Consider the following 72,089-nt stretch of genomic DNA (forward strand, 5'->3'; position numbering starts at 1 on the left):
CTGGCATTAGGTCCATTACTCGAATATGCATAGAGCCTCATGGTTACCTTGGCATGGACGAAAGACACCTCTTATAAAAGGAAATTACTGTGGATGCTGGAATCTGAAACCAAAAGAGAAAACGCTGGAAAATCTCAGCAGGTCTGGCAGCATCTGTAAGGAGAGAAAAGAGCTGATGTTTCGAGTCCAGATGACCCTTTGTCAAAGCTCAGGTTGCTTTGACAAAGGGTCATCTAGGCTCGAAACGTCAAAGCTCAGGTTGCTTTGACGAAGGGTCATCTGGACTCGAAACGTCAGCTCTTTTCTTTCCTTACAGATGCTCCAGATTTTCCAGTGTTTCCTCTTTTGGAAGGGCACCTCTTGTTTGTCCTTAGCCTATATGGCAGCTGTGTGTTGCTAGCCTGCAGTTTTGGGGGTGTAGGAGGCATGGTAACATCTGAAAAACAAGCGATATATGACCCATTTTCTAGGTCAGTGTGGTTAGAGTTATCTCAATTATGACATGCACTTAAAACGGGGTTTTACTTAAAGTTAATGATTGCTATTTGCTCATAGTCAGGAAATTTATTATATTCAACAACTGGGAGTTTGATAGGATCAGAAAAGGAAGTTCGATTGTGCCTGATGTCTGGATAAATCCTCTCTTCTCAGAACTCATTGTGTTACAGATTTTTCTAATCGCTTGCTAAAATTGGCACAGTATAGTCAGATATTAATGGTCTAATTCTTTTTAAGCTGTACTTGAAGCTAGGTGAATTATTATGCTGAAACATAGACCAAGCTACATTAATTGAAAAATAGGTAGCCTCCATTTTAGCACTGCTGCCTCACAGCGCCAGGACCCAGGTTCAATTCCGGCCACGGGTCACTGTCTGTGTGGAGCTTGCACATTCTCCCCATGTCTGCGTGTGTTTCCTCTGGGTGCTCCAGTTTCCTCCCACAGTCCAAAAATGTGTGGGTTAGATAGATTGACCATGCAAAAAAATTTCCCCTTAGTGCCAGGGAGATTTGCAGGGTAAATACGTGGGGTTATGGTGTTAGGGCCTGGGTGGAATTGTTATCAGTGCAGGCTCAATGGGCCAAATGGCCTCCTTTTGTACTGTAGGCATTCTATGGATCATCCACAACCAATTTCCCTGCATGTATTGTATCCCATGGGAAAATCTGCCCCAATTATACCATGACTAAGTCAATTTGCTCGATATCACCAATGAACCACAACCAAAAAGACTCTGCTTCCCATTCCTTACATCATTTAGCCCCTGTGATTGTAATCCTGTTTATATAGAGCATTGTCTATTAACATATATGCATGGGAATTGACTATATGGGTGGGAGCGAACTCAAGTTAGCTTCTAGAAAGATGAGCAGGATGGGAACACAGAGAGAAAATAATACTATCTTTTTCACTGTATTTATCAAGCCAAATGATTAACAGTTTAAAATGTAAACAAGTCACTATGGTGGCAACATTCAATGAAGCCAAGAACAGCTGCAGGGATGACAACTAACCTGTTGTTATTTCTGATTCAGATCACATGCACACTTCGTGCTGCCAGCTCATTTCCATGCTTTCAGCAAGTTTAAAACATACTGGTAAGTGACCTGAGCAGGAGACACAAAACCATGAGGGTTCAAGCTGGCCTACAGTATAAAGGCAAGCCCAAATCTCTTAAGGGGGCAGTGCAACGTGACTGAGGAAGAGCACCTGAGCTGAAAGAAAAGTGGCTCTGGTGCATCAGGGAAGGATGTACTCCAAGGTTATCTGATGCTATACTGGAGATAGTGATGTGGGAGGTGGACAGGAGCAGACTCTTTATTTACAGCATGGAGATCCAGAGAGACATTGTGGCCGAAATTTTCCGGCCATTCATGCCAACAGGATTCTCTGGTCCCGCTGCAGTGAATGGAGATTTGGCTGAGAGCCAAATTCTCCATTCTCGCAGTGGAGATAAGGCATGAATGGCCAGAGAATTCCGGCCTCCAAAGGCAAAGGGTACAGAGAGTGGTTGTAGACATCGGTGAGGGGCGTAGAAGTGTCTGGCACCAACATTGCACATGGCTTTGTGCAGAGCCGGTAGTCCATCCTTTCTAACGTGGAGGCGGTGACCAACTCCATGACGGCATTTGTGGATCCAACCATGAAGCAACATCTGAAAGCTGATGTCACAGCTTCCAATCCAGCACAAGCAAAAACTACCCAATATCTGCAGTGAAAGCTCAGATTAAAGTCATGCAAATGCAGCTTGCTACGACAAGAATGAGTGCAGGCATGAGAAACTTCAGTTATGAGGGTAGATTGGAGAGGTTGGGACTGTTCTCCTTGGAGAGAAGAATGTTGAAAGGAGATTTGACAGACATGTTCAAAATCATGAGGGGACTGGATAGAGTAGATTGCGCTGGGGGTATTTGCAATCTATTGCTACCCAGGCACTTCCCATTCATAAAAGGATCAAAAATGAGAGGGCACAGATTTAAAGCAATGTGCAAAAGAAGCAAATGTGATGTGAGAAAAAACCTTTTTCACACAGTGAGTGGTGGAGGTTTGGAGTGCACTACTTGGAAGTGTGGTGGAGGCAGGTACAAATGAGGCATTCAAGAGGGCATTTGATGATTATTTGAATAGAAACAATGTGTAGGGGTACGGGGAAAAGGCAGGGGAATTGCACAAAATCATAATGCTCATTTGGAGAACCAGTGTAGACACAATGGGCCAAATGGCCTCCTTCTATACTGCAGCAGTTCCGCAATTCTGTGAAGATCTGACTGCTGTCCTCACAGCTGAGGTGTTCAAAGGGGCTTACAAGACTTCACTCTTCTCCAGCTGATTTTTAGGTTTGTTGACATGCCACCCTGTGGTAATAGTAGTGGTTCAGTGTCGCACAAAGCTGCTGTCTTCTTTCAGGAGGATGGCATTTGTACTTGAACTACCTCCGCTCTGCCTGCACCCTTGCTGTGCCAGTCAGCCACCTCGCCCAGACTGCTGCTGCCCATGCTGAGGTGGTGCAGTCTCAAGTTGGGCCTTCGAGGGTCATAGGTGTTGAAGGTCAACCTGAAAGGCCATCTGCAAATAACCCCAGCGCAAGAATCAGCAGCCTTTTAGCAGCAGTGTTATAGCTACTGAAGTAGCATTGCTACCCAGGCACTTCCTTGGCACTGCTTTGTCATGGGGCAGTGCCCGGGTAGTACTAGGGGCACTAGAACAGGCAAAGACACAGAAGGAAATGCACTCGGAAGAATAGTTTTATGCGGAATGCTGGATAATATGACATTGCTCTTAGTGGAAGTCTGCTGTGCACAGATCTGTGGTTGCATTTCCTACATTGCAACAGTGATTATTTGACCCAGAATAATTTGTAATTTCAAAGGTCTGTTGAATCTTTAATTGTTTTTAAACATCTTTATAAATGACTTTTAAGAGTTTCTATCAATTGTATAGGGATCAATTGTAATTTTCTTGGACAACAAGAAATATTGGTCCGTGTGACCTTGACCTGGAAGCAGAACCAACAGGAAAGCCGTTAAGCAACAAGCCACGTAGCTGGTATAATAGAAAGGTCTGGTACATAAAGGGTTAATGTGGGACTGAGTCCAGTATCCCTCACAGAGGGATGTAGAAGGACACATCACCCAGAGCCAGGATTCACCTGGGGATGGACACCGTTGGGATAAGACCTGGGGCAGAATTTTCCTCAACATCGGCAAAGGGAGTGGGAAAAACAGCATTGAAGCCACCAACACCAAAGGCGGCTTTCTTCAATGTACCATTTGGGCTGTAGAAAAGAAAAGGCAAGGGACGGGTACCACAACATCGTGCTGGGAAGGTGGGCTCAAGTATTTTGAAGATTGGAGCACCATTTTTAAAGGCTGCCCCAGAGCACAAAAGACAATAATTCACTTGGAACCAGCCCCTACCCCAACATAACACGCACCCTTCCCCCTCTCAGCCAGCACTGCTGGGGAACTGCACCGTGGCACTGCCCCTAGTACTACCCGGGCACTGCCCCATGACAAAGCAGTGCCAAGGAAGTGGTCTTCTCCCCGCTGAGCAATGCGCTCACCTGAGCTCCTCTGGGAGGTCTGCTTGCCAGGTGCATGCTTTGGGAGTTCGGTTGGGTTTCACACTAGTCTGTCCCCATGCCGATGTGAGTGGACTTTCTTACGGGGGGGTGGGAATGGGCGGGGGGGAGGTGTTGGGGGAGTGGGGGAGTGGAGAGAGTGTGGGGAGGGAGGGGAATGATTCAAGTGTACAGGCCTGATAATAATTTGCTAATGTATGGAAATTAGGTTCCCACTGTTGAATGTTGGGATACGCATTATGTCACTGGCCGAGGGAAGGGACAATCGTGCCACACTTTTACATCAGCGTGGTACATGATTTGGACATCTAAAGAGATCTTCCACTCCCATCGCCGAACCCACCCAACAGAAATGGGAGCAGAAAATCCGGGCCCTCGAATAGGTCAGATCCATACCTGTAAATATGTACACAGCTCTCAATTGTTCATAAGGATTTGCTGTTAACATACTCCAGACTGGAAGATAACTTCATGGTGACTGAAGCAGGATTCTTCAGTTGGCAGACACAATGGAGAGCTACAAGCAGAGCAGCTGGTGGGTGAAGGCCCAGACGCAGACACAAAGAGAAAGCAGACAGTGGGAGAAAGCAGAACACTTCGAATTCTTATGATGAGAAGAAGCAGGAAGCGGTCAGCTTTTCTATTTGGCAGTGAAAGAGTCAGGAGTTCTTGGAGGCAATGTGCAAGTTAGCTAAAAAAGGTTTACAACTTGGACAGCTGTGCGAATAGCTCAGAGATGCTAAACAGCCAAGTGTTTTGCCTGAAGTGGCCAAATTATGAACCAGGATGTTGTTCCTTGGTCTGTTGAAAAGGAGCTCTGGAAAGCGACACCATCAGGACATTCCCCACCTCAGGGAGAGAGGGTTTGTAAAAACATGGCTTACTGATGGTAATCGCATCCATGAAACTCCACAGTGAAAGCTTTTGTCAAATAGGACTCCTGGCCTATCCTGTGTGTATAAAGAACAGCAGTTTTTGGAACTGTGTAGCTATGTAGTGTCATATTTGTGCAGGGAATGATGTAAATGCTTGTGGTTGTTTAAGATGTATATTTGTTGTGTTGGTTATTTAAAGTGACACTTGCCTTTTTATTTGAAATATCTTCTGCCTGTTAATTCATGTATAATTTGTGTTGGTCCTGATAGATGTTGAAATAAAAGCTAGAAAAAATGAAATCTTGTTCGTAATCTTTTCATTTGGGGATTATTGAGCACGTTGGGCTTTTTGGTTAATGAGTTATCTCACAGGCATAACACTGCACTTTGGAATAATTCATTGAGTGCAAAGTGTTTTGGGGTTTTTCAGCGCATGAATGGTGCTTTTTTAAATGCAAAACTTTATTTCTTCTAATACTTGCTGGAACAAAATTCATAAGATGCCAACATAGGGTGGCACGGTGGCACAGTAGGGCGGCACGGTGGCACAGTAGGGCAACACAGAGGCACAATGGTTAGCACTGCTGCCTCACAGGTTCCCAGGTTCGATTCCCGGCTTGGGTGACTGACTGTGTGGAGTTTGCACGCTCTCCCCGTGCCTGCGTGGGTTTTCCCCGGGTGCTCCGGTTTCCTCCCACACTCCAAAGATGTGTAGGTTAGGTGCATTGGCCATGGTAAATGTGTAGGGTTACAGAGATAAGATAAGGTGTGGACCTGGATAAGATGCTGTATCAGAGTTGGTGCAAACTCAATGGGCCAGATGGCCTCCTTCTGCACAGTAGGCAAGTCGTCAGACCACCACAGGTAATTTTACAACTGTATAGGTATCCGGCCAGAAGTAAGAACATAATGTATTGGAAATCCTCAAACAAATCAAGCAGTGTCTGTGGATCAAGGAGAAATGGAATTCATGGACGGAACGCTATGATCCTGTCGTGGTGGGGGAGTGGGGGTTGGGGGGGAGCGGAGTAGGAAAGTAGGGTAAGCCTTTCAAAGATCCATTGACTTCGACAGGACTAGAAAATTCCACTGCGCGGTGGTTGTAAAATTCCACGCAATGTTCCAGGTCAATGAATTTTCGTCAGAGCCGTTCTCTGGTCAGGCCAAGTATAAATCTAGGACCGTTTAAGCAGCAGAGAAAACAAGAAAGGTGATCTGTTATCAAAGGGTTTATCTGTGAGCAATAAGCTGAGAAGCTGGAGCTATGCAGTTTTGTAAAGCCACAATATGTCCTTGGGAGAAAATGTTCTCATTGTAACAATGTGGTTTTAGACTGTGCTGTTGTAAATTGAGAAGCAGTTTTAATACAATTAATGTCCTTGCACGAAGTGATTTTCACTCTTGCCAGAAAATTTTGTCCATTATCTTGGATGGACCGTGAGTAAGGATTGACATTAGAAATCTTGGACAGATATGGTTTAAAATTCATACTGTGATAATGAAAGCGAAAAATTAACACTGCATTCATCAGAGGTTTCATTCCATTGTTCATGGACATGCGCTCACAGCACAGAAGCCTCAGTTTAGTTGCGCAAAATGGCAAACAACAAAGCTGAATGGAAAGTGATTGCGAAGAATACTCTGGTTCTATTCATTATCCATTCCAGTTATCCAGAAACTAAAGACTTGGCAGCATGAAACAGCCTTTTAAATTTTTAGCTTTGTGAGCTAGATTATTATCACATTCTAGATATTAAAGATTTGTTATTTGGTAGTGCCGAACTTACTGAAAAAAGACATTTTGTTGAAGCTCTTCGTCTTGCATACATCAGGACAATTGCAAGAATACTAATGTCAGGGGGAGCAACAACTTCATACAGTATGAGAAGAGAGTGCTGATGGGTTGGCAAGTGAACTACATATATTAATGCACGGGGCCCTGTTCTTTGCAGACAGAAAGAGTATTCACACACGTTGCTCCTATTTCAGCTAAACAAAATGAGTGATAGCCATTCGCTGGTTCATTCATCAAAGCAATGCCTTGATAAATCAGAGTCAAGCTGCCTATATTAAATTTCAAATAATGCTTGGCAGTTAACTGTCAATCTCCATTAACTGGTGCATTCTCCATGGCAACACCTCTACCAATTGGTGCCCACTTGCCAATCAATGGCACTCTCTTCTCATAAAGTATAAAGTTAATGCTTCCCCCTGACATTGGTATTCTTGCAATTGGCCTGATGAATGCAAGGCCAAACCTTTCGATAAAATCTTTTCAGCAATAGTTATATTAAATACGTGTTATTAGTGATATGGTGTGGTCTAACTACCTGTAATCGAAATGTCTCCCTGCTTTAGCTCTTTCTCAACTTATACATTAAAATATATTCATGCTAACCACACCAGCTGGTCACAAGAATATAATCTTAAGACTGATCCTGAGTTTAATCATTAAAATGAACACACTGCTTTTCAGAACATTAAATAGATAGATAAATAATTGGTGTATTATAAAAAATTAATGGTGATCAGTGCCAAATTGTGATGACAATGCAAATAAAACAAGTAATCGTAATTCATAACATAGTTTTAAAGTTTATTTATTATTGTCACAAGTAGGCTTACATTAACACTGCAATGAAGTTACTGTGAAAATCCCCTCGTTGCTACATTCCGGCACCTGTTCGGGTACACTGAGGGAGAATTTAACATGGTCAATGCACCTAACCAGCACATCTTTCGGACTGTGGGAGGAAATCAGAGCACCTGGAGGAAACCCACGCAGACAACGTGGAGACTCCGCACAGACAGTCACTCAAGCCGGGAATCGAACCCGGGTCCCTAGCGTTGTGAGGCAGCAGGGCTAACCACTGTGCCACCGTGCCACACACAGAGTTATAGACAATCATTGAAATAAAATTAAAGTATAAAATAATCAAACAATTGCACAATTATGAACATTTATGTAGACAATAATTGCAATAGAATACAATTACAGCATTAAATGTTATTCAAGACTGAGTGGAATATTGCTGGATCCTAAATTAAATATTTAAATTAATAACGTACAAAATTGATTTTCTTTTTACATCAGATATAATGGAGCAACAACTTATTAATTTAGGATTATCCTCATAAAGTGTAATTCAGAGAAAAACCATCCATTTGAAAATACATTTTAAACTGACTCTGAGATTAATTATTTCCAAATGACAAATGGTGGCATCTCATACAAGATGTGACAGGAAATCTTTACTGGACTCAATTAGTCCATTAAGGAAATAAGAGCATTGAAGTTCTCCTTTGAATAATAGCTTCAAGAAAGTTAAACTTAAGCCAAGAGAAAGACAAGAGAAAAGTTTGGACATACTGAGCATACTCAGCAGCAATTTTTACAGATGCACCAGAGAAAGTATTCTTTCTGTTTGTGTCACAGGTTGGTATGGCTCCTGCTCTGTCCAAGACTGCAAGGTACTACAAAAGGTCGTGAATGCAGCCCAATCCATCACGCAAATTAGCCTCCCATCCATTGACTCTGTCTACACTTCCCGCTGCCTCGGGAAAACAGCCAGCATAATTAAGGACCCCACACACCCCAGACATTTTCTCTTTCAGCTTCTTCCATCGGGAAAAAGATACAAAAGTCTGAGGTCACGTACCAACCGACTCAAGAACAGCTTCTTCCCTGCTGCTGTCAGATTTTTGAATGGACTTACCTTGCATTAAGTTGGTCTTTCTCTATACCCTAGCTATGAGTGTTACACTACATTCTGCGCTCTCTCTGTGAACGGTATGCTCTGTCTGGACAGCGCGCAAGAAACAATACTTTTCACTGTATGTTAATACATGTGACAATAATAAATCAAATCAAATCAAGGCCAGGCAGCGTCCATGGAGGAAAAAAAGAGTTAACATCGCACATCTTTGAATTTTCCCTGGAACCCAAAAGTTAACTCTGTTTCTCTCTCCACAGTTGCTGTCTCACTTGCTGAGTATTTCTTGCATTTTCTGTTTCTATTTTAGATTTTAAAAATGCGTGGTTTTGTTTTTGCCAAATTATTGCCTTTCTATCAAGATAAGGACTGACTAGTGTAACATATTATAACAATAAGATAAGGGGCCCGATTTTACCGTCGCATTGCGCTCGTTTTCAGGCGCGAAAACTTGGTAAAGTCGGGCATGAGGCGAGTAGCGCAATCCGCACCCGCCTCCGCGCCGGTTCCCCTTTTACCAAGGCCTACAAATGGCATTTGCATGCATTTAATGCCCAACTTTACCAGCACTTCCCCCTTTACCACCGCATTCGCCCATCTGTCATCAGCGCAAAACAGATATGCTCCATAAAAGTCCGACCCTAGCACTCCATCAGTGAGGGTTAGTGAGGAGGTAAGTGCTTAGCTACCGACAGTTCAGAGGGGTCCTTTCATTGTGGCCATTTTGTTTCTCAGATCGGGAGGTGGCTTTGCGAGTGTGTATGGGGGTGGTGGGTGGCTGTTGCTCAGCAGGGTGTCCGATGTCCGATCTGCAGCACGCACCTGGGTCTCAGCACTGAGCTCGGGTTTTTTGGATGCTGCTGGGTCCTAGTGCATGCAGCACTCTGCCAGCTGAAGGGTGTGTACAAAGCCTATGCAAATTGCACTGCTGCAACCTCTCAACCTTTCAAGGAGCTATGATCCTGGGGAACATGTGGGTGGGCGAATGGGGGGGTCTGCTGCCACTCCACCTGAGATTATTGGGGAGGAAGGGAGGTCCGATAACACTCCGCTTGAGATCAGTGAGGGTGAAGGGTGGACGGGGGTGTGAGGGGGATAAGAGGATCAGTAATGTTGTGGGGGTGGGGCAATGGGGGCCAGGGGGAGGCATTATCCGGCCTGGGAGGGAAGTGGCAGGGGAGCAGCATTCGATCTTTGTTTTGCTCATGTGCATTTGTACGCTCCGATGGGAGGTGCAGGGTTTCGGGCACGTTGAGCCCCACCTACAGGCTTGTGCAGCGTAATTCAGAATCGCTGATATTTTTGCAGGCAGAGTGAGTATAGGGGCGCCTCAGAATGGGTCAAAAAGTCGGATCTGAAACACTTCCAGCTTCAAATCCGCCCAGCACTTAGAATCAAAATGGTAAAATAGGACTCAAGACTGATGGTATAACGTGTTATAACATTAAGATAAGGACTGACTGGTGTAAAGTGTTGTAACATTTTACCTCCTATGGATAGTTTTGAATCTAGAACTCAAAGGGAAAGAGACAATGGCCGATATCTTATGACCTCACTGAGGCGAGGTTCATAAAATCCCGCCCAAGGGCGACGGGGAATTCCATTCTGCGAGCTCCGCCCTCCCCGATTCCGGGGCAGGCGTGGCGGTAACATTCCGGCCAATGGCTCAGACTTTGTGAGGGGGTATGGGGGGGATATACCTCATTGCGTGTCATGTTTATTCGACTTTTGCCCTCACTCTTCAGCTCAAAAATGTTTTGCCCTGTGCTATGGACTGGAGGGGGATTAATTTAAACAGATATGATTCTTCCCCTCACTACATACCACAAATAGAAAGGTACTTTGCCTTCTGATTTCCCCCTCTAGAAGAGATAGTGTCGTAATCCCACAGCAGATTCAAGATAATTTGAAATAAAAGGTTTGGTTTATTTTACACACACACGCACACACACACATGGACACGTGCGCGCGCGCACACACACACACACACATACACACACATACACACACACACAATGCAACATCCATCCCTTTCGCACAGATACAGTGAAAGAGGGATATGGGAAAGAAAGGGTCAAGACCAAGATAAAAGTAAGAGTTATGGCTTCACCTGAGTCTAGATTCCAGAATCCAAAGACCCATGGTGTATTCCTTCAGAGGGTAGTAGGCTGACTGCTGCAGGGTGATCTGTTTTGCCAGAAGCGAGGATTTCCACGATGGGAGAACATGCATAGAGATGCATTAGTCTTCAAGGCACAAGCGCAGAGGTTCCAATATTCCAGTGATACACAGGGTAGATTACGGCCAGGTCATTTACGTGGACAGAGCACATTCTGCTGCTGCTTGCTCAATGGTAAAATGGTAAGCTTGTTATGAGCACAGGTGAGGTAAAACATTTGGGTATTCTAAGTCCCAGAAGGGATGCTTAAAATGTGTGCTCTTAAATATATTTTACAATTTGGTATATTGTGAGGAAAGATGTGAAAACCAATGAAGGATATCCCAGATGTTGGAATTCTTTGAAGATATAACTAGTAGAGTTGACAAGGGGGAACCAGTTGATGTGGTACATTTGGACTTTCAGAAAGCATTTGCAAAGTCCCGCACAAGAGATTATCATGCAAGATTAAAGTGCATGGGATTGGGGGAAGTGTATTGAGATGGATAGAAAACTGGTTGGCAGAGACGAGCGAAGAGTAGGCATTAATGGGTGCTTTTCAAATTGGCAGGCAGTAACTAGTGGGGTGCCACAGGGATTGGTGTTGGGACCCCAGAAATTCATAATATATATTAATGATTTGGATGAGGGAACAAAATGTAACATCTCAAAGTTTGCAGATGATACCAAGTTGGGTGGGAGGGTGAACTGTGACGTGGATGCAGAGACCCTTCAGAATGATCGAGACAGATTGGGTGAGTGGGCAAATCAATGGCAGATGCAGTATAATTTGGATAAATGTGAGGTTATTCATTTTGGAAGCAAAACAAGAAGGCAGATTACTACCTGAATGGCTGTAAATTGGAAGAGGGGAGTGTGCAGCGGGATCTGGGTGTCCTTGTGCACCAGTCACTGAAGATGAGCATGCAGGTGCAGAAGGCAGTAAAGAAGGCAAATGGCTTTTTGGCCTTCATTGCGAGAGGTTTTGAGTACTGGAGCAGGGATGTGTTGTTGCAATTATACAGGGCCTTGGTGAGATCACCTAGAGTATTGCGTGCCGTTTTGGTCTCCTTTTCTGAGGAAGGATGTCCTTGCTCTCGAGGGAGTGCAACGAAGGTTTATCAGGCTGATTCCGGGGATGGCGGGACTGATGTATGAGGAGAGATTGACTAGGTTAGGATTGTTTTAGCTGGAGTTCAGGTGAATGACGGGGGATCTCATAGAGATTTATAAAATTCTAACAGGACCAGACAGGGTTGATGCAGGGAGGATATTCCTGATGGTGGGAGAGTCCAGAACCAGGGGTCACAGTCTGAGGATTCAGGGTAGATAATTTAAGACGGAGATGAGGAGACATTTCTTCACTAAGAGAGTGGTGAGCCTGTGGAATTCATTACCACAGGAAGTAGTTGATGCCAAAACATTGAATGTATTCAAGAGGCGGCTGGATATAGCACTTGGGGCGTATGGGATCAAAGGTTATGGGGAAAAGCAGGATTAGACGTGTCACAGCCTCTGCTGCTATAGCTGGCCTCCATGGCCCTGCGCCCCACCCCCTTGTGCTTCCATGGAGCTCAACAGTCATTTGCGACCACCTCCACCTGGTACGATCGCGAGGCGCGAGACTTAACGCGCCGGATATCTGGTGCCAGTAAGATTGCGAGAAGTGATTGCGAGAAGTGAGAAATCGGGTACGAACCTGATTTCTCAGCTTTCTCACGATCTTACCAGCTCACTCTGCCCATCGGCCAGCGGGGTTCAATGGTAAGATCCGCCTCCCCCACTGTCACCATTGGACGGAGCTCTGCTTTGGAATGTAAAGGGGTGCTGGTGTATTTCTTTTGAATTTGATTGTCAGCATTCATAGAGGGCAACTGTACTTCTCGAAAGAGAATGAAGTCCCTGCTGGTTTTCGGAAGACTGGAGATTCCTCTGGTATGTGAGGGTAAAGCCTTGTCCATTTTTCAAATAAAACTAATAATTTTATAGAGTAGCCCGGTTGATGTGGATATATCTTTTCCTTCCTGGACTTTGGTCGAGACACCTATAGTTTGCCGGAAAATAACTGGTATTTGGGACCTTAGCACACTTATCTCTTTAAACAATGAGGTTTAAGAATTAAGAAAGAAGCAGAGGAATGAGGACGAAGGAAAGAAGATCAAATCAGATATGGGAAGAGAAATGAAGAGAGAGGGAAATACAAAATAAAAAAAAGAGCAAAAAGAGACAGAAAAGAAAAATGAATAAAATCTTGATACTCCCTGTTGGAATGAGACTCCACAGTTTTGTTGCCTTTTTGGGCTGGAGAAGCTGATTGGCATTGCAGAAGCATAAGTTTCCTCATTAAAAAAAAACACTTATGCTGCTAAGTAGAGGCTTAAACCTTCCACAGTGAGTTTAGTGGGGAATTAATCTCCAATACAGCAAATAATGAAAATCATCGAATCATTGAATCCCGACAGTGCAGGAGGAGGTCATTTGGCCCATCGAGCCTGCACCGACCACAATCCCACCCAGACCCTTTCTCTGTAACCCCACATATTTACCCCGTTAATCCCCCTGATACTAAGGAGCAATTTAGCATGGCCAATCCACCATCTTTGGAGTGTGGGAGGAAACCGGAGCACCCGAAGGAAACCTATGCAGGCACAAGGAGAACATACAAATTCCACACAGTCAACCATGGCCACAAGTTACTGGATGATTTATACTTTAATAACAGCAAACATTGTGAAACTTGTCATTGTTTTGGCAGCAAAATCTGGGCCGAGAGGATGGAAGTTTCATTACCTGATGATTAGTAAAATGATTATGTTGACCTCTGCTTTCATTTATTTTAAGGAGAATGCCTATCTATTCTGAGTTCACCACACTTTCTCACTCAGAAGGGGCTGGCTTTAGATGCTTATGGTTTCATTCTTAACAGGTGCTGCAGTTTTGCACTTCAACGCAACATTCTTAATTTTTATAGCAAGTTCTAGAATGCTCAACCCTGACAGAAAGCGTCACCAGCAGTGAACATACTAGTGCAGATGAGCCGTCATGTTCCAAACAATGCTCTGCAACACAAGTGGGGCCCTCACTCTCTTTCAGAGACTTCACTGAACATTCACCAGCCTATCGCTCTGTCAAAACTTCCAAATGTTAGAAATGTTAGTTCACAGGATTTAAAAATAATTTGGGGAGTTCAGAGGCTGAATCCTGAAATTGGAAGACAGTTTTATGAGGAGTGATTGTCTACACTGAGGACAGGAAGTGAATTAACCTTTTAAAGGCCGGTGTCCATTCACCAGGTTCCCTTTATTTACAAACTCTATTCCGCTCCAAGAATGTTTCACGTACAACGTCAGAATCCAGAGTGCCAGAAAACCTGACACTCCTGTATTGGGCAGGCAATTATGGCCTCAATCAGGGAGCTCATACTCTATGGGCATGATTTTATGACCTCGCTCGTCCCAAAGCCGTAAAATCCCGTTCGAGGTCAACGGACCTTTCCACGATCCACCCCTCGCCCATTCCGATTCCCATGGCGGGCAGGGTGGTAAAATTCCAGCCCAAGAGTCTGACCTCATGGACCTCGTTGAAGCCATTACAGGATGAATTTTTGTTCACATTTTCAAGATGGTGTCTACAGGGAGCTAATGCAAGAGTTTCTTTGGTCCATTTATTTGAATGAGACATAGGTCTAAAACCTGTGTAGAAAAGGTGTAGGCAGAGGAAATTGCAGTGCAAACTTTAAAAAGACAATACCCTCAACTATGTCTATCCAGACCTCCTCACAGCAATGTTTTTTAAAATGTTATTCTTGGGACATGGGCATTGCTGGCTGACCAGCATTTATTGCCCATCCCTAGTTGCCCTTGGAGGGCAGTTAAGAGTAAACCACATTGCTGTGGCTCTGAAGTCACATGTACGACAGACCAGGTACTGATGGCAGATTTTCTTCCCTAAAGGACATTAGTGAACCAGATGGATTTTCCGACAATCGACAATGGTTTCATGGTCATCAGTAGATTCTTAATTAATTCCAGATTTTTTTTATTGAATTCAAGTTTCACCATCTGCCGTGGCGGGATTCGAACCTGGGTCCCCACAACATTAGCTGAGTTTCTGGATTAAAGGCCTAGTGATAATACCACTAGGCCTCCCCTTGCACACACAACTTTGAAACTCTTTCTTTAATCTACATAGCCTTATTGCCCCACATTATACTCCCATGTATCTTGGTGTACATTCTTCAACTGCTAGGCTTATACTTTTTAATTTTTATGGACAAATTAACACACAAGTTCCACCACAGTGGATGGGAAAAAGGAAAGTTTATATACATGATATATATTATATGCATCTCGAGCAATATTTTGTGAAAAATTAATCCATTTCCTTGGTGGTTACATGACCAGATCTTTCACTTCAGAGCCATGGGACTCACAGGACAGGACAAATAAAGTGGAAATTCTTCAACATAAAATCATTCACTTACTTTTGTTTCATCTATCAGATCAAATGATACAGATCCTGTTTGTAATTCTGAGGTTAAGTGACCTATTCTATCGTTGAAGTTCAATGTGGGCTGAACTCAAAAGCTCAGACAATGATGGTCAACAATATAACGTTATCACTTCAGTCTCCAAAACTATGGAGAGTGATGGAACACGGAAGTCGGAAGTCTGCCCACCATTTTAAAACATCTAATTAACAAGTCATTGAGCCCAATTACAATTACAATTACAATTTTGGCCCAATTACAATTTTTTGTTGCCTGCTGCATTTTTCAGGCATTGGATGCAGAAAGGTTTGGGAATATTTTGATGACAAAGTGGCATAAAGGCCACCGACATGGCTGTATCTGGCAGCGGATATTGCTGGTGAATGTGGCAGCATCTGTATGTTTCCTTTAACTCTTTTTCTCACTTTTTGGAGCCTGCCATAATAAAAATAAAAGAGATTGAGAGAGCAGGGGGACCTTTAAGTTTGTAGCCATGACTAACTTTTTATTGTGATGTGGAGATACCGGCGTTGGACTGGGGTAAACACAGTAAGAAGTCTCACAACACCAGGTTAAAGTCCAACAGGTTTATTTGGTAGCACAAGCCACAAGTGGCTTGTGGCTTGTGCTACCAAATAAACCTGGTGGACTTTAACCTGGTGTTGTGAGATTTCTTACCTAACTTTTTGTTAACAGCTTAAATTCTCAGCCGCATGATGTCTCAGCCTAGACTCTGAATTGTGCATGGAGTCCCCACTCACACTGTTAATTGGCCAGCTTCCCACTGGACAGCCACTAATTGCCCATCCGATGTTTGATTGGAAAAGCTGAGACTGCGGTGGTTGTCTATTCACTTTCCATTCCACCTCTCTCATCTCACCAAAAACAACTAACCCAACTCCAAATGCCTCGTGTAATCTAAACTATGAACCAGCATTTTTTTTTATTCATACATGGGACATGGGCATTGCTGGCTGGCCAGCATTTATTGCCCATCCTTAGTTGCCCTTGCTCAGAGGGAAGTTGAGAGTCTGGAGTCACACATAGGCCAGGCCAGGTAAGGGTGGCAGATTTCCTTCCCTAAAGGACATTAGTGAATCAGATGGTTTTTTTTCTGACAATTGACATTGGTTTCACGGTCATCAATGCTGAATTCTAGATTTTTTTAAATTGAATTCATATTCCACCATCTGCCATGGTGGGATTCAAACCCGGGTCCCCAGAACATTAGCTGAGTTTCTGGATTAATAGTCTAGCGATAATACCACTAGGCCATCGGCTCCCTTTTGCTAAATGCAGTTAATTAAAAGGAAAGGAACACTTTACATTTGTTACATTAATTCAATAAAGTATGTGATATGCTGGGAATCGAGGGTGGGATTTTACGGCTTAGCTTGTCCTGAAACAGTAAAATCCTGTCCGAGGTCAACTGACCTTCCCATTGTCCGCCTCTCGCTCGCTCCGATTCCCGTGGCAGATGGGATCGTAACATTCAGGCCTATGTGTTCAATAATCATTTCAAAACTATGATTAGAGAACATCTTAGGTCATATGTAACTTTCTGTGGCATTGTTGAAAATAAAAGAATGGAATTTTGAATATTATGGGCACTCACTGTAATTTGGACACTGAACAGAGATCTGCCAATTCCAAATTTCACCCACTCCAAGACAGAATGCAACTAATTTCAGTGTAACTGCACCTTGCCCTTGTTCAGCCTTAACTAAAAAATATATTACTTTAATCAGAAATCCAGCCTGTATCATACTTTATTGTGTTGTTTCCCATCCTCCAGTGTTATTCGTGAATTGAGATAAAATGATGTAATGGGTTCAATCCACACTGAACACCAATATCTGCTTTACATTGCCGAGGTAAGTTTATTTTGTAAATATGCCACACTATCAACTGTAAATTCTGCTGCAATTGTTTTTATATTTTTTGAGAAGATTGCTTTCAGGAACGTAGTTGGTTCTGCAACCCATCTTGTTGCATTAAAAGCATTAGCTGTTAGACTGCTTTGGAGCATATTGAAAGCACACTATATAACAAAAAGGCTTCATGTCAGCCAGATGATGACTTTTGGCTTTTCACAACAATCTGGCAGCTTTTATGGTTAGTGCGTCTGTTGCAAGCGAACACATTACCAGATTTATTGAGCTCACTTTCACAACTTGCTACAGCAGAAGTTAACGCCACCTCTGGATTGCTCAGTGGTTAGCACTGCTGCCTCACAGTGCCAGGGACCCGGGTTCGATTCCCGGCGTGGGTCACTGTCTGTGCGGGGTTTGCACGTTCTCCCCGTGTCTGCATGGATTTCCTTCAGGGGGTGCTCCAGTTTCCTCCTGGTTAGGTGCATTGGCCATACTAAATTCTCCCTCAGTGTACCTGAACAGGTGCCGGAGTGTGGCGATGAGGGGATTTTCACAGTAACTTCATTGCAATGTTAATGTAAGCCTACTTGTGACACTAATAAATAAACTAAGCTAAACTCTTGCTGTGACCACAAGGCTGTATCAAACTTACCTGGTCCAGGATTCTGGTCTTTTGGAAGATTCCTGATGTACTAATAACTTCCCTTCAATGTGGAGGGCAAATCTTGTTGGCTGCATCATTGACTTGAGAGAAAGAATGTTAATTGATCAGACATCTTTTTCCACGGGCTCATCTTCAATGCACAGTTCTTGAAGCTTCGTCATTTTGAATATGTGTGATTGTGTGTAAAAGGTGCTTTTGCACTAGAGGATTGTAGCTAAGTGCAATAAGGCAGGTGTATTCCTATCCTTGAGGCTTTGTAGTGTAAACAAGCATAGGCTCCAGGAACCATAACACTAGTGCAGTCACGTAAAATATAGATTCAGGATTACAAGTGTATTTATTAGTGACACAAGTAGGCTTACATTAACACTGCAATGAAGTTACTATGAAAATCCCCTAGTCGTCACACTGCGACACCTGTTTGGGTACACGAAGGGAGAATTTAGCATGGCCAATGCACCTAACCAGAACATCTTTCGGACTGTGGGAGGAAACTGGAACACCCAGAGAAAACCCATACAGACACAGGGAGAATATGCAGACTCCACACAGACAGTCACTCAAGCTGGGAATTGAACCTGGGTCCCTGGTGCTGTGAGGAAGCAGTGCTAACCACTGTGCCACCGTGCCACTCCAGGGGTAGAGCAGAGAGTTTTAGCGAAGCTAATGGAGTAGCTGTTGCTATGTGGCTTGTGCATTTTACATTGCACCAAATAAAATCTGAAGCATCATTTACTTTTCCCACGAGTATATGGCACCAGCTGCTCTGGGAAATGAATCCTTTCCACCATGCGTAGATTACGCACTTCGAATTGCCGCTATGCTCCTGGGATGAGCTTGTTTATTTAGGTGTGGATTAAACAAGTTTTGACTTGAAATTAATTAATAATTATGCATTTAATAAACACTCCAAAGAAAGGTAGTATAAGATCATTTAGGGGCCAGTTCAGTAATATCATTCTCAAATCAGTGTAATTCAAGTCTGATTTACCTATTTATGACTGATAGAGACCACAGTACAAGAGCTCTAGATGTATTCATTCACTTAAGGAAAGGCTCCATATTGCTGCTCTCTCTGAGTTATGCTCAACTTAATAAGTTACTTATGACCAACACATGTATATGATTGATGTTGCCCCTTTGTTAGCTTACTATTTTTACCTTTGTCTATTCGCAGCATCGTATCTTATAACGAAAAGTATGTCTCACAGAATGGCTAAACTGCTACGGTGTATTTATAGAATCAATGGAACATTCTAAGCCGGCATCATAAGCTGGAAGTGAAATATAAGTTAAGAGATGGAAAGTGCATTATTCCACTGACATTGGGTAGAAACAACTTGTGTTAAATTTGGAAGTGGCCGACTATCTTCAGCAGATTTGACAATGGATACATCCACTGGAGTAGCCAATGTCCTGAGCTATTAATGCAATTGGTTTCAGGATTCTATTCTAAGATAGCCACCTGGGAGCAAAAGCTTAGCAAGATTGCTGCTAACTTTAGCAACAAAGAAAAACAGCTGAGGTTTAACACTTTGTGAAGACAATAGACTAATGTATTCTGTTTACCACAGTAATATATAGTCTTCCAAAACTGTTTGACTCAATGTTAACACTCACCTCTCTGTTAGAACGTTCTGTGGCTCAGGTATATACCGCAGTTTGTTATTCCAACATAATATGGGGAGGGGGCGATGGCATAGTGGTATTGTCACTGAATTGGTAATCCAGAAACCCAGGATAATGTTCTGGGGACCTGGGTTCGAATCTCACCATGGCAGATGGTGAAATTTGAATTCAATAAAATCTGGAATTAAACATCTAATGATAACCATGAAACAAGACATTATCGATTGCCTTAAAAACCCATCTGGTTCACTGATGTCCTTCAGGGAAGGAAACTTTATCCGGTCTGGTTTATATGTGACTCCAGATTCACAGCAATGTGATTGACTCTTAATTGCCCTCTGAAATTGAGATGCTCAGTTCAGGGGGAAATTAGGGATGCGCTGCAGATGTTGCCCTTGAAAGAATAAAGGAAAAAACATAGAGAAGGGGTATTGCATTAGTGGAGGTGCTGCCTAGTTATGTATTCAACGAATCCCATTTGTTTGCCTATGCTAATATAATTCAAGGAAGCTCGAACACAGTATTACCATTGCCTCTCTCAACAAACATCACTGGTGGGTGGTGGTAACTAAATAAGTATTCATTTTTCACAGCGATGTTAAAGGGAGCTTACTTCATGCAAAGTGGCTGCTGCATTTGCAAATATCATCTGCACTTCAAAAGGCAGCACATTTTTCAAAGCTTTCATGTTTCAGGGAGATGTGGTACAGAGCTTTTACTTCTTTGAACATATAGCTTGTGATGCTAAACATTTGTATATCTAATGCTGTCATCAAATAACCGACTATGGTGGATTTCTCAACTGGATACTTGTCTTTTGATCCTGCTGTAAGTCTTCATAGTTTAACAACGTGACAAACATTGTGTAATAGAGGATTTTATTACCACTGAAGCCATGATTTAAGGCATGAATTTCCCATCCTTAAATGCCTCTCTGGCATGAGGTTTCTTAAAACTCATTGGCTCACACTGCACATGAGCTGCCTTCATACTGAAACTAAGGATGATCAATTGGGAGGAACATTACATTATAGCTAAAAAAAATGGCGCCAGAGCGAGACGACTTCTTGTGAGCTGTCCCCAGCATACCCTCTAATTTCATTGTTTACTCCCATTCTGCACTTCTGAAACTGATCTCTAACTCTTCTGAATTTTCTAATAATGCTCTTTTGAAGTCTCTTATCATTTATTAAGCTGATCTTTCTCTTCACCCTACCTGTAGCTGTAACACTATATTTTGCATCCTATCCTTTCGTTCTCTCCTATGTACTCTATGAACGGTTTTGCCTGTATAACGTGCAAGAGACAATACTTTTCACTATGTCCCAGTACATCATGGAAACATAGAATAGAATCATAGAATCCCTATAGTGCAGAAGGAGGCCATTCAGCCCATTGAGCCTGCACCGACAACAATCCCACCAAGGCCCTATCGCAGAAAACCCCACACATATACCCTGCTAACCCCCCTGACACTGAGGAGCAACTTATCATAGCCAATCAACCTAACCTGCACATCTTTGGAGTGTGGGAGGAAACCAGAGTACCCGGAGGAAACCCATGCAGACATGGGGACAATGCACAAACTCCACACGGACAGTCACCCAAGCCGGAATTGAACTCTGGTCCCTGGCGCTGTGAGGCAGCAGTGTTAACCACTGTGCCACCGTGTTGCCCTTAAAATTAAATTAAATCAAATCAAATTTTTAAAAAGGAGCCATCTCAGACATCTGTAGATTTTATAATGTTGTTGGCAGTCTCAGGATTATGTGCATTAGCTAAGGGCAAGGGAAAAAGACGCTGACAATCACTACGTGCGCCATGACACAGATGCTACAACTCATCACAACTGTTGCTGGCACAAATTTGCCGGCCCAATTAATAGAATTTCTTCACAAAATAGTCAGAATAATACTCAATTGTCATTGAATTGGACTACAATTTTCAGAAATTATTCATAAAGTAATTTAAACTAAATTCTTAACATCATAATGTTGAAGCTAATTATATAAAAATTATCTAACAAGAGTTGTGAGCACTGAACTAAACAGAATTGCTGATATTGTAATGCTATGGGAAACAAGACAAGTTAATTTGTTGTCTTGCCCAGTTGAAATGTAATCTGGGAAAACTGCTTTCAATAAGGAGCTGCGATCAATGCTAATGTTGATAGAAGAATCCGAAACAAGCTACCGGTAATGATGATAAGATTCTTATCAGCAACTCTGCATATTTTATGTGTATCTGATAGTCCAGATTCTCATTTAACTCCTTCGATACCACTAACACCGCACTAATAACCAGATGGCAGCAAATTTCCACAGCCTCCTCTTTGGACTTTCCATGCAAAGGCTTTTGAGCCGTCTCCATATTTTCAAACTTCTGACACTGGGTGGCAGACTAAGAACTCAAATCGGAGTCCCAGCCTAATTGCAGCAGGATATATTTCAATAATGCGCACACAACTCCAGCCATCTGTTCCCAGCCATGTGCTGTGCTTTGCTGAGAAGAGATCGTGCTGGAAACATTAGCACTTTCCTCTACAAAAGCAAGGTGCGTCCACAGCAAGTCAACATGTCAACAGTAAGATTTGCCTCAGTAAGTGGAAGCTTTCTGAATTAAGTGAAAAATGTTTCAGGTTGAAGTGCTATTTTGATATTTCTCTGCAGGACTCTGCATTCTGATTTGTGAGCCCTGCAGTCTGTGCAGTTCTCGGGATACGTTGACAGGTCCACTTTACAAAATAAATCTTAAATTAAATTAACAGGTACTTTGCTTCAGAAAGAGTCATTTTTGTTTCCCTATGGTTCGTTAGAAAATGAGGTTCTAATTAAGTGCATTGTGTTTCTCCTCAGTAAAGCACACATTAGTGTAAAATAATCGATACAGAATTTCTCTGTATGTTGTTGAAATGTTTTTTTTTAAATACAGGGAGGATCCCTATTTTTTAAACAACCATCTCCTATGTAAATAGAAGTGTTGAAGGTTATAAGAACGGTTTCCTAGATACAGCAGAGCAATGCCATATTTGCGTATAACAGTGTGTACACATTGCACAGTTCTCAAAGCATTAACCAATGTTTGATGATGATTGGCCAGCCATTAGCTTAATGAGATATTCAGGTGCAGCCCCCAAACATCACTTCAATACTGCCCATTAAGTGTGAAACAGTAATAGGCACAAAACATTTCCATCCTGTTGTCCACCGGATCAGCAGTGGCAGTTGAAATAAGCTGAAATAAATAAATACAGCTGATGCAATAGTTAAGAAAGCCCACCAATGCCTCTATTTTCTCAGGATGCTAAGGAAATTTAGCATGTCCACTATGAATCTCACCAATTTTTACAGATGCACCATAGAAAGCATCCTTTCCAGATGTATCACAGCTTGGTATGGTTCCTGCTCTGACCAAGACTGCAAGAAACAACAAACAGTTGTGAACATAGCCCAGTCCATCATGCAAACAAGCCTCCCATCCATTGAGTCCGTCTACACTTCCTGCTGCCTCGGAAAAGCAGCCAGCATATTCGAGGACCCCATGCACCCTGGACATATTCTCTTCCACTTTTGTCGGGAAAAAGATACAAAAGCCTGAGATCACGTACCAACTAATTCAAGAACAGCTTCTTCCCTGCTACCATCAGACTTTTGAATGGACCTACCATATATTAAGTTGATCTTTCGCTACACCCTAACTATGACTGTAACACGATATTCTGCACTCTCTCCTTTCCTTCTCCCCTGTGTACTCTATGAAAGGTATGTTTTGGCTGTATAGCCAGCAAGAAACAATATTTTTCACTGTATTCCAATACATGTGACAATAATAAATCAAATCAAATATTTGGTGAACTTATTGTTGAGGTTTTAGTGCACAAGCAAGTACAGCGCTGCATCTGTCACTGAGTCAGAAAGCATTTACGGTACATGTTGGAGGATCTGAAATTCCTCATCCAAACAGTCCAATCCATTGCCCTTTCCATGTATGCAATTTTTGCAAAGCATATGTAACAACTTCCACCCCGCCCCCAATCACCAGGCGCACAAGTATTCCTACCAAATGGGCCAGCCAAAAGACAATGTGAGCCTAAAGGATTTAGGACCCTGTTTCACCACCAGAGTTCCAGAAGAGTGGGGCTTTGATTCATCAGTTTGTTCCAGCCCTCACACTCTCCCAAATGCCAAGGTGAAGTTAATATGTATTTTGGGGGTGTGAGTACCAATACGAGATGCCTATTTCTATGTTAAGGGTGTGGGAATTGCCGTTCTACACTTTACTGCACCTTGCCACACAGTGAAGAAGCCAGCAATGCCAATTAAAAATAAGTATGTAAGAAATTCCAAATTTCTCAATAACAACTGATTGTTCTTTGATGATTTGCCATTGCGAAACCTTCATTTATCTCAGACAGCAATGAATAACTTGGTATGGTACAATTCCACCATAATTTGTCTTGTTCTTGTGATAATTCAGAATCATAGAATCCCTACAGTGCAGAAAGAGGCCATTCATCGAGCCTGCACCGCAACAATCCCACCTAGGCCCTATCCCCGTAACCCCACGTATTTACCATGCTAATCCCCCTGATACTAAGGGACAATTGAGCATAGCCAAACAACATCTTTGGACTGTGGGAGGAAACCAGAGCACCTGGAAGAAACCCACGCAGACACAGGGAGAGTGTGCAAACTCGACACAGACAGTCGCCCAAGGCTGGAATTGAACCCGGGTCCCTGGCACTGTGGGGCAGCAGTGCTAATCAATCTGCCACCATGCCACCCTAGAAACATGCTGGAGACTGAGGCTGTGACAGCGATCGCTGAACTGACATTTGCCAAGTTATTTCCTGAATTAACTGAATTTAGTTAACTGTGCCGCCTACTCTGACAGCAACTTTCAAAACCAATCTATCCCTTTAGTGTTACAGAGCCCAAGACTTCTTGTTACGTTCTCCGACAGCTTTCAGCAGTGCAAGTAAGGACTTCTCAACCTTAATTTCGGATATGTCAGTGAATATGTTGTATAATTCCATTCTTGTCTTTGTTTGGCCTTCCCAGGTTGCACACAATTGCACATGTGTAACCTCATGCCCTGTGTCTGCCAATGCTGGGAGTCATGACGTGGAGATGCCGGCGTTGGACTGGGGTAAGCACAGTAAGAAGTCTCACAACACCAGGTTAAAGTCCAACAGGTTTATTTGGTAGCAAATACCATAAGCTTTCGGAGCACTGCTCCTTCGTCAGATGGAGTGGTCTCTGTTCTCAAACAGGGCACAGACACAGAAATCAAATTACAGAATACTGATTAGAATGCAAATCTCTACAGCCAGCCAGGTCTTAAATGTACAGACAATGTGGGTGGAGGGAGCATTCAACACAGGTTAAAGAGATGTGTATTGTCTCCAGACAGTACAGCTTGTGAAATTGTGCAAGTCCAGGAGGCAAGCTGTGGGGGTTACTGATAATGTGACATAAATCCAACATCCCGGTTTAGACCGTCCTCATGTGTGCGGAACTTGGCTATCAGTTTCTGCTCAGTGACTCTGCGCTGTCGTGTGTCGTGAAGGCCGCCTTGGAGCAATGCCAATTAAACTTCATGCCTTGAAGTTCCGCACACATGAGGACGGTCTAAACCGGGATGTTGGATTTATGTCACATTATCAGTAACCCCCACAGCTTGCCTCCTGGACTTGCACAATTTCACAAGCTGTACTGTCTGGAGACAATACACATCTCTTTAACCTGTGTTTAATGCTCCCTCCACCCACATTGTCTGTACATTTAAGACCTGGCTGGCTGTAGAGATTTGCATTCTAATCAGTATTCTGTAATTTGATTTCTGTGTCTGTGCCCTGTTTGAGAACAGAGACCACTCCATCTGACGAAGGAGCAGTGCTCCGAAAGCTTATGGTATTTGCTACCAAATAAACCTGTTGGACTTTAACCTGGTGTTGTATCCCCTTCTTTATATTTCTTTCCTCCACCCAATCTCCCCTCTCACAGGTGTTAGTATAATTCTGAAAAGTCTGTGCATGACAAAAAAGTCATAATTTTCGTCCTGACAAATTTCACCTTCCATTATTCTCTTGAAGGCACTAATGGAGGCTTTGGCAGAACGGATCAGAGTGGATTTGGGAATAATTGTTGGGTGGAAGATAAACAGGATAAAGACAAATGGGAATGGTTACCACTGAATAAGCATCTGGAATAGGCATTATTCTCAGCAAGGAACAGGAGAATCAACTCTGAGACAAACAATGGCGTACCACTCAAAGCAGCTGCCGCATTGGGTTCACTGATGCCATGTCACCACGGCTACTTTGACCAATATTCACACAGGATTTTGATTAAGAAATGTTGGCTGGCCGTGCAGTGTGGAGAATCTTGCAGATGAGCCTGTTGCTAATGTCTGCCAGCGCAAACGTCCACTGGGGGTTGGTGTGGAGTAATCAGGTGTGGGAATCTTGAATGATTTTTCCCTTCCCAAGCAAAGAGGAGATGTGGTTAATGGTAATAGCCTTACACATTGCTGAAGTTAACTCAGCAAAGATCCGCTGAGAATCATACTTTAAACACGTGGTGCAGTGGTACAGAATGTGGGTGCTTCAATTTAATGTGCTATTTAGCCATAGGTCATAGACTTGTGACTGTGAATCCACATGTGGTAAAGTCTTGGGGTGCGATCTTACCGGCCGTTCATGCCACGCTCTCGATGCAGCGATGTCGATGAATTGGGTGCCCAGCCAAATCTCCATTCACTACAGTGGGATGGGAAAATCCGGCTAGCGTGAAGGGTGATAACATCCTGGCCTTGACCTAAATTTGCTGTTGTGTCCAAGGCCTAAAAGCCAGCGCCTTCCAACAAACTCAGCTGGAATTGGGCCTGCAACAGTGGGTCTGCTTGTTGATAGCATCAATTTTGTGACAGCAGGATTTTGGCAATAAAATAAAAATCAGTATAATTTATTGTTCATAAATCTAAATCATTCCAAAACAGTGCATCATTCACAGCACAGTAATGAGTGAATATGTTTCATAAGAGTTGAATAGCTTTTTGGTTATAAAAGGGCAAAACCCATTTTAATGATCTAAGTTAAAGGACAAAATTAAGCCGAGATTATACATGTTAGATTCCACAAGAAAATTGATATTTCTTTTCTGATTTAATAATGTACCACAGTGTGGTGATATAAACAGGGCCTAGTTTGAAGGCTGATAAAATTAGATATCCTAAATTAAAGAATTGGGCATATTAAAATCAAACACAGTCAAACCTCAGGCAGGCCAATTGTACAATACACAAACGTGTTTGCGCCTGACCCATCAACCACCCATCAAAGGTCGTTATTGATACTTAGCAGGAGATCATTGCACCTCATTGAAATGCACCGGCCTATTGTTAGAAGCCCAGATCGGGCCAGACTTTCTGTCACCAAGAGTTCCTGTAGATACCTTATCTGATAACAAGTTCAACAGCATGGAGATGAGACACCTGGGGGCGGACCCTAGTGTCCTGTCAGACAGACATCAAGAAACCCACTGGGTATTGGAACCCCCTCCTGGAACCTCATTGGCCAGAAGCCAGAGAAGTTTCTGGAAAGGCAAGCAGGATGGGGGATAAAGGGACACACTGTGAGACACACAGGAGCGAAGACTCGACAGGGGAGACGGCCGTGACCATTCGGAAGACTGACCAGAGAAGGAAGGAAGGAAGGAAGAAGCTGCCATCGAGACTAACCTTCATGACGACGGACCAGAGTGACTCAGAGAATCGGGCCTGCAGTTCAACCAAACCATCTTTACGTGTAGTATACTTGAATCTGCTGGGGTATCCTCTTGTTTTATGTGGGTAATTTAAGGGTTAATAGTGTTATTATTAATAAACTTGTTGAACCTTTACTTGTGTTTGTCCTTTGTCCATCTTGCAAATAAGGACACCGGGGTAAAACCTTGGAGTAAGTAAACTGGTTGAAAGTATCTGAGAATTAACAGATACAACAACAGCATTTTTGATCTTTCTTCCTGTTTTACGTTTTCCAAACTGAAGTGGATTGTGTTTGAAAGAGGGACAATTACATTCAATTAAAATGATATGTAAAAGATTTAAAATCAAATCTAAAATTCCACCCTATTTACAAATACAGATGTTATTTTGTACATTTTTAAAATTCACTTGAGGGACATGGGCGTCGCTGGCTGGCCAGCATTTATTGCCCATCCCTAGTTGCCATTGGAGAGCAGTTGAGAGTCAACCACATTGCTGCGGCTCTGGAGACACATGTAGGCCAGACTGGGTAAGGATGGCAGATTTCCTTTCCTAAAGGACATTAGTGAATATATTTTTAAAAACTTGCATTTCTATGGCACATTTCATGGCCTGAAAATGTCCCAAAGCACTTTATAACAAAAGAGATGGGGAGATGATGGCGTCACTGGACTAGTAATCCCGAGACCCAGGGTAATGCTCTGAGGACCCGAGTTCGAAGCCCACCACGGCAGATAGTGAAATTTGAATTCAATAAAAATCTGGAATTAAAAGTCCAATGATGACCGTGAAACAATTGTCAATTGTCATAAAAACCCATTTAGTTCACTAATGTCCTTTAGGGAAGAAATCTGTCGTCTACATGTGACTCCAGATCCACAGCAATGTGGTTGACTCTTAAATGCCCTCAAGGATGGGTAATAAATGCTGGCCCAGCCAGCGATGCCAACATCCCATCAATGAATAAGAGAAAGAGCTAATTTCTGAAGTGCAGTCACTAATGTAGTGTAGAGAACAGAGCCAACTTTCAAACTGCAAGCAGTAATGTGACCATAACCAAATAATCTGCTTGAGGTGTTGACTGAGGAATAAAAATTAAATAGGGATGAATCCTCCACTCTTCCTTTGCCGCATAGAAGACTGTTAAATAAATTAAGAGCCCATGGCAAGATCCTGGCATGGATAGAGGATTGGCTGACTGGCAGAAGGCAGAGAGAGGGGATAAAGGGGTCTTTTTCCGGATGGCAGCCAGTGACTGGTGGTGTGCCTCAGGGGTCGGTGCTGGGACCACAGCTTTTCACAATATACATTAACGATTTGGAAGGAGGAACTGAAGGCACTGTTGCTAAGTTTGCAGATGTTACAAAGATATGTAGCGGGACAGGTAGTATTAAGGAAGCAGGGGGGCTGCAGAAGGGCTTGGACAGGCTCGGAGAGGGGGCAAAGAAGTGGCAGATGGAATACAATGTGAAAAAGTGTGAGGTTATGCACTTTGGAAGGAGGAATGGAGGCATAGACTATTTTATAAATGGGAAAATGCTTAGGAAATCAGAAGCACAAAGGGACTTGGGAGTCCTTGTTCAAGATTCTCTTAAGGTTAACGTGCAGGTTCAGTTGGCAGTTAGGAAGGCAAATGCAATTTTCGCATTCATGTCATGATGAGGAGTTGCCGGCATTGGACTAGTCTCACAACACCAGGTTAAAGTCCAACAGGTTTATTTGGTAGCACGAGCTTTTGGAGCACTGCCCCTTCATCACTCACCTGGCACTCACCTGATGAAGGGGCAGCGCTCCGAAAGCTCGTGCTACCAAATAAACATGTTGGGCTTTAACCTGTTGTTGTGAGACTACTTACTGCGCATTCATGTCAAGAGGGCTAGAATACAAGAGCAGGGATGTACTTCTGAGGCTGTAGAAGGCTCTGGTTAGACCGCACTTGGAGCATTGTGAGCAGTTTTGGGCCCCGTATCTAAGGAAGGATGTGCTGGCCTTGGAAAGGTGTCCAGAGGAGGTTCACAAGAATGATCCCTGGAATGAAGAGCTTGTCATATGATGAACAGTTTAGGACTCTGGGTCTATACTTGTTGGAGTTTAGAAGGATGAGGGGGGATCTTATTGAAACTTACAGGATGCTGCGAGGCCTGGATAGAGTGGATGTGGAGATTATGTTTCCACTCGTAGGAAAAACTAGAACCAAGGGCACAACCTCAGGCTAAAGGGACGATCCTTTAAAACAGAGATGAGGAGAAATTTCTTCAGAGAGTTGTGAATTTGTGGAAATCTAAAGCCGCAGTTCACAGCAGCTTTATACACAACACTTTATTCCTTTTCATAAAGTCATAGAGCTTCACAGCACAAAAAGAGGTTGTTTGGCCGATCGTGTCTGCACGTGTCACCAAGCACCTCTGCACCCTCTCTAGTGCAATCACATCTTTCCTTGTGTGGAACCAGAACTGCACACAGTACTCTAGCTGTGGCCAGATGAGCGTTTCATACAACTCCATCATAATTTCCTTGTTCTTATATTCTATGCTCTGGTTAATAAAGGCAAGTATCACATTGGCCTTCTTAACCACCTTATCTACCTGTCTTGCTGCCTACAAGGATGTTTGGACATGCTCCCCAAGGTCCCTCTGGTCCTCTGTGCTTCTTAGCATCAGTTTCAGTTAAATTAATCAGACTAAGAAATATTTTTTGCATGTATTTTACATGCATTTTACATGCATTGCCTTATGCAAGTGACACGTGTTGAAACGCAACCATGTACAAATCTCCTAAGTAACTGTATTGTAAAATGTGTGTAATTCGATGTTACATCATTATAAAAGCGAGGCTGGACAGAGTTAGGTAAATGTTTTTGTGGTGCTGCAGTGGTTGATTTGGAAATTTTAAAGAGTCAATTGAAACACCTTCCTTTGAATTGTTTCTGGTCAGGTCCACACACAAATCAATGGTCTTTCGCTACCAGGACTTCTTCATGCAAGCAGTAAATCACATTGCTTGCTAGTGAGTATAAAAGCTTCTAGGATTTCTAAAGAAAATCAATGTCTTAATCATAGACTCACAAGAATAACTGTGAGTGAAAATGACTAGAAAGTGCATCTTAATTAATCCATCCAAAAAACCCAATGTTCCCCTCACAGCTTCATCCTTACATATACTGTCATGACAACAGATCAAAACTCTGAATTACATGTGGAAATATTGAGCTTTCAAATTAGACATGTTTTTTTAAAGAAGAACATCGAAGCAAAATCTAGCTGAGACTGTAAAGTAATCACTTGCTGGAATTCCTATGTGAACTATACTTGGTCCCAAGAGAGACAACAGAATGTTGCACCCTGTTTCAGACAGGGACACTTCAAAGGAAGAGATGCACTATAAAAAATGAGCTGTAATCCCCTGTGGAGATAATGGAAGCTGATTACAATCTCGGCAGAAACCATTTCCTGTGTGTTATATCCCAGACATGGTTGTGGTTTTCTCCTTCCTGGAATACACAAGAAGAGGCATTAAAAACCAACTGCAGCCCTGGAATCTGAATGCTCGTCTAGTTTCCTAGCTCTACTGTGTTCATGCGTGATCTGTGGACTCTGGCTGAAGAACATCATAGAATCATAGAATTCCTACAGTGCAGAAGGAGGCCATTTGGCCCATCAAGCCTGCACTGACAACAATCCAACCCAGGCCCAATTCCCATAACCCCATGTATTTACCCTGCTAATCACCTGACAGTAAGGGGCAATTTAGCATGGCCAATCCACCTAACTTGCACATCTTTGGAGTGTGAGAGGAAACTGGAGCATCTGGAGGAAACCCATGCAGACATGGGGAGAATGTGCAAACTCCACACAGTCACCCGAGGCCAGAATTGAACCCAGGTCCCTGGTGCTGTGAACATCAAGTAGGCATCTCTGCTGCTTTCAAGTAAAAAGTCTCTCTCTGATTGTTGGAACCAAGTCAACAAAACTACACTGAAAGAGGGAACGTGACAACTCCTTTCAGCTAACCTGCAGAACCAAAAATCTCCAAACCAACTGCTCAACTGCTCCCAGAATCATCCCACTTAATGGCCACAACATTTCACCATCTACTCCTCACAAACAAAAGATGGATTTGTTTATCTTTGTAACTTATATTTTTGGATTCACTTCTCATTTCTAATCTGTTGTGTTTTTATTATTTTCTTCTTGCATTTTAGTAACTAATAAACTCACTCTACCTTTAACTCAAGAAAACTGGCTCAATTGGCTCCTTTTGAATCATATTCACATTTGGACTGGGAAAAGGTAGCGGCCAGAGAAGAGATCCTTCTTAAATTAATCTCGTTGAGACCAACAGAGGGGCTTGAATGAAGACTGGAAGCCAGTTCATTCATCTTCACCCCAGAGAACAACACATTGGGGGACATCGCCTGAGCATGGCGTAACAATATCTTTAGGTTTCTTTGCCCCCACCACCCAATCTGGAAGTTTATTCCATGAATTAATCACTCTTTATGTGAAGAACATCCTGGAATTAGTCTAGAATTTGTCTTTTACAAGTTTGATCCTGTGATCCTTTGTTCTATTTTCACAATTCAGTTTGCAATGATTTTTCAGCACTTTCTTTTCCAAACAATTTATAAATCATAGATCATAGAAACCCTACAGTACAGAAAGAGGCCATTTGGCCCATTGAGTCTGCACCGACCACAATCCCACCCAGGCCCTACTCCCATATCCCTACATATTTACCCAACTAATCTCTCTAACCTATGCATCTCAGGACACTAAGGGCAATTTTTAGCATGGCCAATCAACCTAACCCGCACATCTTTATAATCTTATTTTGTAAAAGAAATGGCTTAGCAAGAGCCAAATCTTCATTCCCAATAATGCCAGGCCTTCGATATTTGATATTTTTAACAAGACAATGCATCTACTTCAGTTAATGAAATGTTGCAGGAAAACCAGGTTTGTGATCTCCACCTCTGAGAGGAGCTAAAGCGTTTCTGTCTTCCCATTGCAGTTGGTAAAATATACATTTCTAGTAAGCCTGCTCCTTGTTAACCAAATCTGACCTGCACTGATATTAAACACTTCTTTTGAGATCTATTACATTACAGTAACTCATAAGACATCAAGGATTAACTGTAGAATTGTACTGGGTTTTGAAAGAGTTGTGTGAATTATTTAACTGGTTCAAAGGCCTTTTGGGGTCACTGCATATCTCTTTGTTTCACTAAACGCATGATGTTGTACCACATCAAAGCAACAAAAATACAAAATTGGGTGGCCTGGTGGCACAGTGGTTAGCACTGCTGCCTCACAGCGCCAGGGATTTGGGCTCAATTCCCGGCTTGGGTCACTGTTTGTGTGGAGTCTGCATGTTCTCCCCTTCACTTTGCGGGTTTCCTCTGGGTGCTCCAGTTTCCTCTCACAGTCCAAAGATGTGCGGGTTAGGTGCATTGGCCGTGCTAAATTCTCCCTCAGTGTATCCGAACAGGTACCAGAGTGTGGCGACTAGGGGATTTTCACAGGAATTTCATTGTAGTGTTAACGTAAGCCTACTTGTGACATAATAAATAATAGTAAATACATTATTATGACATAGTTAAGTTTCCCTTCCCAAATTGCTTTGATTCATTCTCAGCCTCTGGAATACTCAATTAGGTTAGCATTTATTGTCCACAGTTGTCTTGAGATGGAGTTAGATGAAGACACAACACATTCACTTGTGTGTTTCTTATTCTTTTCCTCAATTCTTAAAGTTTAAAAAAGCTTATTTATTAGTGTCACAAGTAGGCTTATATTAACACTGCAATGAAGTTACTGTGAAAATCCCCTAGTCGCCACACTCCAGCGCCTGTTTGGGTACACTGAGGAAGAATTTAGCATGGCCAATGCACCTAGCACCAGCATGTCTTTCAGAGTGCAGGAGGAAACCAGAACAGCCGAAGGGAACCCATGCAGACATGAGGAGAACGTGCAGACTCCGCATAGACAATGACCCAAGCCGGGGTCCCTGGTGCTGTGAGGCAGCAGTGAACAAAGAACAAAGAAAATTACAGCACAGGAACAGGCCCTTCAGCCCTCCAAGCCTGCACCGACCATGCCGCCCGACTTAACTAAAACCTCCTACCCTTCCGGGGAGTGTATCCCTCTATTCCCATCCTATTCATGTATTTGTCAAGACGCCCCTTAAAAGTCACTACCGTATCCGCTTCCACTACCTCCCCCGGCAACGAGTTCCAGGCACCCACGACCCTCTATGTAAAAAATCTGCCTCGTACATCTCCTTTAAACCTTGCCCCTCGCACCTTAAACCTGTGCCCCCTAATAATTGACTCTTCCACCTTGGGGAAAAACTTCTGACTATCCACTCTGTCCATGCCTCTCATAATCTTGTAGACTTCTATCAGGTCGCCCCTCAACCTCCGTCGTTCCAGTGAGAACAAACCAAGTTTCTCCAACCTTTCCTCATAGCTAATGCCCTCCATACCAGGCAACATCCTGGTAAATCTTTTCTGTACCCTCTCCAAAGCCTCCACATCCTTCTGGTAGTGTGGTGACCAGAATTGAACACTATATTCCAAGTGCAGCCTAACTAAGGTTCTATAAAGCTGCAACATGACTTGCCAATTTTTAAACACAATGCCCCGGCCAAAGAGGGCAAGCATGCCGTATGCCTTCTTAACAACCTTCTCCACCTGCATTGCCACTTTCAGTGACCTGTGTACCTGTACACACAGATCCTTTTGCCTCTCAATACTCGTAAGGGTTCTGCCATTTACTGTATATTTCCTATCTGTATTAGACCTTCCAAAATGCATTACCTCACATTTGTCTGGATTAAACTCCATCTGCCATCTCTCCGTCCAGGTCTCCAACCGATCTATATCCTGCTGTATCCTCTGATGGTCCTCATCGCTATCTGCAAATCCACCAACCTTTGTGTCGTCTGCAAACTTACTAATCAAACCAGTTACATTTTCCTCCAAATCATTTATATATATTACAAAGGTCCCAGCACTGATCCCTGAGGAATGCCACTTGTCACAGCCCTCCATTCAGAAACGGACCCTTCCACTGCTCCCCTTTTTCTTCTTTGACCCAGCCAGTTTTGTATCCACCTTGCCAGCTCACCTCTGATCCCATGCGACTTCATCTTCTGCACCAGTCTGCCATGAGGGACAGTGCTAACCACTGTGCCACTATGCCCCTGATTCATTCTGTATTCTATGTATTATACGCAGAGCCACTGATTTCTAAAGAGTGAGTATGTCAGGGTTGCTTCTACTCAATGGTATTTTTTATTGGCATTTAAGAATCAAATCCCATGCATTTATTTTTGTGACAACAATCAATGTGTTTGGTTATATCCCAAAAAGTCGATAGGTCCCTAAAAGTCAAATACAGAATCAGGAAAATTAAAGAGCTGACATACCCAGGCCCTCCGAGTGATCCTCAACATATCATTTTGCAGAATGGGTTTTACTGAGTTTTATTTTCTTTATTTGAATTGAGACAATCTCTGTCAAAGGGATTGTGGCTGCTTTAATCTGAGTTGGCAGGCTGTGGCTAGTGGGGTACCGCAAGGGCCAGTACTGGGCCCCAGCTCTTCACAATTTATATCAATGATTTGTATGTGGGGACCATATGTAATGCTTCCAACTTTGAGTATGGTACAAAGCTAGGCAGGAGTTTGTGCTGTGAGGAAGATATAAAGCAGCTGCAGGAGGATTTGGACAGAGTGGGCAAGATTGTGGTAGATGGAATATAATGAAAAATGTGAGGTAATCCATTTTGGTAAAAGGAACAGACATGCTGAGTATTTCCCAAATGGTCAGGAATTAAGAAGTGTAGATGTACAAAAGGAACTGGGTGTCCTCGTCCATAAGTCATTGGAAGCTAACATGCAGGTGCAGCAGGCAATTAGGAAGGCGAATGGAATGTTAGCATTTATCGCAAGAGGATTTAAGTACAGAAGTAGAGAGGTCTTGCTGCAATTGTATTGAAGCTTAGCCCACACTTGGAGTACTGTGTGCAATTTTGGTCCCCTTATCTCAGAAAGGATATTATTGCCATAGAGGGAGTGCAAGAAAAGTTCACCTGACTTGCTCCAAGGATGGGGAGGCTGTCTTATGAAGAGAGATTGGGCAAACTGGGCCTGTATTCCCTCGTGTATCGAAGAATGAGAAGTGATCTAATTGAAACCTACAAAATATTTAAAAGCAATAGACAGGATAGATGTGGGTAGGATGTTTCATTTGGCTGGGGAGTTTAGAACCAGGGAGCTCAATTTAACAATAAGGGGCTGCAGCTTAGGATCAAGAGAAAGAGAAATTTCTTTACAGAAAAGGTTGTGAGTCTTTGAAATTCTCTATCCCAGAGGGTTGTGGAAGCTCAGTCATTGTGTATGTTTACGGCAGAGATTGATAGGTTTCTGATTAACAATAATGTAAAAGTAAGAACAGTAAACTGCCAATGTAGATTGAGAAGGATTGGGGGTGATCAGCAAGTCCCACAGAAACCAATTGCAATGTGGGCATTTAAACCTGAGCAGGTTACCTAATGTAAGTGGGTGAAGCACTCAGGGTGAAGCAGGTGGAAGCCTCATGAATTCAGGCACATTGGGAGCACAATGTGAATTGGGACCCGATTGCATTTTAACTGGGAACTGAGTGAGCAAGCAACCCTGCAATATTTCCACATATCCACATCCCTGTTTCAATTGTGAAAATGTTTGGAAACAACAGTCTCAAATTAGTGGGGCAGCTGGAAGCCACAACATAGAAAAGTAGCATTCTAAATGTTCCTGTGATGATGTACTTTTAAAGGCTTTTTTAGTAGAACGAAAAGGCTTTATTTACAAGAAAGTTACATGAGCTGCATTCTCGCTGCTAGTCCTCAGTGCCTCTCCCCAGAAGATCGCCTGTCCCTGGAGAGACTCCCCTTAAGAGTTTTAACAACACCATTATGGCATTTGCTACCAAATAAACCTGTTGGACTTTAACCTGGTGTTGTTAAAACTCTTACTGTATTTACCCCAGTCCAACACCGGCATCTCCACATCGAGATTCCCCTTCCCAGGTCTTGATAGCTTGTTCGGACCATGTGATCTTTACTCAGTTACGTTGCTCTGAAAGTGATGATTACCACAGTTTCAGCACTGACCCGTATGACAAACAATATTGCTCGCTTCATCTGGAGTTTGCCCAATTCCATTTATTTCTTTTTTTCTACACACATGGTAATACATTTATTCTGAGAAAAGTGATTCATGCTTCTGTGACAAAGACAGTGTGCATCATACTGCTGTGGATAAGAGTCAACGTGGGAGTTCAATCTGAGGATGGTTGAAGCTAGAAATTAGTAGCTCACTATTTCATCAGCAGGGAAGAGAATTTGACCTGTAACTAAGAGGTTATTATCATTCTTGCATTCTTGCATAGCATTTGATTTTTTTAAATGTGACTGACGACATTGAATAAATCCAGCATGTGTACTCGATGTTTTGGAATCACAGAATCCCCACAGTGTAGAAGGAGGCCATTCGGCTCATCGAGCTTGTACCAACTCTTACCCAGACTTACCCCATTACCCTACGTATTTACCCCGCTAAATCCCCTAACCGAAATATCTTGGGACACTACGGGGCAATTTAGCATGGCCAATCAACCTAACATGCACATCTTGGGACTGTGGGAGGAAACGGAGCACCTGGAGGAAACCCACGCAGACACGGGGAGAACATGCAAATTCCACACAGGTTAAGGTATGTCCACCCATGTGCAGATGGATGGTGCTACATTATACCAACATTTCTCAAACCTTTTTTATTGGAGAAGCACTTTTCAAATGGGTCACAAATTCCTCATGTAAATAATAATATTGACGCGAGACATCATCAAACTTACAGTTTGTGGTATAACACCAGATCCTTCTTTTCATTTTCAATACTTCAAAGTAAATGTTTCCCTATCATCTTAGTTAGTGTATCCAAAACTTTTTGTTTCCTTTCTTTTGCCACTGTTTATGCCAGCCGGAAAGGTTTCATGGGAAAGAAACTTCGAACAAGTAAATCCCTAACTTTTTATTAGTTCATTAGTTCAGGGTGAGGCAGTGATTGGATGACAATCACGTCAGTCATTAGCAGCATGTTTGCTAGCATTTGAAATATTAGAAGTGAGGAGTTGCTTGTGGGAGCGATGGGGACTTACAGCTTTTCTCACAGCGACTAGCAATAACATGGAGACCCGAGAAAATATTGCAACTGACTATTGTGATCTGCATGAAATCTCCACACGACAACTCTGGCTACCATTCACTCAGTTAGTTTGTCGATCCCCTGGTTTACAGACCCTCAGCAATCTATGAACCCTCATTTGAGAACTACTGCATTAGACCCATGAGGATAGTGCTGTAAAAAGACAGAGCAAGATATTATTTGTGCAATGTTGACTGACTATGCTTCAGAGAGAGGTTTTGAAAGAGCCATTTAAATGGCTGATACTCAGGGTTGAAATGTTAAATGTTTGTAGCTTTTAATAGTGAACAGGCCTATTCTACAAACACCCAAAATATGAAGGGTCCTATCATGCAGTCAAACTAAAATGATAAGATTTCCAATCATACAGACTGCATAACAGCATGAGCACCATCATTATACAGCGATGTATAAAACAGTCACTGCACATTTATGTACAAGAGTAAATTTCCCATTCAGTCTAATGTTTTACTATGTTCGTGGAAGCTAATAGTGCAGAGTACTTCATCCGACCACTAAACCAATAATGTCCTTTGTCAGCATTATGTTACATTGCAATGTTTATTTATCACCATATGTTCTGTGCTTGCTTCACAATGCTAAACACTTAAACCTCAGCAGTTATTTTAAACGTCAATTTTCCCATAATAATACCTGCAATATTGAAGAGTCTTAAAAGACTAGCGATCATAAGACTTTTTAATGTTTCTAGCTGGTGCCTAGACAGATCAATGAAAAGCGACTATAGGCAGACTCTGACAATGACATTTGTGTAATAGAGTGCAAATGTGATAATATTAGCCCATGTAAACAGTAAATATCGAAATTGCAGCATACTCACACATACTAAATACATTTTGATGTAAATACGCTAGTTAAAAATTAAGATTTCCTTGACACAAAATAGGGGTGATACAATGACCAGGCAGGGGATGAGGTTAGCCCATTGCAATTGCAGTGTGCGATCATGGTTTTCCCTGGGTAGAATAAGCGATCAGGGTAGCCAATGAGGTTAAACCGAGGCTTTACCTGATGCAATTTTTCAAAGCCATCTCGGTCTTTTGGTTAAGATGAAGCTCAGATCAAGCCCAGGAGGGGGTGCAGTGCCTCATCCTGTCAGCCTGGATCTTGTTAGATCAAGCCCAAGATGGGATACATCGTTGTCTTGTCAGCTTGGATCTGGTTTGTCCCTCATGTAGGCACCATGATTGGACTTAAGTGGATTTCTTGAATCGGAATAAAGTATCAAAACAAAAATAGAGATGGCTATAAAAATATAATCTATAAATCAGCAAGAAAGTTGATAAACATTCAGCGGAGCATATTAACACATGGGCGCTGTTTCCCTGTGCACACACTTTCCTCAGAAGTATTAATAACTGTTTTGCATGCATACTACTTCAGGAGGAAAGAGTTGAGGTAATGTCCTCTACAGGTTAGCCAAAGGTCTTTCAGGCCATCGCATGAACATGCTTTGATCCTATTTCACACATGTGTAATACTTAGAAGGCACCAATGTAATGCAGTGGATGTCCAGCACATTGTTCAATGCCAATGATATACTGTATCTTAATAGCGTGCCACCCTTAATAGGGTGGCACAGTGGTTAGCACTGCTGCCTCACAACGCCAGATTCCCGGGTTCAATTCCCAGCTTGGGTCACTGTCCATGTGGAGTCCATGAACGTTCTCCCCGTATCTGTGTGGGTTTCCTCTGGATGCTCCGATTTCCTCCCACAATCTGAAAGACGTGCTGGTTAGGTGCATTGGCCATGCTAAATTCTCCCTCAGTGTACCTGAACAGGTGCCCGAGTGTGGAGACTAAGGGATTTTCACAGTAACTTCATTGCAGTGTGAATAAAAGCCTACTTGTGACATTAATAAATAAATGGCTAGATTCCCCTATTGCCATAGAATTAATCTTTTTCTCCTGAAAGATTAAGTTCTCACAGTTCATCCACTCTGCCTGATATCCTCCTCATGTTCTGCTCCTATCGATAGCATTGCATCAGCTTTCACCATTGGGAATGCCACACTGATTGATGCTGTTGGCATTGATAGTTCCAACTTTAGGAAGACTGGATTTTCATCACGGTTTTGTCTTGGGACACCAAAGCAGAGATAAAAATGAATCGATGTGAATGCAGCGCGATTACATCCATGTGGCATTTTGTCAGCCAATCAAAATTGTAAGGAAGCTGAACAATGATCTTAAGCTAAATTGGCAACAAATCATTTGCAACGAGGCATACTCTGAAGCTTTCTGGTGTCTGTACGAGTATTAGTCTAACTGTTCCATCCCTACTGAAGGTAACATCGTACCAGAGGGAACATTCTTCCAGATTTGGGCTCCCACTGTCACCGTCGAGCAGTCCTATCTCAATGTAGTTCAGTCCAATACAGAATCCGGTTCTCTGCTCTATTCTAATCGCCTGGTTTCAGTATGAAGGAAATGCACCAGAGTGAACTCCTCCCCCTTTCCCAGAGCAGCCAACTTAATGTGTAAATAAAATGAAAGATTTACTGCCAACTTGTGTTAAATGCGGTGAGGGGAAGTGAGGGGAGGGGGGGTGGGGGGGGGGGGGGGGGGGGCGGGCGGTTGGTGGGGGGGCGGGGTTTTGTAACATGGCCTGCAGCCACAAACCCAATTCACATTAGACACTCACTGCCAAAGAAATTCAACCTTCGCAAGTGGGAGATGAGCGGCGAGCAGTGCTTTATTTATACTGCCTGACTAAATCTAACATTTGTGGCCCTGTACATGTGTGCTGTCCTGGATGGCGAGTTTGTTGCTGAAAGCACAAGTGGGAAGATTGCACAAGAGGGAAGATGGGAGGCACGGTGGCACAGTTATTAGCACTGCTGCCTCACAGGGACCTGCGTTTGATTCCCGGCTTGGGTCACTGTCTGTGTGGAGTTTGCACGTTCTCCCCGTGTCTGCGTGGGTTTCCTCCAGGTGCTCCGGTTTCCTTCCGCAGTCCAAAGATGTGCGGGTGAGGTTGATTGGCCATGCTAAATTGCCCCTTAGTGTCCCGGGATGTGTAGGGTAGAAAGATTAGCGGGGTAAATGTGTGGGGTTGTGAGGATAGGGCCTGGGGTGGGATTGTTGTCAGTGCAGACTCGATGGGCTAAATGGCCTCCTTCTGCACTGTAGGGATTCTATGATACTGTGCGTTCACAGAACATTTAAGACAAGATTTGCTTCATCTTATAAGATGCTGTGGAGAAGCAATGCATTGTAGAGCAATGTTCTCCTGTACAATAGCCATTAGCCTGAAGTGGGAATTCAAACGTGGTTGAGTCAACATCTATGCTGAAAGTAGAATGGCGTGTAATAGACAACCTTCACTGAGTATGTGATCTCAATACTCATTTACACGGCATAAGCATTTGTGCTTTAACCTCGCTGTATGCTTGTTGGTAAATGGTAAGCAGTGTGTGAGAGTGAGTATTTCTTGAATGTTATGAGTGCTCTATTTCCTTGGTTACCACAATGGTGATAGATGTTTGCTAAATAAATATACACAGGACATACATTTACTTGAATTGTCTGTAAGGCGTTTTCCGTTAAAAATAGCGCATGTGGCTAAAACAATCCCATCACAGCTGTGGCTAGTCAACAATTTCTAATAGACAACACTGCCCTAGAGCACCTCTAAAAAATAGGATGCACACCACATTGGCATTCGACTCTATACGGTATCGAGCATCTTCCCACAGGCAGTCATGTTACTCCTCTGCACAATATCACTTCACAGTATAACTACACCCTTTGTTTGTATAAAATCTTACCAGCAGGATTGCACCCACCCGTTCACTTAAAGAGGGCAAACAACTGTTTCTACCATGGTTAGCAAGACAGATGTTTCACAAAAAAGGTACCTCAGCAGCTGTAACACATAAAAAGAACAGAGTGTACCAGATAGAGATGAATAGTCATATGTAGAAGACTGTTTAATCCAACCAAGTTCCAAGGAGATAATATCAAGATATTTTACCACTGAAATCCTGGAACTCCATTTTTTATGAATTAACAATTGATTCAGTTTTCTTTTGAATGAAGCCTTTCCTATATCCAGGAAGCATTATTCTTTCTATTGAGTGCATGCTCATCAGTTAATATTCTGGGCACCTGAGATTGAATCCTGCCATGGCAGATGGTGGAATTTAAATTCAACAACAAATATCTGGAATTAAGTATCTACTGATGACCATGTAACCAGTCGATTGTCAGAAAAACCCACCTGGTTCATTAATGCCCTTTAGGGACGGATATCTGCCGTCCTTACCCAGTCTGGCCTACATGTGGCCTCTGAGTCACAGCAATGTGGTTGACTCTCAACTGCTCTCCAAGGGCAACTAGGTATGGACAATAAATGCTGGCCAGCCAGCGCCGCCATGTCTCATGAATGAATAAAAAAACATTCCTTGCTTTTTCGATTCTGGTCTTCAGTAAATCACATCCACATTCACCCATCATTATAGTTAGGAGTATAGGATTTAGGAGCAAGAGTAGACCATTCGGTCCTTCAGAATTTTAAATGCCCAACATTTCTAAAGCATTTTTTCTGATCTCAATAACATAAAGCATGAAATTATCCTTCTGTGCATTTTCCCCTTATCTAAAATGGAGCACTCAAACCAACCTCTGCTCTGGGCTCTTCAATAACTCTTAAAAAGTCAATGTTTACTGTTGTGGGAAATGTACCACTGAGTCAGGCTTGAAGGTTTCAAGAATACTGTTTTATTTTAACGAAGCTTCGTAGAGAAAAGGCACTAACAAGCAGCAAACCTTCTTTCAATGAGACAATAGGAGCAGTCCATCTTTATACCCTTTACACAATAGATGGACCGGACATCTCGCCATTATCACATCATTGTAATCAAGTAAGTGATCGAACGTTAACACATCGTTATAGACAAATGCAGACAGATACAGACATGAACATGTTAACATCGCATTGTCTTATGAATGGATACATTTCCTACATCAGTGGCTATCAATGGTTTTAGTTTCGGCCTATTCATATAGTAATTTACAGTAATTGGTTTTCCTGCAGTTATGTATTCCCGATCCCACCTGCAGCTAATCTCATTATCTACCCCTATTGTCCTTATCCTTAAGGCCTGGCTGGCTTCCTGTAGGATTTGATTCCTGCATGTTTAACTTTGAATAGCTGTCTGTCCTTTATGTTTTAATCTTAGGTGGCTCTCTGTACTGAAAGTCAGTGCCTGTTTAATGTCTCTTTCCCAGGTGACTGTTTGTGTGTCAGGCAGCCATCTTATGTGTACCCATCTGTATACTTTTCCCCCTTCATTTACAAAGAACAGATTGCATTTATAGGATAACTTACATGGTGTTCCAAATCATTTTCCAACCAATAAGATATTTTTGAACTTTGGTCACTGTTGTAATATAGGAAAGTGCAACAAACCAAACCCATCAAACACTTAGGTCAGAGGCAAAGAGGTAAATCCTGAGTGTGATAGTGTAAAATAGACGATAATGAGTCACAAGCCCCTTTGGCATATTTATCTGCACCGGAGTCCAATGGAAAAACTGAGAGAGCTGAGAAAAGGGCTGCAATTTGTTCTTGTGCATTCCATACGATCGCCCAAAGTCAAGATTTGTCCTAGCACTCTTTGTACCAGTGGATTCCACTGAACTTGTACAATTTCCTCACACTCTGATGCAGCAAGCAAATCTTCCATTACAAAAATAATGGTTGAGAGGCAGACACAAATAGGAAGAGGAATAAAGATTGTAAAAGATTGTGGCACAGTGACACAGTGGTTAGCACTGCTGCTTCATAGCGTCAGGGACCCGGGTTCAATTCCAGCCTCGGGTCACTGTGTGGAGTTTGCTCATTCTCCCCATGTCTGCGTGGGTTTCCTCCAGGTGCTCTGGTTTCCTCCCACAGTCCAATGATGTGTGGGTTAGATTGCTTGGCCATGCTACATTGACCCGAGAGTCAGGGGGATTAGCAAGGTAAATATGTGGGGTACGGGAATAGGGCCTGGATGGGATTGTGGTTGGTGCAGGCTCGATGGGCCAAATGGCCTCCTTCTGCACTTTAGGGATTCTATGATTCCATGAAATGAAACAGAAAGATAGGAAACTCAGAACAACTTTCTTGATGACACCAAATCAGAAATACAGCAAGGGGAAACTCAGGATGTGTTTGGTACTCAGATATTTCCTTATTCCTACCTTATTGCCAAGATTCTCTTTCAGAATAGAGATTTCTTTAATAAATATTACTTACCAGAGTATCCTTGATTACATCTTTCGTGAAGATATGGTATTTGTTTTTTTATAAAGGGTGCAGTTATTGAGAACCAGAATGCAGAATAAATGCTGTTACTGAATAGAGACACTAGTCGTGGCAGAAATCAAAACCTTGGCTTCTGTCAAAAAAGTACAATTTACAAAATCCTTGAGTTTCCCATTTAACTTTGCAGTGTCTTTGCAAAAAAAAGGATTGCAATCCAAACTGGAATGAACTTGCTCCAGCTCATCCCCACCCCGTCTCCCATCTCCCACCCTGCCCCCTTGCTACCATTGCAATCAAACACTTAAAATCCTCAAAATAAAGCCTGGTAATACTTACAGGAAGAAAAATGAGCAATCAATTTAATTTGATGGATTAAATGACTCTGGTATTTCTGCTGAGCACTGAAGACTGCAGAGTTATTGCACCTGAAAGGATTTGGAAAGTTTAACGCTATGCACTGTGCAAATGCATAATTGCCCCAGGTTAAAATTCTGCTTCATCCAGCACAATTTCACTTTTATGCAGAATTATTAAGAGCTGAAAGGCCATTTACTGTTATTGCATTTTTGTTGGCACCTGATCACATATTGCTGTTCCCAAATGAAATAAAACATTGCTTGCTTTAAAGAACAGAGACACATCCAAACCAATGTCTCCTTCAAAAGGACAGAGTAAAATGGAACACTGGCCCAGAACGTGCTGCAGTGGAGTATCGCATGACATGCCCCTTTTGTTAAATTATTTTCCTTACCTTCAAGCTCCAAAGAAAAATTCCATTGCAGACTGCTGAAAATGCAAGGTCGACAGGGCATCTGAAAACTTGGTGCACGATAGCACCAACAGTTTACCTCCTTAATCAGTGAAATTTAAGGGAAGAGACAGAGACTGGATCAATGGAGCATAAAATAGGGTGAATTGGAGTCAAATTAGATACAAGACTGCCAAGATTGGAATTTCTATCACAATTAACCTTTGTTACAAAACAATTAGAATGTAAGAGTAAAGAAGTTTTATTGCAGCTGGACAGGGCCTTGGTAAGACCATGCTAGAAGCAATATGTTCAGTTTTCCCCATCACCTAAGAAAGGATATCCATTGACTCTGTCTACACTTCCCGCTGCCTCGGAAAATCAACCAGCATAACCAAGGACTCCATGCACCCCAGACATTCTCTCTTCCACCTTCTACTGTCGGGAAAAAGGTACAAAAGTCTGAGGTCACGTACCAAGCGACACAAGAGCAGCTTCTTCCCTGCTGCCATCAGACTTTTGAATGGACCTAACTGATATTAAGTTGATATTTCTCTACACCCTAGCTATGACTGTAACACCACATTCTGCACCCTCTCCTTTCCTTCTCCCCTATGTACTCTATGAATGGTGTGCTTTGTCTGTATAGCATGCAAGAATCAATACTTTTCACTGTATCCCAATACATGTGACAATAATAAATCAATTCAAATCAAATCACCAAAGGTTCATTGGACTGATTTCTGGGTTGAGGAGATGATCTTATGAGGGGAGATCAGGCCTAGGTTTGGAACAATAGGAGGTGAAGTGCATAACACTTTTAAGGGGATAGATAAGGTTAATGCGGGATGGTATTTCCCCTGGCTGGGAAGTCTAGAAATAAGGATCATCTCAGTAGAAGAGGTTTAGGACAGAGATGAAGATAAATTTCTTCACTCAAAGGGTTGTGAACCTTTGGAATTCTCCATTGCAGACAGTTTGATTATTTAGTGTATTGAAGGTAGAGGCTGATAGATTTTTGGATAGTAAGGGAATCATGGTATATGGAGATACTGTGGGAAGGTATAGCTGATATAGAAGATCAATAATGATCTTACTGAATGGCAAAACAATCTCCAAGAGGATGAATGGCCTACTTACAATAGCTCCCCACCAACGGGGAACTGGCAGCTGACCCCGCTGAAGGAAACAGAGGCCATGGAGCCCCACCATGGGCCCCACCCCAGGAATTGGGAGAAAGAGGGGGTGCCCTCTTTGCAGTGCCAGCCTGGCTATGCTATCTTCTACCATGTGAGGCAATGACTGAGAGGTGAACTTATGGAGGGAAACGAGATTGCTAAACCAAGAGCAAAAAGTAACCCAAAAATTCAGGGGCTACTTTATGGACAGCTGGATCCCATAAACAAAAATGAAAGAAATGACTGGACATTCTGGTCGGAATTTTCCAGCTGCTCACACCCCACTGCCGCTGCAAGAGAGGATGGAGAATTTGGCGCTCAGTCAATTCTCTGTTCACTGTTGCGGGACCAGAAAATGCCGCTGGCTTAAATAGCCAGAGAATTCCACCCTCTGATTTTAGTGGCGTTTGTTGAGAGATACTGGAAGAATCATCCTCCAAGTAGCGCCATGGGATCTTTCATATCAGACAGACAAGACAGATGGGGATTCAACTTTACATTCTATCTAAAAACCAAGCAGTATTTCCTCAGTGCTGCACTGAGATTAGAGCAGTCAACTGCATTGAGCTGGTCGATGCAACATTGACCCCCTGGATTCTTGTCGGTCTCCAGACAGCTGAAGAAAATTGCTTTTATTTTTCACAAAGTGAATAATTTCACGACATTACAGTTCTATTAACGCTCATTTATGTTAAGTTGCTAACTTTCCAGGATTTAAATATTCGTGGCTTATAGAAACACTTAAGTTTTATCACACGCATCATAATGTACCTGCAACTTTGAAAGCGATTATTTTACATTTTTCTTAATTTTTAGATGGGCACTAACAGAGCCAACAGCAAAGAGTTAAATGACTCTTAAAACAAGAGAATAGCTTACATATATATGTGAATGCAGTCAGAGAATTAAAAACAAAAAGCAAAGAACAAAGAAAATTACAGCCCAGGAACAAGCCCTTCGGCCCTCCAAACCTGCACCGACCATGCTGCCCGACTGAACTAAAACCCCTTACCTTTCCGGGGGCCATATCTCTCTACTCCCATCCTCTACTCCCATCTTATTCATGTATTTGTCAAGATGCCCCTTAAAAGTCACTATCGTATCTGCTTCCACTGCCTCCCCCGGCAGCGACTTCCAGGCACCCACCACCCTCTGTGTAAAACATTTGCCCCGTAAATCTCCTTCAAACCTTGCCCCTCACACCTTAAACTTATGCCCCCTTGTAATTGGCTCTTCCACCCTGGGAAAAAGCTTCTGACTATCCACTCTGTCCATGCCCCTCATAATCCTGTAGACTTCTATCGCGTCGTCCCTCAACCTCTATCGTTCCAATGAGAGCAAACTAAGTTCCTCCAACCTCTCTTCATAGCTAATGCCCTCCATACCAGGCTACATCTAAACAAGTAACAATGATTTTAAAACATATATGATGATATTTTAAATGTATTTCATGTATTGTATGGATCATTGTTCACTTTGGCCAAGGCAAGTTACCGAAAGGTACAATGGGAAAGGCAAATTGTTCAGAGCCAAAGGCCTGGGATCCGTTTAGTTAGCAGAATTCATATGAGAATGTTTTTGGTGAGGGAACACACATTGCAACAATAATAAACAGGTTCAGTAACTGCCCAGACAGAGATTAGATATGCCCCCGGCCGCAGGAACACATGTCTATTGAGCCCAGTAGGAACATCCACTTTGACCTTTGTCGTAACATCTAGCGTAACCTGGCAACAGGGAAGTAGCTTCAACCAAGAAGGGAGTTAACATCCGGATTCAATGGACAAATAAGATACCATTATGCTGGAAGGTACAAGGCTGTTGGCTGAGGTATTTGCCAGAGATTTGTATTGATGTGTGTACACTAAATTAAATTAATTTTAAACTAATGAAAGGTAGGAAATCTGATAAAGAAAATGTACAACTGTTCTGTTTTTTACTGAAAATTTCAAAACTCGTCCGAGAGGTCCGGGTATTCTGTATCTGTGACCATCGAGGTGACTTCTCCCATTGATCACTGGTCTTTAATAAATTTTTACCTTTTGTACTGTGACTTTGGTTTCCTGAGTCTAATTGCCACCTTGTCAAAAACCTCCCTAACAAACATCATAGTAGCTCTGGCAAGTACAGAGCAGAAGAATTGACATTGGCTAATTACGTTCAAGCAGATTAATGATTTTTAGGATTTAAACCAGTTGTACTTTAATTATATTTACCATCATTGTCAGCAGTTAATACTACGAGACAGCTGTACTGAACAGGGTTCATTCACCTGGATCACATCAGTAAACCTGCTAAATGAAGCTGCTAATGGCTCTTTATCACAAGTCATGAGATCTTCCAGATTCTGTACTGCCTCTTACCCTGGTTCCAATGGCACTCCCACTCTCCTCTTTATCAGAAACCATATAAACTGAATGGTCCAAGTCCAACAGGGTCTGAGACAGCTGTCAATCGTACCTCATGGATGACTCATACTTTATTCACTCATGGGATCCAGGCATCATTGACCAGGTCAGCATACATAGAATTATAGAATGCCTACAGTGCAGGAGGAGGCCATTTGGCCCATCAAACCTGCATCAACAACAATGCCACCCAAGCCCTATCCCCATAACTCTACATTACCCTGCTAATCCCCCTGACAATAAAGGACAATTTAGTCAACCTAACCCGCACATCTTTGGAGTGTGGGAGGAACCTGGAGCACTAGGAGGAAACCCACGCAGAAATGGGGAGAAACTGCATACAGATGGTTACCCAAGGCCGAAATTGAACCCGGATCCCTGACGCTGTGAGGCAGCACTGCTAACCACTGTGCTACCATCGCCCATCCATTTTTATCCTGGAGAAGGTGTTAAGACTTCTTCCTGAACTGCTGTAGGCCACATTGCTGTGAGATGGGGCATTCCAGGATCACCAGGCACCTCTCTTTAAGGGCAGATTATTAATCTGTTCTGGTCATTTGCCAATTGTACTTTAGCGCAAGCAGCAAAGATTTGTTTCCTTTTGACCTCCCAACAGTACATTTTGAGTCTGCGGCCACCACTGTGATATTCTGATGTTACATGGCTTCCATTGATATGCTGTTTGATTGGGTAAATGGTTACTATTTTTCTCGAATGGTTTTTCCACCATACCCTGCTTCTCATCAACTGTGCCAGAAAATCGAGACAGACTAATCCCTTGAAGGTCACACAAAGGGGAATGTAGATTTGAGTGCCTTTACCAGGAGCTGTCTCAGATGTGAAATAAAATAATTGCAGGAGGAAAATTCACACCCAGGCAAGGGACTGCCATAAAGCAACAGATAATCTGTCTGCTGTTCTCTATTTATATAGATCATCAAACATTGCATCTGCTAAATGAAGGATTAATTTAACAGTGAAAATGTTTGGTAAGATCAAATATGGACGGGTGGCACGGTGGTTAGCATTGCTGCCTCACAGGGCCAGGTACCCAGGTTCAATTCCGGCCCTGGGTGACTGTGTGGAGTTTGCACATTCTCCCTGTGTCTGCGAGAGTTTCCTCCGGGTGCTCCGGTTTCCTCCCTCAGCCCAAAGATGTGCAGGTAGGTGGATTGGCCATGCTACATTGTTCAAAGATATGTAGGTTAGGGGGATTAGCGGAGCAAATACGTGGAGTTGTGGAGATACAGCCTGGGTAAGATGCTCTGTCGGAGAGTCAGATATGGAAACTTCCAGTGACACAGAAACATGAGCCCAGGAGAAGCCATAACTGAATTATTGAATCTGAGAATCATACAGCACAGCAGGAGGGCTACTGTGCCTGTGTTGTCCCTTTAGAAGAGCAATCCAATTAGTCCCACATTATTGTTTTTTCCCTAAAGCTCTTTAAATTTCTCCCCCTCAAGTATCTATCCAATTCCTTTTTGAAAGTTGCTGAGGAATCTGCTGTTGTCAGCTGTTCATACGGTATATTCCAAACCTTGCTGTGAAAAATATCTCCACATTCCCCTTTGGTTCCCAGTTACTTTAACCTGCACCGTTTGGTGACCAGTCCTCTTGTCAGCGGAAACAGTTTCTCCCATTTGCTCAAAAACCTCATATTTGTAAACACCTCTATTAGATCACCCTTTCACCTTCTTTACTGGAAGGAGAACAACCCAAGATTCTCTGGTTTTTCCATGTGACTGAAGACCCTCTTCTTTGGTAGCAATCTGGTAAAATCTCCTTCCCAAGGCAGTTGCATTGCCTAAAGTATGATGTCTAGGACTGGGCACTCTAATTGAAGCCAAGTCATTTGTGCAAACTTTTATCACTATTCAAAATGCATGACAACTCATTCAATGCAGCACGATCAATAGTCATGAGCCCAGTCTAAACTGAACAAGTGGAGATTAACAATTGTATTCATAGAATCATAGAATTCCTACAGTGCAGAAGGAAGCCATTCAGCCCATCGAGTCTGCACCAACTCTCCAACAGAACATCTTACCCAGGCTCTATCTCCGTAACTCCACATATTTACCCAGCTAACTCCCCTAACCTACATATCTTTTTGAACCATTTAGCATGGCCAATCCACCTAACCTGCACACCTTTGGAGTGTGGGAGAAAACCAGAGCACCCGGAGAAAACCCATGCAGACACGGAAGAACGTGCAAACTCCACACAGTCATCCAAGGTCAGAGTTGGAACTGGGTAGCTGGCGCTGTGAGGCAGCAGTGCAAACCACTGTGCCACCATGCCACCCATGCTGTCAGTACTGCAAGTGAAATGGGCAAAGTTCTGGAATTAGCTATGTTCGAGACAGGTGTTTCAGTTAATTGTAGTAAATCTACCACATAATCTGTATAATTTGCCTTCACTTAAATTTGCAGTAAAAGGGAATAATATAAACCCCTTCAGTTTGTGTAGTGAACATAAAGAAACAGAAATTGCATTTATATATCACCTTTCGTGCCTTCTCACTTAGCAGACTCCAATCTTTAATTGTGAGGATATGTGACAGCTAATTTGTGCACAGCAAACTCCTAAGAACAGCAATGGTCAAATAATTTACTTTAGCTGTCAGGATAAATGTTAAGTTCACAAACAGGGCATATATGCCCTGTTTGTGAACAGAATTCCCACTCACCTGAAGAAGGGGCTTGGAGCTCCGAAAGTTTGTGTGGCTTTTGCTACCAAATAAACCTGTTGGACTTTAACCTGGTGTTGTTAAACTTCTTACTGTGTTTACCCCAGTCCAATGCCGGCATCTCCACATCAGGATAAATGTTAAGCAGGGTCTTTTTCACAAGGTGGGATTCCTTACATTTGCCTGAGATGGAAGCCAGTTCAACAGTCTGTAAAATGGGGGCTTAGACTCTCAACTTCCTGATGTAAGAAGCAAAAGGGTGACCACAGTGTCAAGGAGCGGATTCGACAGGCTGAATGGCCTACTTCTACTCCAACGTCTTATAATCTCATGGTCTAGTGTAACCACTGTGTTACAGCTGATATCGAAGTGGAAGAAGATATATTTGTTTCTGTATATTTTCTGTTGTTGGGGATATGGAAAGAGGAGCTGGTTATTCATCCCCTGAGCCTGTTGCACCATTTGGTGAGATTGTGGCTACTCTGAATCCTAGGCTCCACTGTTCTCACTGTTTTCTGTGGGAGATAGTATTACACTTCTACCATTCTTTTTGTGAAGAAATGTTGGTGAGGCCATACCTGGAGTATTGTGTGCAGTTTTGGTGTTCTTATCTGAGGAAGGATGTCCATGCCATAGAGGGAGTATAGCGAAGGTTTACCAGGCTGATTCCTGGGATGACAGGCCTGTCATATGAGGAGAGACCAAGACAGTTAGGATTATATTCACTGGAGTTTACAAGAATGAGAGGGGATCTCATAGGAACTAATAAAATTCTAACAGGGTTAGACAGGATAGATTCAGAAAGATTGTTACGATGGTGAGGGAGTCCAGAACTAGGGGTCATAGTTTGAGGATAAGGAGTAAACCTTTTAGAACTGAGGTGAGGAGAAATTTCTTCACCCAAAAGGTGGTGAATGTGTGGAATTCATTATCACAGAATGTCGTTGAGGCCAAAACATTTTGTGATTTCAAGAAGAAATTAGATAAACTCTTGGGGCTAAAGGGATCTAGAGATATGGGGGGGAAGGGGGGGAATCAGGATATTGATTTGATGATCAGCCATGATCAAAATGAATGGTGGAGCAGGCTCGAAGGGCCACATGACCTATTCCTACTTCGAGTTTTTATGTTTTTATGCTTCTAATTTCTCGCCTGAATGGCCACGCTCTAATTTTGACTCCCCTTATCCAAGACACCCACGTTATATTCACAATAATGACAGCTTCTTATGGAGGTTCTGAGATGGAAACGGTGGAACATTTTTTTAAAATCCCCTTTGCCACAAGCGACCAATTTCCAAAGAGGCAACAGCAACAGTGGGGAATAGAGTATCAATAATAGACAGTCAACAGCAGTGAATGTTTACCCATCATGGAATGATTGTTTCAATTAAAAGCTGCTAATATAATGGTTGTAATGAAGGAGATGCACTCTAATTGGAAGTGTGATCAAGTCTACAATACTCGTGTCAAAACAATATGATCATGTGAGGAGATCCATCACTAAAAGCAAGTTTGCTATTATCATGTCCGAATCAGAAAGTTTGAGTTGCTAAGAGCGTTCAGACTGTTCCTGGCAAAGCCTAAACCAAAGCTCAGCTAGTGACCACTCAAGATGGATGACGAGGCTGGCTCTGGGGACTGGGCTAGGCTGGCTCTGGGGAAAGATGGAGGCTGGCTCTGGGAAGAGAGCTTGGTTGGGTCTGGGGAGAGGACTAGAATGGCTCTGGGGAAAGGTCAAGGCTGGCTCTGGGGAGAGGGCTAGGTTGGCTCTGGGGAGAGGGCTCGGTTGATTCTGGGGACAGAGCTAGGCTGGTGCTGGGACAGGGCTAGGTTGGCTCTGGGGAGAGGTCTAGACTGGTTCTGGGGAGAGGTCTGGGTTGGCCCTGGGGACTGGGCTAGGTTGGCTCTGGGGAGAAGCCTAGACTGGCTCTGGGGAGAGGTCTAGGCTGGCTTTGGGGATGGGGCTAAATTGGCTCAGGGGAGAGGAGTAGACTGGCTCTGGGGAGAGATCTAAACTGGCTTTGGGCAGAGATGCTGCACTTGCTACTGTGCAAACTTCTCATTCAGATGAAAAACTTACCCCAAAATGAGATAACGAATTCAAAAAACAGTTGCAACATCGAAGATAATTATTGCTGCATTACATCACCATTTCAAAAATCTGATGCAAATGTGGAACTAGCCACAGAATGGATGAAGTAGATTGCACTGAAGTGTTGAATGGGAGGCTTGTTGCATACATGTGGGGAGAGGGGGATACGAGGCAGTGGTGTGTGGGTAGGTTGGATAGAAATCATTTAAGTCTGAGGAGGACCACATGGAATATAAATACCATCACAAGCCAGATGGGTTGAATGGCCTGTTTCTGTGCTGGAGACGTGTCTTCTTGGCATTATCAGTGACAAAACGTTTGATATGACATCTTTCAATCGGCATGTTGCTGGACTTAATAGTTCCAGATACAATCACAATGATAACATTTCTAACTATGTAAAAGGTGTTTATCACAGATACTAATGAAAGAATGGACATCACTGTTCTTACTTTCAGTATTGTTACGTATTGCATCCTTGACTTGTGACTCAGAGATTTCCATCCATTAGATTACTAACATAGCGTCTGGAACAAGCTGCCAGAGGTAGTAGTAGAGGCGGGTACAATGTTGTCTTTTAAAAAGCATTTAGACAGTTACATGGGTACGATGGGTATAGAGGAATATGGGCCAAATGCGGGCAATTGGGATTAGCTTAGGGGTTAAAAAAAAAGGGCGGCATGGACAAGTTGGGCTGAAGGACCTGTTTCCATGCTGTAAACCTCTATGGCTCTGTGACTCTATATGCCATGCAAATTGCTGCAGGCAATAGAATATGTAATATCCCAATGTGTATCAGGTTATATATTAGCAATGTGCAACATGTCATTCCGTAATGCATGTTGCAAATTGAACACTAGAGGGTGCCTGCCCTACTTGATAACAAGCTCCCTGCGGCAATGACACCCCAGGGTCATGTGTTATATAGTTTATTGCATTGGGAGATAATATTGAAATAAAAGCAGCTGTTACCTTAACAACTGGAGTATTTATTGGCCACAACACGTCATTGCACCAAATATGCAAATACTGAAAGTGTGTTTTACACAGATACACAGTGTTTGGCTGCTTCAGTTTGTTCATATTGTGTATTCACTCTGCCGTGTTAATATTCTGTGTTCACACTTGTGTTCACATTGCATGTTCCCTCTGTCGTGTTTAGATTCGTATCTGTAGAGTCTATAGAGTCCTCTATGACTCTATAGACAGTCCTCTATGACTCTATGGACAGTTACATGAGTAAGATGGGTACAGAGGGATATGGGCCAAACCCAGGCAATTGGGACGAGCTTAGGGACTTAAAAAAAGGGGCAGCATGGACAAGTTGGGCTGAAGGGCCTGTTTTCATGCTGTAAACCTCTATAACTCTATTGTGTGTTCCCTCTGCCATGTTTGGATTGCATGTTTCCCTCTGCCGCGTTTAGATTGCGTGTTCACTCTGTCATGTTCAAATGGCTTGCTCCTGCTGCTGTGTTCAGATTGCTTTCATATTCAGTGGGGCAGAAGAAAACCTGTTGCAGAGGAACAAAGTGCAAGCTGAATAAACAGCACAGAAACAGGACAATTAGCTCAACTTGTCGATTTTGGAGTTTATGTTCCACAACAGCCTCATCATTCCTCCATTCTCACCCCCTCTACATATTCTTCCATTCTTTTCTCCCTCACATCATAATCTAATTTCCTTAAGTCACCTGCAACCTCAAATAAAACTTAAGTGTCGGTGAAATATTGCAATAGTACTGATGCTGTCTGCGGCAAAAAGAACTTACACATTTGCTTTTAATGCACTTTAGTGAAAGTTGGATCACAGGAGGGGAACTGTAAGTAGTTTCATGTCATTATGAAGACAGTTCTGGTCATAGAGTCATAGAGATTTACAGCATGGAAACAGGCCCTTCAGCCTAACTTGTCCATGCCGCCCTTTTTTTTTTAAACTCCCAAGGATAAAATTGGTCCTCTTGAAGATCAGAGTAGTCGGCTGTGTATGGAACCAAAAGAAATGGGGGAGATATTAAATGGTTATTTTGCATCCGTATTTACTAAAGAAACTGGCATGGAGTCTATGGAAATAAGGCAAACAAGTAGGGAGGTCATGGAACCTATACAGATTAAAGGGGAGGAGGTGCTTTCTGTCTTGAGGCAAATCAGAGTAGATAAATCCCCAGGACAGGACAGGGTATTCCCTCGGACGTTGAAGGAGACTAGTGTTGAAATTGCAGGGGCCCTGGCAGATATATTTAAAATGTCGGTATCCACGGGTGAGGTGCCGGATGATTGGAGGATAGCTCATGTTGTTCCGTTGTTTATAAAAGGCTCAAAAAGTAATGCGGAAAATTATAGGCCGGTAAGTCTGACGTTAGTAGTAGGTAAATTATTGGAAGGAGCACTAAGAGATAGGATCTACAAATATTTGGATAGACAGGGACTTATTAGGGAGAGTCAACATGGCTTCGTGTGTGGTAGGTCATGTTTAACCAATCTATTAGAGTTTTTCGAGGAGGTTACCAGGAAAGTGGATGAAGGGAAGGCAGTGGATATTGTCTACATAGACTTCAGAAAGGCCTTTGACAAGGTCCCGCATGGGAGGTTAGTTAGGAAGGTTCAGTCGCTAGGTATACATGGAGAGGTAGTAAATTGGATTAGACATTGGCTCAATGGAAGAAGCCAGAGAGTGGTAGCGGAGGATTGCTTCTCTGAGTGGAGGCCTGTGACTAGTGGTGTGCCACAGGGATCAGTGCTGGGTCCATTGTTGTTTATCATCTATATCAATGATCTGGATGATAATGTGGTAAATTGGATCAGCAAATTTGCTGATGATACAAAGATTGGAGGTGTAGTGGACAGTGAGGAAGGTTTTCAAAGCTTGCAGAGGGATTTGGACCCACTAGAAAAATGGGCTGAAAAATGGCAGATGGAGTTTAATGCAGACAAGTGTGAGGTATTGCACTTTGGAAGGACAAACCAAGGTAGAACATACAAGGTAAATGGTAGGACACTGAAGAGTGCAGGAGAACAGAGGGATCTGGGAATACAGATCCATAATTCCCTAAAAGTGGCATCACAGGTAGATAGGGACAAAAAGAGTGCTTTTGGTACATTGACCTTTATAAATCAAAGTATTGAGTATAAGAGTTGGAATGTTATGGTGAGGTAGTATAAGACATTGGTGAGGCTGAATTTAGAATATTGTGCGCAGTTTTGGTCACCTAATTGCAGGAAGGATATTAATAAGGTTGAAAGAGTGCAGAGAAGGTTTACAAGGATGTTGCCGGGACTTGAGAAACTGAGTTACAGAGAAAGGTTGAATAGGTTAGGACTTTATTCCCTGGAGCGTAGAAGAATGAAGGGAGATTTGATAGAGGTGTATAAAATTATGATGGGTATAGACAGAGTGGATGCAAGCAGACTTTTTCCACTGAGGCTAGGGGAAAAAAACTAGAGGACATGGGTTAAGGGTGAAGGGGGAAAAGTTTAAAGGGAATATTAGGGGGGCTTCTTCACACAGAGAGTGGTGGGAGTGTGGAATGAGCTGCCAGATGAAGTGGTGAATGCGGGCTCACTTTTAACATTTAAGAAAAACTTGGACAGGTACATGGATGAGAGGGGTGTGGAGGGATATGGTCCAAGTGCAGGTCAGTGGGACTAGACAGAAAAATGGTTCGGCACAGCCAAGAAGGGCCAAAAGGCCTGTTTCTGTGCTGTAATGTTCTATGGTTCTATGGTAATCCCAATTGCCCGCATTTGGCCCATATCCCTCTATACCCATCGTACCCATGTAACTACCTAAATGCTTTTTAAAAGATAAAATTGTACCCGCCTCTACTACTACCTCTGGCAGCTTGTTCCAGACACTCACCACCCTCTGTGTGAAAAAATTGCCCTTCTGGACACTTTTGTATCTCTCCCCTCTCACCCTAAACCTATGCCCTCTAGTTTCAGGCTCCCCTACCTTTGGGAAAAGATATTGACTATCTACCTTGTCTATGCCCCTCATTATTTTACAGACCTCTGTAAGATCACCCCTCAGCCTCCTACGCTCCAGAGAAAAAAGTCCCAGCCTATTCAGCCTCTCTTTATAACTCAATCCATCAAGTCCCAGTCGCATCCCAGTAAACCTTTTCTGCACTCTTTCTAGTTTAATAATATCCTTTCTATAATAGGGTGACCAGAATTGCACGCAGTATTCCAAGTGTGGCCTTACCAATGTCTTGTACAACTTCAACAAGACGTCCCAACTCCTGTTTTCAATGTTCTGACCGATGAAACCAAGCATGCCGAATGCCTTCTTCACCATTCTGTCCACCTGTGACTCCACTTTCAAGGAGCTATGAACATGTACCCCTTGATCTCTTTGTTCTGTAACTCTCCCCAATGCCCTACCATTAACTGAGTAAGTCCTGCCCTGGTTCAATCTACCAAAATGCATTACCTCGCATTTGTCTAAATTAAACTCCATCTGCCATTCGTCAGCCCACTGGCCCAATTGATCAAGATCCCATTGCAATTCGAGATAACTTTCTTCACTGTCCACTATGCCACCAATCTTGGTGTTATCTGCAAACTTACTAACCATGCCCCCTATATTCTCATCCAAATCATTAATATAAATGACAAATAACAGTGGGCCCAGCACTGATCCCTGAGGCGCACTGCTGGTCACAGGCCTCCAGTTTGAAAAACAACTCTCTCCAACCACCCTCTGGCTTCTGCCAAGAAGCCAATTTTGTATCCATTTAGATACCTCACCTTGGATCCTGGGAGATTTAACTTTATGCAACAACCTACCATGCGGTATCTTGTCAAAGGTCAACAGTGTAAACTTGTGTGGTGTTTCTGACATATGGTTTTCAGCCCAGACTCAGAATTTATTAAAATCATGGCAATGCACTATTATTTTGCCTTTTAAAAAATAAGAAAAATAGCTTGCCACATAATGCAGGCAATAGCCTGTAAAATATTGACCTGCACCATTTTACTTTGGTGTAGAATATCAAGGATTCTCTACTCCACTACAGGAAATAATTTCAAGGGAGCAGTGTCCAAGGAACTAGCTTGACCCAAAACTGGCACCATGTTAATCATTAGGTGAATGGTAGCATCTGTCTTTTCTCAGTAATACATGTAAATCCAATCACTATTTCAAAGAAAACCTCTATATCAACACTGAGAAATTTAACAAGCTATAATAATAGAGCACCTTTAGCAAAGTACAACATCCCAAGGTTTATTACAGGAGTAGGCACAGGCTTGGAGGACCGAAGGGCCTGTTCCTGTGCTGTACTTTTCTTTGTTCCTTGCCCTTTCAGTGTTGTCAAACAAAATTTTAAAAAATGTACTAGTGTCACAAGTAGGCTTGCATTAACATTGCAATGGGGATAAATGCGAAATGATGCATTTTGGAAGAAATAATGTAGGGAGGAGTTATACAATAAATGGCAGAGTCATTAGGAGTATAGAAACACAGAGGGACCTAGGTGTGCAAGTCCACAAATCCTTGAAGGTGGCAACACAGGTGGAGAAGGTGGTGAAGAAGGCATATGGTATGCTTGCCTTTATAGGACGGGGTATAGAGTATAAAAGCTGGAGTCTGATGATGCAGCTGTATAGAACGCTGGTTAGGCCACATTTGGAGTACTGCGTCCAGTTCTGGTCGCCGCACTACCAGAAGGACGTGGAGGCGTTAGAGAGAGTGCAGAGAAGGTTTGCCAGGATGTTGCCTGGTATGGAGGGTCTTAGCTATGAGGAGAGATTGGGTAAACTGGGGTTGTTCTCCCTGGAAAGACGGAGAATGAGGGGAGATCTAATAGAGGTGTACAAGATTATGAAGGGGATAGATAGGGTGAACGGTGGGAAGCTTTTTCCCAGATCAGAAGTGACGTTCACGAGGGGTCACGGGCTCAAGGTGAGAGGGGCGAAGTATAACTCAGATATTAGAGGGATTTTTTTACACAGAGGGTGGTGGGGGCCTGGAATGCGCTGCCGAGTAGGGTGGTGGAGGCAGGCACGCTGACATCGTTTAAGACTTACCTGGATAGTCACATGAGCAGCCTGGGAATGGAGGGATACAAACGATTGGTCTAGTTGGACCAAGGAGCGGCACAGGCTTAGAGGGCCGAAGGGCCTGTTTTCTGTGCTGTACTGTTCTTTGTTCTTTGTCTTTGTTCAATGAAGTTACTGTGAAAATCCGCTATTCGCCATACTCTGACGCCTGTTCAGGTACTCTGAGGGAGAACTTAGTATGGCCAATGCAACTAACCAACATGTCTTTTGAACCGTGGGAAGAAACTGGAGCACCCGGAGGAAACCCCATGCGGACACGGGGGGAAAGTGCAGACTCTGCACAGACAGTGACCCAAGCCGGGAATCGAACCCGGGTCCCTGGTGCTGTGAGGCAGCAGCGCTAACCACTCTGCCACTGTGCCGCCCACTGACCACGTAAGGAAATAGTCGGGTAGATGATTAAAAGTCTGGTCGGGGAGGTAAGTTTTTTATGTATAATAAAGGAGGAAAGGAGAGATGGAAAGGTATTGAGAGAGAATTTCAGAACTTCGGGCCCAGGCAGGATAGCCACCAGTGGTGGAACAATTGAATCGGGGATGCTCAAGAGGCCAGAATTAGGTAACTGCCGATATCGCGGGAGGCGGTACATTGGAGAAGATTGCGGAAAAAGAGAGGGTTGAGCCCATGGAAAGATTTTAAAACAAGGATGAGAATTTTAAGATGGAGTGCGTTGGGGATGGGTGAAGGGAATTATGCGAGTTAGAACATGGACAGCAGGGTTTGGGATGACCTCATGGTTATTATAGAATCCCTACAGTACAGAAGGAGGCCTTTTGGCCCATCGAGTCTGCACCAACCACAATCCCACCCAGGCCCTATCCCCACAACCCTACATATCTACCCTGCCAATCCCCCTGACACTAAGCCTCAATTTTGCATAGCCAATCAACCTAACCCACACATCTTTGGGATGTGGGAGGAAACGCAGCACCCAGAGGAAACCCCACGCAGATACAGGGAGAACGTGAAGACTCTGCACAGACAGTGACCCGAGGCTGGAATTGAACCCAGGATCCTGGCGCTGTGAGGCAACAGTGCTAACCACTGTGCCACCGTGCCGCCCCCAATATAGCTATGGAAGCTAGAATGTGGGAGGGCAGCCCCTAAAGTATTCGCATAGTCACGGCTGAAGGCAGTAAAGGCTTTCTGACAACAATTGAGGTGAGGTAGGGTCGAAATCGGACAATGTTATCTTGGGGAAAATAAGCAGTCTTCATGTTGGCATGGTTATGTGGCCAGAAACTCATCTTGGGGTCAGTCTGGTTCAGCCTCAGAGACTTGCCAAACATAAATTTGGATATTTAACCCTTCAAATGCTGTAGCTGAGTGTACCTGTATGGAAAGCGTTGCACTTCTGGTGAGTTTAGCTCCAAGCAGAGCTTCTTCCGGGTCAAAGATGAACCCGGATGTATTGATGAGCATGTCAGCCTAGCGAGTGGACAAATCAGTGCAAGTGCTTTTTTGTCCAAAATTGTTCCCATGCTCAAAATGTAAGATCCAGAAGGAGAAAAACAGAAGATTTTAAATGTGGGGGTGAAAGGATTCGGAAAACTAAGATGGTTTAAGTTAGGTTCGGTAGTAACCTAAGGTCAAATTCCCAGCAGCAGGCTTGCTCAGAGGGAGTACGGGTTGGAGTTAGGTCGTCAACAACACAGCACTAATTTGTCAATCTGAACTCCCTTTAAGCAGAGCTCCCACTGGGATTGTGGAACTAATAAATTTACCATAGAAAGTGAATTAAAGTTAAAAATAAAAAGGGACCATGGGAAGGAACAAAGATTGGAGAGAGTGTATGGTGCAAACAGTTACATAAAAACATCAACTAATTGTTCGACCAAAGCAAAGAAGATTTTTTGCTAATCGTATAGGCGCAGTTTGAGGAGCTACGTGGTTTTGAATACAGTCGGGATGGATTGTATCCCACTTCAAACCCCAGAGCTCTCTCGGTGAACCATCATTTCCATCAGTTTATTTCTGATGCAACAAAGCCACCCCTTGGCCTCCAACAGGACCTCAGGCCAGGAACGATGGCGTAGTGGTTAGCACTGCTGTCTCACAGCACCAGGGACCTGGATTCAATTCCGACATCAAGTGACTGTCTGCGTGGAGTTTGCACATTCTCCCCGTGTCGGCGTGGGTTTCCTCCGGGTGCTCCGGTTTCCTCCCACAGTCTAAAGATGTGCGGGTTAGATTGATTGGCCATGCTAAATTGCCCCTTAGTGCCAGGGGGACTAGCAGGGTAAATAAGTGGAGTTATGGGGATAGGGCCTGGGTGGGATTGTGGCCGGTGCAGACTCGATGGGCCAAATGGCCTCTTTCTGCACTGTAGGATTCTAAAAAGACGTGCTGGTTAGGTGCATTGGCCATGCTAAATTCTCCCTCAGTGTACTTGAACAGGTGCCAGAGTGTGGCGACTAGGGGATTTTCATAGTAATTTCATTGCAGTGTTAATATAAGCCTACTTGTGACACTAATAAATAAACTTGGGAAAAAAAACTCTATCAACCTCCCAGGTTGCTCTCTCAGGTTGAGGCAGGCTTGCGTAGTTACCTGCAGGCAAAACATCTCCAGATGCTTTATATTCATGAGGTAAAAGACAATGAGCTTTGAAAATAATGTTTATGTGGGAGCTGAGGGGTCAGTAAGAGGGAAGGTTTGTTGAAAAATTAAGGGAGTAGTATGTGTAATCAGTCTGTGGAGCCAGCAGTCCCTCCACCAAAATCCCTTTATTTACAACTCTAACAGCAGTACACAGAGCGCTATCAGTGGAAAGTGGAAAGGAAACTTAAAACATCAAATTAAAATGTGATTAAAGGGGTCAATAATACACCCCCGTCCCTGCGGTGCCCAGCAGGCACGGAAGGCGTCAACTCTGCCCTCGGACACTGCATGCTCCCTTTCCAGGGACACCCGGCTGCAAATATAGCCCGGTTGAGGGGCAGACAGTCGGGTTGGACGACCCTCTCAATTGCCCGCTGCCTGAACCTGTAGATGGGATCCTTAATCAGGGAGTTCAGAACTCCAATAGGCCAACCTCAATGGTCTGATTGGAGTCATTGCATTATGTTGGCCCTTATAGACCATGGGGCATAAAGTAGGCGTGAGTACTTCAATACTTTGAGCTGTTTATTGAAGGTGTGCACTCATTCACAGTCAGTTCTAAGACTGCCCAACAGGGTCCCACACTGGGCAGAGCTAATAACCCAGGGGTCACCTGACCATACCCTTAAAGGGACAGTCCACACCCAAAACCTCAACATACAATATATATGTACATACATCACAGGGAGGTAACAAGATAGAGGGAACTAGGCATGGGGTTCCGGAAGGCAAGAGTCATGTGGAGTGGTCATCAGTGGGGGATCAATGAGTAAGGAAAAGCTTGGTGTGAGAGGAGCATAGGGCCGAAGTGAGTTTAAAGTGGGATGAGATCATGAAGATGGGCTGGAGTATGGGAAAGAAGGGATTTGACATTCAAGAGATATTTCTTTTCAACTGAGGCACAGCAGCTCGATTGTAAGTGAGGGTTTGAGTTAAAATCTCACGCTTAGAGTGGATGGAGAGAGGGGTGGAGGTGCTGAAGAACCATGTGCAGGCAGTAGCATGTTTATGGAATGTTTTTTCATTCACATGATGTGAACATCAGCAGCAAGTCAATTACCCCGAAGAAAGTCACTGGCAACCACTTTCTTGTATGGAACTAAGTGGCTTGCTGGGCCATTCACTTGTTAGTTCATACATTGCTGTGGGTCTGGTGTCAAACATAGGCCGAACCATGTAAGCACAGCGGATTTCCTTCCCTGAAGGGCATTAGATGAGTTTTTCCAATAAGCTGGTATTTCGTGATCACCATTACTGATGCTAACCTTTCATTGCAGATCTTATTTAAGTAACTGAATTTAACTTTTTCAGCTGCCATGGTGGAATTTGAACCTTTGCCCCTCGATTGTCAATCCATGTTTCTGGATCACTAGACCAACAATATAAGTAGTAAACTACTGCACCCCCATGAAACTACAAATTATGGGAGCTTTCTGATGGCTTTAGATAAGGTGAGCTTCAACATGCTAAACACAAGAACTGCTGTATTGGAGAGAGAGTGGAGATGAGAAATAATGGCTTTGGTAATGGAGTGAACACAAGAGGAAGCTCAATTTGGTGTTGTAAAGTCATAGAGTCAAAGAGGTTTATGGCATGGAAACAGGCCCTTCGGCCCAATCTGTCCATGCCACGTTCGCCAAATGGTTCACCCAGGCTCCTGACTCAGGTTGGCAAGGGTGAATGGCTCAAGATTTGAGAGAAGATAGTTCTTTAGGCGATGTACAAAGATGTTTATGGCACTACAGGTGATAAGCCATGAGAAATCTGAGAGGATTTCTCTCAGGGGTAAGTTGTTTTGTTCAGTAAGGGTAACAGTGGTATGTGGGTATGTGGGTGTTGAAGGATATGTAAGGGAATGGAGGTGAAGAAGGAGGTCAAAGAGAGTTCTATCAATAATAATGACCTCAGGTCATGTGACCACATGATCGCTAGGCCATGTAGAATGGGAGGGAGAGAGAGGATTATTTCAGGGTTGAGATTAAACAGACAGCCTTTGTTTTCCATTTCCCCTCTTTATCTGCTGAAGTAGAGTAGTCCAAACTATCAAAATCCAATTTCAGGAACATATCCATCCAAAGCACAATCTCAGTCCTCATACTCCTATTCAGACTGGCGTACACTCTAATTCCTCTGTCTCAAACCTCCACAATCCCATCTAGAAGGACAAGGGCAGCAGATACGTGAGAATACCACCACCTGCAAGTTCCCCTCCAAGCCACTCACCACCCTGGCTTGGAAAGATATCGCTGTCCCTTCGCAGTCGCTGGGTCAAAATCCTGGAATTCCCTCCCTAACAGCATTGTGGGTCAACCCATAGCACGTGGACTGCAGCATTTCAAGAAGGCGGCTCACCACCACCTTGTCAATGGCAATGAGGGACGGACACTAAATGCTGGCCAGCCAGTGACCTCGATGCCCCTCAAATGAACAAAAGAAATGAGTATCGGGACGCTTGATATCCGGGCAGCTTCATTTTCATACATCATACGCCCATATTCAGGGCCAGATTTAAGCTATCAGTTATTCTGGGCCATGCCAGATTGTTTTTTTTGTTTAAGCCGTTGGGTGCTGGCTTTCTAGTCTGGCATCTATGCATATGTGTCCTGACTGAACTCAAAGGGAAATCATCAAAAAAAAACTGCAGACACAAGCTGTACAAAAGATAAATGACACAGCAAAGAATCTGTCTCTGATCATGGTAGTCTTATTTCACACTAACACAACACAGAACTAACCCCATAATCTGTCCTTTGATGACTAAACTTGCCCGCAGTGTACTCCAGATGGGAAGAGGATCATACATTTGGCACTTGCACTCCTATCAAGGGTTGTGTTTCCATAGCAGCACATGTCCTACTGTATCTGATGCTTCAGAATTGCCGAGATACTTGTTATTAATGCCATGTGAATAATGGTTGTTTTATCTACATCTTCCAGTTTAGTTACAACACCAAAGAAAGCGTTGGAACAAAATGTCTGAATCTCATCCTCGCAGAGCTTAAGAATGCATTTATTTCTTCAAACCAGATGATGATATTTATGTTACAGTAACTGAATTTTACATTGACGTGAGGTGCTTTTTGTGGGAGTGTTGGCAGCATTGTTCCCACAGCAATCTGCTGCAGCAGTGTTTACATGCTTGTCTCTGTTCCTTAATGGGGTGTATTCGCTTGCTGACTTCATTCCTGTGAACAAACATCCCGGCTAAAAAACCCTTATGGTGGCTAGTGTGCAGTATTTCCAGGTAGAATTCCTCCATCAGCTTGCAAATGATGCTTGGGTGAAATAAAAGGAGATTTTTGGCTTCTAATTGTGGATTTTTTCAGCCTCTTGGAGGATCATTGCCTTTAACAGAGTGCAATGTTTTTACTAAGTTTATGCAATTAACCTTTGTCGACACATACACAAAGACACAGGAATATTGCAAGAGATTCTTGAGCCACACTATGAATTGAGCTTGTGCAGACAAAGTTGAAACCAGTGACGATGAAAGCAATGAAACTAAGGTTTTGTTTGCCCAGGCTTTCAGCTGGATGTAAACGGTCTCAGAGCAGTACTCAGAGTGAAGATCCGGGTGACCGGCAGTGTTCCACATCGTGCTTTGAAATCAAAGGGCCGGTTTGAAAAAATAGATGGTTTATTATTATTCACTCAAGTGAGAGCTTGGAGAGAGAAGATTTAATGACTGGCCTGAGTTTGTCACATTTCCCCAAAGTTCGTCGGGAGATTGCGCAGATTCTGTCAATGTTTGTTTCACTGTCAGTGGGAGGAAGGAATGAAACCCAAGTCATGACGTTATGAAACATCAATGGAAATTAATTTTCCATCACAACATTGAATTCCACTCCCTCTTGTGTCTGGGAATTTCTCACATTGGCAGTTTTACTACAGAATCACAGCACCTTTCATCATAGGACTTGCTGAGAAAGTGCACATTACAAACAATTAAACTCCCTTGCCTTCTATAAATTTATGACTAACAGTGCAGATTCAACCCGCAAAAGAAAATGAGTGAAATTTTCTTATTCTTTTGTGGAGTGACGCAGCAGGCGGGAGAAATGCCACGGCACCCGTCGTTCCCAATTGCGTTTGTGTTAGGGGCTTATTTTAAAATTAAAGTTAAAGTTTATTTATTAGTCACAAGTAAGGCTTACGTTAACACTGCAATGAAGTTACTGTGAAATTCCCCGAGTCGCTACAGTCCGGCGCCTGTTCGGGTCAATGCATCTAACCAGCATGTCTTTCAGAATGTGGGAGGAAACCAGAGCACCCGGAGGAAACCCACGCAGACACGGGGAGAACGTGCAAACTCCACACAGACAGTGGCCCAAGCCGGGAATCGAACCCAGATCCCTGACGCTGAGAGGCAGCAGTGCCAACCACTGTACTACTGTGCGCCCCAATTGCAAAGAGGGCACGTCCCATGACATGACGCTGGCAGGACAGGCTCTGTTGCAGCCTGCCCCAGCACCATGACACCAAACATTAAAAATAGAACCACCCACCTCGGCACCACATAAACCCCCCTCCCACCCCCTCACCCCCGCCACACAACACCTCCCCTCTTCCCCCCACCTTAGAACACCCCGGGTACAATCAGGGAACTGCCTGGGCATGATTCCCCTCCCCCTGGGGGATGTACTCACCTGTGCAACTCGAGCAGGTTAATTCACCATCCGCGGAGAAGGTGGAATGATTCACGTCATCAAGCCCTTACACCAACATGGATGGACAATCCAAGGAGAGATGCACCATAGAAAGCATTCTTTCTGGTTGTATCACAGCTTGGTATGGCTCCTGTTCTGCCCAAGACTGCAAGAAAGTACAAAGGGTTGTGAATGAAGCCCAGTCCATCATGCAAACCAGCCTCCCATCCATTGACTCTGTCTACACTTTCTGCTATCTCATCAAAGCAGCCAGCATAATTAATGACCCAATGCATCCCGGACATACTCTCTTCCACCTTCTTCCATCAGGAAAAAATACAAAAGTCTGAGGTCACGTACCAACCGACTCAAGAACAGCTTCTTCCCTGCTGCCATCAGACTTTTGAATGGACCTGCCTCACACTAAGTTGATCTTTCTCTACAGCCTTGCTATGACACTACATTCTGCATTCTCTCCTTTCCTTCTCTATGTATGGTATGCTGTGTCTGTATAACATGCAAGAAACAACTTTTCACAGCATACTGATACGTGTGACAATAATAAATCAAATTAAATCAAATCAAAATCAAATCTAATAGGGGGAGAAGGGGGTGATGTGGGGGAGGAGGGGACTATCTGGCATAAAGACCTGATAATTAGATTTAAATACATTCAAATGAGGATCCCAATGCTGAGCTTAGGAATTCCCGTTACATCGTTGTCGGGAGCAATCAGAACAGGATATCACGTCGGCATGTGTCACATTTTGGGATGCCTGTGGAATTTCCTGCCTTTGCCACCAATCCTGCACTCCGAAAATGGGAACGCAAAATTCCACCAAATGTGTGGGTTTTTCCCATGCTTCTGGTGGCCGGTTAAATGGTGAGTCAGGGAACTGGAGTCAAAAAATCAGTTTCATGTTGGCGTCAATTTCCCATAGGATTTTCCACTGGTGCCTGCTATAGCGGACTGGGAAACCCCACTGGAAGCCAGCCTGAAACTGATTTGCATCCTGCTAATGGGATGTAAATGTAGGCCTGACTGGAATCTTCCCCGCCACGCCCCATTCTCCAGCTGCACTGATCTAAAACATGTCGAGAAGAACGTGGCGTGCATACTTTGGGACTTATCTTTGGGGCTTTGCTCATATCACAGTCATCTGAGGAGAAGATGAGAGGCACTGGACCCTGAAGGAACACATCAGCAGGAATGGTGGGTAGATCCTCTTGTCAATGCTGCAGCTCAGAAAGTGGCAGCTTCAGTTTCTCTGATGTTGGACTTGCTTCAGAACTCAAGCAGCATCTTCCATGGTCTACACTGACCTCTCCAACTTGCTTCAGAGTCATCGCCAAGTTCTGGTCAGAATGTGGCGAGTGAGTGGGGCAGGGGGAGGGGGAGGGAATTTGGAGGGGTGAATGAGTAAGGGTTGAGGTAGGTGTCATGGGGGATGAATGATTTAGGGAGGGAGTTTGCAGGAGTGAAGGTTTCCAGGGGGAGTAAGGAATAGCGGGCAGGGGAGAAGGATGCAGCTGTGGGGGAAGGTCTCCGGAAAGAGGAAGGAATGAGGGAGGAAGTGTGGAGCGCTGAAGGAATGGGGGGAGCGGAAGGAGTGAGGGAGGTTGCAGAAGTGGCGGGATGGAGGGAGAGGGTGGAATGAGGGAGGATTCAGAAGTGGAGGGACAGGGTGGAGTGAGAGAGGATTCAGAAGTGGAGGGTGAGGGTGAAGTGAGGGAGGATTCAGGAGTGGAGGGAGAGGGTGGAGTGAGGGAGGATGCAGGAGTGGAGGGAGAGTGCGGAGTGAGAGAGGACGCGGGAGTGGAGGAAGAGGGTGGAGTGAGGGAGGATGCAGGAGTGGAGGGAGAGGGTGGAGTGAGGGAGGACGCGGGAGTGGAGGGAGAGGGTGGAGTGAGGGAGGATGCAGGAGTGGAGGGAGAGTGCGGAGTGAGAGAGGACTCGGGAGTGGAGGGCGAGGGTGGAGTGAGGGAGGATGCAGGAGTGGAGGGAGAGTGCGGAGTGAAGGAGAACACGGGAGTGGAGGGAGAGGGTGGAGTGAGGGAGGACACGGGAGTGGAGGAAGAGGGTGGAATGAGGGAGGATGCTGGAGTGGGGGGAGAGTGCGGAGTGAAGGAGAACGCGGGAGTGGAGGGAGAGTGCAGAGTGAGGGAGTACACGGGAGTGGAGGGGATGGGGAATGTCAGGAGTTGATCAAAAATCTTCCGACGACCATTTTCACAAAACAGTAAATAATCACAGCCACATGTTGCACTGACACAGGTGCTGCATGGGATGAGTGGGCGAAGACACTGACCAGCTCAGGTAGTCCCTCAGCAGGCAGCATTGGAGGACTCGGGACAGTCAGTGAGTGTGAGGGTCGGAGGATCCATATGTGTGGGAGAGAGCTTGCACGAGATTGTGACAGGCCCAGCCACAGACACTCCTCCCTCACAGTCACTCGTGATGAGGCTACATGCAGCTGGATTGGGCATGTTGGGAGCGGGATGTGGGTGGAGAGGCCTCGGGAAGCTGATATAATGAGGCTGAAAAATAACATTGGACATTATTTAGTACAATAATGAATATATTTACATATCGTACAATGACAGCGTTCCCCTATGCAACCACCTGTGCTCACATGTTCATTATTTTTCAAGGTCTATCACTACGTCTCGATGCTGCTGGGACATCAGAGCAGGGGTAGAAGCAGCTTGTGTCAGCCCTGTTGCCTTGGATGATTTTGGAGCTGAGATCTGGAAGATACACGGCTGACTTTGGCTTTCCACCAATGGGCCAGCTGCTTCCTCTGGTGGTGACAGAGGATGAGCCTGAAAGGGTCACATGCTGAGGGGATTTGAAGGGAGCAGACAACCTCTGAGAGTCCCCCAGTGGTGTCTGGCTGCTGCTCCTTCTCCGCAGTTCTTGAGGGGACCGGCCTGTCTTGTTCTGCTCGGTTTTAGTGGAGCTTCACCTGATCAAAGAAGAGAACGCTTGAGAGGGATTACATCAGCTGGAGCATTGCATTTTGGATGATTCCTCATTCCCCGTCCCTTCCCCCCTCCCCTTGTAAATCGCCCACTTCTGATTACTTGGGAAGGTGTCAGAATGTTAGTGTGAACACACTTTAACCTACATGTAGACACCAATACTGCTGAGTCAACATTACATAACCCACATCTGCGCACTGCAACACCACGGATGATCAGTTGAAAAATTGTCTTGAAATATATGACTTTAAGCAATCATCATCTTGATGGTCTCTTTACTGTATTATGACATCTTTGCAAACCTGTGGTGAACTTGCCCTCCTGTGGTTTGCAGCCCATGCAAGGAAGTTATTTTACATTTTACAAACTATCACATTCAATAATAGTGTACCCGCCACAGAACTGACATTATTCTAATGTCATTGAGGTATATATTACTATTGGCCTTTAGAGTCAGTGCAAAGTAATGTGGGGCATTCCAAATTGGCTGTTGGTACTTTGTTTAGAACAAACAGAGATACAATAAGTAACAACCTTATCCCCCCTCCCTCCCTCCCTCCCTCCCTCCCTCCCTCCCTCCCTCCCTCCCACCCTCCCTCCTTCCCTCCCTCTCTCCCTCCCTCCCTCTCTCCCTCCCTCCCTCTCTCCCTCCCTCCCTCTCTCCCTCCCTCCCTCTCTCCCTCCCTACCCCCCCTCCCTCCCTTCCTCTCTCCCTCCCTCCCTCTCTCCCTCCCTCCCTCAAACGGGGTTTCCTTTGTTTCTCTTCCCTTTAAACTCAGTAGCCAAATGTATCCTCCACGTTTAATCAGAATTTTAGCATGTGGGGACAGAGTACATTCTATCAAAGTTAGGAAAACACAGGTGGTTTGAAGGGATTTATATTTGTATTGGTAAACATTAGAAATAGGGGCAGGATTCTCTGGCCTTCCCGTGGTATTTTTGTCACAGTGGGAGGCAGCACTGTTGGCCGGCGATGGGATATTCTGATCCCACCCCAGTGAATGGGATTTCCCATTGACTCCACCCCATGCCGCTGGGAAACTCGTGGCAGGGTGCGCTGTCAGTGGGAACAGAAGATCCCACCGGCGTAAACAGCCGGAACATTCTAGCCAAGGTATAGCTTTAAGTAGGTTTAAATTAATGTTTCTGTGCCTGGAAAGGTAAAACCTTGTCATCCTGGACAAAGGTGTTTATATGTGTGGGAGTTGGTTAAGTTCCAGCTGTGTTTCTGTTAGAGGGCTACAGCATGAAGAATAAATAAACCAGCAGGGGTTGCTTAGCAACTAGGGCTCAGTAAGGATAAAAAGGCTTTTAGTTTTAGTTTTAACTGGAAACCAAGGCAGTTGGAGACAGGTTACTGAGGAGTGAACAGCCCTCAACTCTTCCAGGAGAAACTGGACTGGATGTGAGTTGCAAAAGTCCAAGTTTCCTAAAGAACAAGATAAAGTCCAGATAATCAGGGAATTGGGACAGAAAGACTGTCTAAGGCAACTGAGGGGGACAACAGAGACCAAGGTATTGTTCCGAAGAATTGTAAGAGGAGTAAACAAAGTGTTCTGAGTTAAGGTAATGTTAACTTTAAGTTTATTTAATAGTGTCTCACAAGTAGGTTTACATTAACACTGCAATGAAGTTACTATGAAAATCCCCTAGTCGCCACACTCCAGCACCTGTTTGGGTACACTGAGGAAGAATTTAGCATGGCCAATGCGCCTAACCAGTACGTCTTTCGAACTGTGGGGGGAAACCGGAGCACCCGGAGGAAACCCACACGGACACGGGGAGAACGTGCAGACTCCACAGACGGTGACCCAAGCTGGGAATTGAACCCAGGTCCTTGGCACTGTGAGGCAGCAGTGCTAACCACTGTGCCATCATGCCGCCCCCAGGAATTGAGAGTTAAAGCAATTGTGAACCGTTTGGACAACAGTCATGACAAAGAAATCTTGAAGGGGTTGGGTGTAAAATCCCAGACTGGATTGGATGGTGTAAGTGGAGTGGAAGCTTTGTTTAGAAATGTTATTTGGAAAATCCGGTCTGCATTTTGGAATGTAAACCGCTAAGAGATTCTGAGAGAAGATTTTAAGCATGGTTTGGGAGTGGAGTGTGGAAACTCTCAGGTGACAATCATCTGGGGGCTTCTGAGGAGAAATCTACAGGCAGTAACTTGGGTTCAAAGAGGAGTGTTTCTTATCAAGTCATCTTGTGTGCTTAAAAGGGACTCTGTTGCCGGACTTTTACCACCCTGCCCACCACGGAAATCGGAGCAGGTGAGGGGCGGACAATGGGAATGCCCATTGACCTCAGGTGGGATTTTACAGTTTTGGGATGAACGAGGCTGTAAACTCTCATCCTGCATGTTAATGAGGCCATTGTGTCTTAAGATGTATGTTGTAATCCATGTTAATCTTAAAATCTGTGCAATTTTTAAATTAAGGGGTCGTAAAGGAGTATCGCATAATAATAAAACTTTTCATATTTAATCATTTATTTTGCTTTTGTTAAAACTAATTAGCAGTCCTGTGAATCTGTTGCTCCACATTTTATGAACCAGAATTGAGTAGTGGCCACGGCTGGGGCTGCAAGTAGCACTGGAATGAAGAGAACATGGCTACCAGGCTGGGGTTTTGGATGGGGATGGATCAGGAGAAGTTAGGGAGAGATGCGTGGTGTTAAAGAGTAGCTGAGAGGGTACAATGGAAGGGGGAAGCAGTGTGATCATAGGGGGGTGTCCCAAGGTGCAAGGATACCACTCCAAAAGGAGGTAACCCTTTTCTTTCCTGCCCTTTCACCAAAGATGCTGAAAAGATGGCCAGCCCACTCTGGTCCATCTCCTGTCAGCCAGTGTATTATGGAAGTGGCAGTGCCACTTCGGGCCTTCTTCCTGGCAATACCCACTACTGGGCT

The sequence above is a fragment of the Mustelus asterias genome, chromosome 12 (genome assembly GCF_964213995.1).
Source record: "Mustelus asterias chromosome 12, sMusAst1.hap1.1, whole genome shotgun sequence".
NCBI classification, from domain to species: Eukaryota; Metazoa; Chordata; class Chondrichthyes; order Carcharhiniformes; family Triakidae; genus Mustelus; species Mustelus asterias.